General features: G+C 39.7%; 1 long non-coding RNA gene across 2 annotated transcripts; it reads left to right on the top strand.

Moving 5' to 3' along the window:
* Nucleotides 1–46391: 46391 nt before the first annotated feature.
* Nucleotides 46392–58476, top strand: LOC127469092 (uncharacterized). 2 transcript variants are annotated; one of them, XR_007903827.1, is made up of 5 exons: nt 46392–46485; nt 48106–48147; nt 52388–52459; nt 57211–57366; nt 58261–58476. It is a non-coding gene; the product is annotated as an uncharacterized LOC127469092 (long non-coding RNA). The 2 variants fall into 2 exon arrangements; XR_007903826.1 differs by having other exon boundaries at nt 57211–57399; nt 58261–58473.
* Nucleotides 58477–72089: the final 13613 nt, after the last annotated feature.

The following is a 72089-nucleotide window of genomic DNA, read 5'->3' as shown; positions in this document are numbered from 1 at the left end:
TCTGGTTTGGCATACAGAGACACCACACATGTCACGCTCGGTCTTTACTATTCTCACAGCACATGCATAACTATCACTAATGTTAATGAAAGGCGGGCATTGAGGGGTTGTGTTCTTACATGTACATGAGCGTGTAAAGATCTCCATCAAAGATTTTTCTCTGCTGGAAGACAGGGATACAGTTACAAAGCTATTCTCTGTCTGGTACTGCCAGCAGCGCTGTAAATCCCCCACGCTCCATATCTAATGTACTCAGATGCAGGGGAGGCAAACAGTCATGCCAAGGAAAAGCAAGAAGAGCACAGGCAGCTGAAAGGCAGCTCTCAGAGACAAAAAGCAGACAGAATCCCTTTCAAACCCAGCACTGGGCTCCTGAGAACCACTCAGCCTTAACCCTTAGCCAACTAGAAACTGAAGGAGAATTATGGAACTACCAAAGTTTATTGTCAGTGAAATGCTGTCTGATGTGGAAGCAGGGGAGGTTTTGGAGTGTTATACATACATACATACCGCATTTCCTACCTCACAGAACTGTTAGGGAGAAGAACTTTGAACTGCAGAATCCCTGGGGGTGGACAGGAGATCTTCAGTTTCCAGCCCAACGTCCTGCTTGGACCAGATGCAGTGAGAGCAGGCTGCCCAGAGTCTTGCCGATCCAGTTTTGCGTATCTGCAAGGATGGAGATGCTACCACTGCTCTGGGGAGCCTGTTCCAGTGCTTGACTATGATTTCACCTTTTTCTGATATTCAGCCAGAATTTCTTGTGTGGTAACTTGAGTCCATTGTCTCACATCCTTAGTGAATGAAATTAGGATTCGACCGTAGCTTCACTAATCCTATTGAATTTACTTGAAGAGTTCTAAGTAGTTTTATTGTAAATGGTAGTGGAGATAGAACTGCAGGGTACAGATGACCAATAAATATATGTAAACCCTTCCACTTTGGATTTAGGTGGATCTGATACTTATTAAAAAGCACTGTCATATAAGTGGTTTAAATATAACAATTGGTGGCATGAGACCAATCCCTTTTGTATCATATATGTTTCTGACATTGCTTAGATCTCAGTCCAGTTCTCAGTGAACTGATCTTCACGTTAAAGCCCACCATCATAGTTGGTGGTCACATATTCCTTGACAACTTTCCAGATTCTTGAAAGTATTTATGCACATTCTGTTGTCTTGCAAGGCCTAAGTGATTTAGACAAGTAAGAGCCATTTTCAGAGTTGCCTGACTTAAGACTCCTTGAAAGCCAAGATTTAAGTGAAAAAGATTCTGGAATTTACCCCTCATCCTTAGAAGGAGACAAGAAGGAAAGAAAGGGGGGGAAGTTGCAGAAATTTACGTGACTTTTATAGGTGTCATGCATTTTAAGAGAACTTCACTTGCAGAAACTGTGACACTCAAATCTAATAACTACATTTCTTAAAATAAACTCATACAAGGAAATATTATTGGCTACAGATCAATTTACATCAAAATTTTTCATACTAAATAAATATAATTTTTCATATTAAAAAAAAAAAAAAGACAAAACACCCCACAGATTCTCCTTCCTGAACAAGACTGAAAAGAAGAAAAGAACTCACTAGATTTTTTTTTTTTTTAGTCCTCTTAAGAAAAATGTTCCTTGAATTGGGTCTTGATGAAAGGTACTCTACAGGAATAGAACTGAGGATGACCGCAGAGAAGTGGTTCACATAGTTATGCATATGAGATCAAACCGCTGTCTTGCATCTGGTGAGTTTATACTGACAGTTTATTTCCAACACACTCATCAATACAATGTCTGAGAGCTTAATCCTTCTCCCACTAAGTCAGTACCAAGACTCCCACTTGCTTCTACTGTGTAGCTTTGAAGCCTGCATATTCAGTGCCTCCAAAATGAACTACTACTTACCCAGGAGAAAAGCCAGGCAGAAAGTATTCAAATATAAACATTTACATTTTAAGGAATTGCCTCTATTGCAGTCCATCACAAAAATGATTGATTCTACGTCATTTGTGAGGGTATTCTCTTTTTCAAAATATCTTTTCTAAATGGACAAAACTATTGAAATAGGAATAGCCTATTTTATTTCAGGTTTTAAATAAACCAGCAAACTTAATATTAGAAATTATCTGAGTAAAATAAAAACTTATTTTATAAAAAAAATGTCTGAGATACAAAAACCTTGCTTTGGATAACAGAAGAATAAACATCATAATCTCATCGTTTTGGAGGAAAGATAGTAAAATATCACCTGAAGTTACACTTGATCAGTCAGATAAATCTGCTTTAAATCTTTAAAAATAAAAACATCATTGACATTTTCCTATGTTTTCAGTGTTGTTTTTTTGATCTGTTTTATCTACTTGGAAACTAACCACAAATTCCAGTTGGAGCATATCTAGAACTTCAGAGCAAAAAGAAAACACATACTAATATTGGTTTTATTCAAAGGCAAAAAGTATAAGAAACAATGTGTTTCTCTGTGCCCCTTTAAAACCTGAGTCTGCACAGTCCAGCAGAACTGAGTTTTTGGGGATAATTGTGATTGGTAAATTAGCTATTTGTAATTTATTTTCCTCCATACAGATCTTCTAGAATATAGAATTTCATTTTATGCAGGATGTGGTGTTGATTGAGATTGAAAGACTGAGAAAGTTACAGACTCTAGTTCATGAGGTCTTTCTTTAAAATAAGTTTCTAATTCAGAAATAAAATACTGTAATTAATCGATTACTATTAATCTCAAAAAGAAATAGCACTTCCCTTCATTGTCTTCCTGAATTTTCATGGAAAGGCACTACAGACAATAAAACCTTCCTCCCTGACTGACATCTGTGGTACAGGGACTGTGATTCTTGTCCTGCTGAGCAACATTATACCATCAAGTGCTGAGCCATATGAAGTTTTGGCTGTGCTCTTTTATTTTTTTTTCCAGTTCTCCAGATTCCTATGCCCTGTTCTCTGGTTCCCAGAGGTAGGCATTTCTGTAATTTCAATTCATTTCCAAATATCTTTAGAAAATGCAAAGCGCTCTTGGCTTGGATTTCATCCACAGTCCAGTGCCAAAAACCTATCTGCATTTTTTTCCTTGTATATCCTAATTCTAAACTTAGTTTCCCTTTTACATTCTGCAGTACTATATCCTGGGGGGAAATAGCTATTCAGGGTAGCATTAACCCTGTGTGAAATGCAAAGTTCGAACATTTTAGCTGCCCATCATTGCTCAGCTGAACAAAATGGTTCTGTGGCTGGCATTTCTTCCACCTTCCTTCTCCCTGAAACTGCTTAAACAAAATCCATCTTACCCATTCTTCCTCAAGCCATAGACTTGCATTGTCTAGCCTGTCTAACAGCCCCCTAATCCAGTCAGAAAGCCCAAACTGTTTGAAATAACCAAATATGCATGTGGAATTTGCATTAGGAACATAATAGACCTCCTAACCACGGTTATTACAGCCCTCTCAATTGTTCAAACATGCCTCCCACCTGTTGCTGCTTATAATGTGCTCAAGTTCCATCAAGTGCAAAAGTTATGGAGCTATTTATATGGAACTTTCTTAGACATGCACTAGGTGCAAGATATATTTACAAGACCCTTCTTTCATCTCTTCCGCTGGGCACAACAGGGGTCTCATCTCCTCCCTGAGCGCACATGTGACTACAGATGTCATTCCTGGAAATAAAACATCCCCACCACGCAGAGACCAAACCCCAGGGAGACCAGTGCAGGAATTCTCTTGTGCCTTTCATTTGGAGAAGGAGAAAGTGGAAAAAAGAGACAACCCAACAAAAGTGCCCCACGGCTTTGATGGTTTAATTGTTGTGTTGTGGGTGCATGTGGGATGAAAACAAGGAAGGAACTGCAAGCATTTGGGTGGCAGTTGTTCCAAAATCCTGCAGGAAATTTGTGTTGGCGTTGTGGGCCTGAGGTCTTCCGGAGTTCATGGAAAGATTCAGACCCACTTGAATGTGCTCTGGATCAAGCCCTTAATACAGAAATGTGTCCTAAGAGGTGAGTCACCTCTTGTGGACAGCTACAGGGTATAAACCAGTGAGCTGGTTCTAATTATGCCAGCTAACATTGTTATCATTAACTCACTAGAGCAAGGAGTTTACACAAAAGTTCAATGCTTTTCAATTTCAGTAGTCTTAATTCAGGCTCTTAAGATTAGGCCAGGCCAGGGTGGCCAGTTACGAAGCAAAGCACAGACCTATTGTTCTTCATGGCTTCACTCAACAACTAGGAAAAATATTAAAAATAAAACTAAACTCCACATTTGTTTCAAATGGCCCGGTAAAGTAGATGAGATCAGTGTCTTTACAGCTTTCTCATTCCTGATTCTGCAAAGCAGGAGTTATGGAGAAAATGTAGATGGAAATTCAAAGGATTAGCTGTTTTTGCAGCATACCAAAAACGTGCCCATGGAAAGATATCGAGATCTTTAGGTATGTGAAATGATGGTGGTGTTGTACAGAGAGACCTGTGTAATGGCCTTGCTTGGACACCAGCACACTGGCTACAGAAACGTGGAGCTCTACACAGGTAGCCCAATTAATATCAAAGTCTTCTCTAGCTGAGAGATTTTCAGTGGTTGAGTTATGCTTGGGGCATGCCATGACCTCTCCCTCATCTACTGTACTAGGAACCACACCTTCTTCTTCATGCTTATAAAGGTGGTAACATTATCATATTTGGAAATGATGTTGTCCCATGAGCTTGCAGCTTGCAGAACCTCAAAGTCCATCAGCTGATTTGGTGCCCTTGTGTGTATCTCTGTGGACCTCTGTGAGCAGTATTCCAGACACAACTGGCTGAAACAGTGCTGTATAATCTGCTTTGGAAGGAAAATTAGCTTTTCAGCTAAACTTCTTTTTTTTTTTTTCTTTCATGGATTGTCTGCTTTCCATAGTGAATTCCAGCTTCTGGCTGCAAAGCCAAAGCATTTGCAATAAAATGCCTTGTGTGTTTCTATGAGATGGTGCATGGCACGGGAAGGTAGGGGAATATTTTCCGACGAGTGCTGCTGATATAAACTCATATTAATGTTGATGCCTTTTCATGCAGCAAGTTGTTAGTGGAGTCACTGGAAATTACAGACAGATGGAAGATACAGGTTGTTGCATGAAGCTTGTTCAGCATGCTGAACAACACCACAAATATGTTTTTATATGCACTCTTCTTTGAAGTGTGATGGATGTAGCATGTGTGAGTTGCTGTTTCATTTTTCTATTGAATTATAAAGAATCCTACCCACAGATCTAGCTGGGTGGTAGCTCCATTTTTCCCAGTAGCTTCTGACAGTAGTTACATTTCATTTAAAACATACGCTCACTTTTCCTGCATTCCCCAATGTAAACATGTAAGAGATGCAGGAATTTACTGAAGAAAAAGAACTTTGCAGACCTGTGCTACAGAGTGTGACACAGGAGGGCCAGAGAAAACACATCTGTGGGCGAAAGGCTCACACTCAGCCTTTCACAGCCAGAAAGCTATAGGTTTTGCCTCAGCTGCCCATGGAATCACTCAGCTCAGCGTTTGCTTTCTCCAAAGGGGATCGGGCTGTGCCCAGTCCTAGTGTATGACTTACAAGGGTGCATGGGGAATGCAGCTGTGCCCTGCTTGCAGGGCACAGGGGTGAAGGCAGTTCCACTGGCCCTGCCTTGCTCCTCTTCCTTAGTCTGATGTCCAGGACCAGCCCTAACTGTGCCTCCACCTTCCCGTCTGAGCGTACACAGCACTTGGACATACTTCGTGATTTTCTTACTGAAAGGTATGTTAGACTACCAACATCTGAATGTTTTCAGCATCTTCTGCTACTGGAGAAAATTACAATTTTTCTTTTTTTTTTTTAATTTATTTTAATTGTGAGCTCCATGTCTCTGGGTTAATTTGTTCTGGCTGCAGTTGGAAAGAATGCCATTTGCAGAAACCACAAGAGGCTTAAAGAGTGGAGCAATTACTGCATCCACATTCTTGGGAAAGTCTGATAACAGCAGAGACCATTCCTCCAGCTCAGTGGCAGGCCTGAGTATGCTGTGAGAGAGTACAGCATGAAAATGACTCATGGGCCAGCACAAGGTCCTCAGTGCTTGCACACTGACATCAAAGCCTAGGAACTCAAGGCCTCCCTTGAATGAGCTCAACTGCATTTAAGGAGATTCTGGTGATCAGTCTAAAAAAAGCACATTAGACATGTTTAAGGAAGTAGAGTACAATTCCTTTGTTATCTCTGGCATCAGTGGAAGTATAAGAGAAGAAGTGAATTTTCCCAGAGTGTCCATCAGACAAGAGTGCTGCAGGGTTTTTCAGATGCCCATCAATGCAATTAACAAAAAGTACACACTGACATCCTATTTGAAAGAAGAATGACTTGTATGATTGTTGAATGGCAAATTAGATTCTTCCAAAGTGTTGATTTTGCCAGATCCTGAAAGTTTGTCAAACAGATGATCTGCTTTGTGATACCGACGTCTTCATACACATAGAAATGACCATTAACATTTTTTTTGTTGATAAATATTTGCTGACTATCATCACCCTTTTCATCTACCTGTAATAAAACCAAAATCAATTTTCTACACCAACAATAGATATGACTTTGTTCTGGACAGCTCTGACTGCAGTGTGTTGACCCCCTTCATTTTCAAAGCCTTGCACAGCATTATCCTCTCACTTCTAGCCCGGTAATTTTAAACCTAAACAAACCTAATTTTATTTCCCAATGGTAGAGAACTGCCTAATTTTCTTATTACATATGCATTTAATTTCTCAGTAATTAACCTTAGATACTAACAGTCCCAATTCAATTTCTCCCTGGGTAATTGTATGACAAAATCTCATTAACTGGCACTGGTGCATAGAAGATCCTTTGTAAGTGTCTTAAACGCCTTGGAGGTCAGGCAAACTGGATTCAGTTCTGTCTTTGCCTCAGATTGCCTTCACAATGATGGGTAAATTTCTCTTCTCAGTGCCTAGAATATGTCAGCTTTCTCTTAGGTGTCCTAGCTCTCTCGCTGTTACATTTTTTCCATAATTATAGGGGGAACAATACTGTTTCCAGGTTTCTGTATAGCAGTGATTAGAAGTTGGTCTTAATTTTTAATGGTTATTATACACAGTAGTGCTCTAATCCTGGCTGAGATCTCTTTATAATGATCATTAGTGATTCTGCAAATAAAAAACAAAACCAAAAATACTGTAGGTTAATTCTCTAAAAAACATTACATCTTAGAAACAAAAGAATTTGTAACATCATCTACTAGGAAAGTTCTACTGAGAACATTGTTCATGTTATTCTTTCTTTAAACTGCCAAATTCTACAGGTTTAAACGGACTCTGCTTTTTTAAAAATGTGGGGTGAGCAAAAGGAGAGGCATAATAGCATAATGACAATACAATGGAGTCACTATATAAAGTATGGAAGAACATGTAGGAGGAATAATGATTTAAGAATAAGCAGGAGAAAAGACAGATTTGAGAAGAAAAGAATTTCTTGCAAACATTTCACAAAACGCTAGAATGATAATTTTTTGAGTGATGAAATCAATTGTTCTAGTGCTAAATTTGTGATGAACATCTGTTGTGGTATATGGCAAGTACTGTCATGATATTGTGGATAGCAGCAGCATAATTCTCCATCTATAAGCCTATGGTCCTGCTTTATTCTCTCCTTGCAGTACTGGGGACATTCCCACACTGAAGGTTCAGATAAGCCCACATAAGTACTCATTTTATAAAAGAACAGTAGAACTGATTCAGACTAAGCAGGGGAAGCCTCATTTCTCTAGAATGGGACAATTACCGAAACAACAGATGTGAGTAGCATTGGTGCATCTTTCAATGGCAGCTCTTTGGCACAAATACACATTTGTTTGAAAAATACCAAATGGCCATTTGTGACTGGACTGCGAAAGTCCCATCTGTGTTTTACTCTTTCCTAGCTGGTGACTTCTGAATTTCTACCTCTAAGGCAATGCCTCTTAGCCCAGGCCATATATATTTTGAAATGGTCAAAGTTCTCATTAAATCATATTTTATATTCCTCTTCCTGCTGCAGCAGCTATTCATTTAGCTCAGTTTTCTGGGGCATGAGTGTATGACTTTTCCCAAGAGTAAGTAAGAAAGGGTGGCATTAATAATTTAGGACTCTTCCTCAGAAGAATTTCAGGCTATGAGTTTGTTTATTGGTTTAAAAGATTTCTGAAATCTTTAGCATCATGAAAACAGGAATCTAGGAAAAGCTGTGGAAATGCCTCCTCTCATTCCACCAGTCACTCATCCATCATCTGTGTTAAAGTATAAATCCTTTCTGATTCCACACAAGTGAGGGAAGGAATGAGGAGGAAATAATTTCCCCCCTCTTTAGCTATCATTTGCTTAACTGATAGCAACCAGTTCTGACAGACAAGTCAGAAACTGAAAAATCAGTTATTCCTTTGGTAATTCATTTAGGACCAGGCACTAGTTCAACCCTAGCAAGACCTTTTGGCCCTCCCAGGAAGAAAAAGAGACAGAGGGAAAACAAACATGTGGTGATAAACAGCAGACTGTGGAGCACGACAAAAGACAAGGGCTGTGGGGAGTTACAAGATCAGAAATGGAGGAGTACAGAAGCAGAGGAGGGACACAGAAGAGAGCATCCATGTCAGTGCCTCATGTTCCCGAGAGAGGTGCAAGGAGCTGGTGGCAGCTACCCAGGAGTGCTCTGTGCTGGGGGCTGGAGCAGCAGGGGAGTGGCAACAGGACTACTGGCAACAGAGCTCCCCCATCCCATTTTGATGCTTCTTCTTCTTCCTGGTGATGTGAACAGCCACTTCAGCTAGAGACAGAAGAAAACTGATGGAGAGGCTCTGATTTGCAGGGCTTTATTCTGAAAGGTTAACATGTCTACATTCCTCTGATTATTAAAAGTGGTGCTCCAAGCTGGAGTGGGAAAGTATCTTAGAAATAGCTTTGGCTGTAGTGTCAGACTAGCCCCCAGCAGAATAGTGAGAGACTTTCACTTTGAGAAAACAAACAAACAAACAAGCAGTCAGAGAAAAGAAGCTGTTTTCCATATTTTGCTTGGAGGCAACAGACGTTTATCATACCTCTTTTGGCAGGACTAACTCTTGGCTCAGAGCAAAACAAAACTTTCCATGGAGAGTGAATGGTGCTACTGACCCAGACACAGAGGTGTGGGAATATATGGACTAATCCAAGCTGTCTCCAGCAAGGATGTTTTACTGAGGAGGCAGCTGCTACTTTGTAAGGTCTTTGTGGCAAGCAGATTTTTTGTATTTTTTTATTGCCGTACAGAGGGGTTTTCCTCCATGCCTGGTCTCAAAGGCATAGCTGCCACACGATTTATAAATGACAACACTGATCACTCTTGAAAGCTCAGCCCCAGCCTGGCTGTAGAGCCTCTGCCAGCACTCTGAGCCATGGAAGGCCAGAGGATAATGTTGGCTGAGTCAAATGGCTCTTGAGGGATTTACCGAGTGGATTATACTTGAAAAGGGAATCCTCTTTTATGTCTGTTCTGGGCAAATAAATGCTAGACACTGTTCAAGGTTGCTCTGAGTTGGACAAATTCTCTGAAACCGAAAGCAGAACCAAATTCTTGTCGTTCTCTCAAGGTACTCCAGCAAAGTCTCAAACACCCAATAGTAGAAATGAAAGAAATCTAAGCTGGTTATCCGGTGTAATGGCACAGGATGGAACTAAGCCCGAGTTAAATGGAGAATGTTCTGTTTTGTCCGCATTCCTTCTACTTCATTAGTTGCCACTGAAGTATCTATGTGGCTTTCAGCAGCACATCTATAATGTGATAAATATTTGTCCTCTCATTGTTTTCTACTCTAATTGCCTCTTTGAGGGAAAAGATATTTAGAGTAACGTAGTTTTGGCAGAAGTTGAGTTTGAGAACTGTAAGGAGGAGGCAGATAGAAAAAAGTATTTCTTTTTGTCTTTTTAATTTACCTGTTTCCCTGTGTTAGTTTCAGGGAAGAAAAGGGCAAACCAACCAGATTTTTTATCTAGTACAGAGCACACACACAAATTAATTTTATCTGGAGAGTACAGCAACAAAAATAACTGACAATAGCCCATGTGTTTAAGAGAACTTTTAGATACCTGGAACTAGGCATATGAACATCAGCAATAAAATTATATATTTGGGAGTTACATCAGTGAAAAACACCTAAAATCAAACAAATGAAGTGAGCTGTTGATTCTGAAATACTTAAAGTTTTCATTAGTATTCATTAAAAATAATTTTCAGTCTTAAGCCCATCACTTTCTCTTTTGCTCTTGTTTGAGTTTACACCATTGTTAAAAAAATACTCAAAATTAATTGTAGATTTTAAAAACTGCTTCTAGAAAAGTCATACTCAACTGCCTGATCTTTAAATTGCTTGTTTTCATTTGGTTTGGGTTTTTTTGTTTTGCCTCTGTTGCTACTTTGCACATTTTTGACAACTCTGAGTAAAGTTTTCAAATTCTCTGTTTATAAGAGGTTCTGCAAGTTTCTTTCAAGTCAATGAAATCCAGTGATAGAAAGCTTAACCAGCCCTGATGTAACTGATTTACCTCTCTACCGATTGTCACTTGAATATGTCAGCTCGAGGATCATGTACCTCATCCAATTTTGATGAAATTTTTTGGCAATTTTGTTCTAATATGACATCTAACTGTAAGACTTTAACTATATGAAGCCAAGATCACATCTGTGTATCTTCCCAATTCATTTCTCAAGTGACTTCTCAGTTGCATGAAGAAAGTTTGGGGATCTGGGAACGAAGCTTTTAACTTGCAGTCATGTTTTGTTCCCACATTGCTATCCTACCTGCCCTACAGAGGCTATTTTATGTTAAATATTTATGTTGTAGCGTCATACATGCAGGATGTAACTCTGATACCTAATATACAAGCACTCCCTGAATAACTCTATATCCTGTAGAATATTAAACGTCTGTATTTTGTTTGGTTCAGGTTCTCACACAAGTGTGAAAAGGAATTTGAAGCTATAAATCACTGTCGGTCAGTCTTTACCTTAAGTGCTAACCACATCCCTGAATCAACAATATGTTTTCCTTCCTTTCCACAGATAGGTTGACCCAGCGGGTTCACCATGCGTTATTACACCTAGAAATTCCAGCCACACTCACTGATTGCATCACTAACCACTATTTATTGCTGAGCTGAGGAACGTCTTCTCAGATGATTCTCAGTCGTGCAGCTGAGAGCTTTTACTCTCCTAGCAGAGCTTGCTTTCAATCAGAAAACCCCAACCCTGTTAATATAATCCTAATAGTTAAGGTAAAATATTAAAACACTTTCTAATTACTTCCTTCCCATTTCCTATGGCTTTGCTTTTAATAACATGGATTTTTATTATTATTGCTTGGTTTCAGACTCATTTATTTTTTGTAATAGGTCTGCTCCATTTCCTTGAACTGTGAACATGAGGGACCTGCATATTCGGCTCAGGTGATGGTTCAAAACAATATGAAAATGAGATGATATAGAAAAGCTTGAAAGTGTCACTTGTTCAGACAGTGTGGTTACATGGGTTTCCAGGACAGCCTTACAGGGCAACTAGGCTCAATGTAATTTTCAACTGCAGTTAAAAGCATGGCAGTGAGTTTGTGCTTTAGAGGGAACAGTGTCAAATATTGACTCAGCTGATGGTTTCATGCGACAGACAGGAGATGCTTCCCTCAGAAACATCCCAAATTAGTACTGGCGCTCTGCAGCGCAGTCTCCTCAAGGAAAGCACATTGTAGAGGGAGAAGTTGAACAGGATGATGGTAAGACACATGGAAACAAGAATATCTCAGGGAAATTAATTTCCATGGGAGTAATGCTGGTTTGCAAGCAACTCAAAAATCTCAGAAGGATTCCCCTTCCTAAGCCAAGCAGGAACAGCCACCAGAGGCATTATCTGAGGGCAAACAGACAGGCAGGCAGACAGCCAGCAGCTTTCCACCCACCACACTAATGGAGGTGAGTCAGTTGTTTTCTTCCTCAGAGCTTTTGTGAGTGATTAATATGAAACATAAGCTCCTTTCATCATTGATTTATGCTTTTCCTCTGCAACTGATTGGGTAAACCCTATCTTTAGCTGGTGTAATTCTGTCTCATATCATTGATTTCAGCTGAGCTGAAGACTTGATCTTTGAAATAGAATGTTTCTTTTCTGTTATGCCTGATTTAGTAATTTAACTCTTGTATTGTAATTTTAAGTTTATATGTGTAGTTTGGGAGCTCTTTACAGGAAGGTATTTTATTTTTCTGACTTAACAGTCACCCCCTTTCTTACACACATCGCTTTCATTAAACCACTTGGTAGCTCCTTTGTCTAAGACCTAACTCTTGCATTCTCCTAAGCTGCTCTTGCTATTCCCCCCTGCTCCTTGGCTGTAGTATCTTTCCCACAGTACAATCACTGGCACTCTGTACAGGCTCTTGCAAATGGCTAACACAGAAAACACATTGCCTGTCTTTGCCCTTCTGTCCTTTGGCTACTACAAACTGGCATTTTGCTTGCATTTTTCACCTTTTTTTCCCTTTTTTATCATCTTCTTTTTAGCACAGCTGTGCAGCTGGCTGCTGGCTTCAATTATTTTTCTATTTTTCCACAATAACTCCCAGATCTTTTTCCAGAGAATGGTGCTAGATGGCTATTTAATTCGGCACATGCAATAGTTCTTGCATCAGTTTCTTGCTTGCAGACAAATTACTTGATGTGTGCTAATATTGAACTACATTTACCACCTGCTGGCTCAGATCATCTCAAATGATCCAAAGACTCTTGACTTCAGTTCCACTGTTCCCTGTATTCTGTCCACTCCTAATGCTAGTATTATATTCCACTCCAAAGGTTTATTTTTAGGACATCTCTGCCGAATTGTTTACACATGTTAGTTCCCTTAACATTTCCTCATTTCCAACAGCTTTTGACCCAGGGACAAACTGAAGGCCTCTGTACATTAGTTCTGAATGGTTTGTAACAATGTAATGTATGACAAAGTAGAAGTGTGAGTATAGTGCAAGCCATACACAGGTTCTCCCTTTTGAAAAATTAAAAATGGAGAGGCACAATTTTCAAAAGGGCTTAAACCCATGTAAGATGGGTGAAAGCAACTGTGAATAACTGCTGAGAGCATACTTCTTAGTGGTCTCACTGGGAATCCACTTTGTCCGAGCCATTAGGAATAAATGATTCTGGAAATGTTGGTACATAAAGGCAATCGATGCACACTTCACTTCTAATGTGCAAAAGTATTTTGAAATTATATCAGTCCCTTTAAGTACTCTGAAAACTACGACATTACTTAAATGTTTTTGCATGCCAGAGGAATGTTTTTGACAGTTCCTACCCCTTCTTGTAACAGTTTACAGTGAAATCAGATCTTGTCAGGATGCCTCTGTAAAGAGAATGACAATGGGTCAAAGCAGAAGTCCTCTCAGCTAAAAGAGTGGTGATCCCTATTCCCTAGGGCAGCTGATTTCAGGACTGCATATAAACCCCTTATGAGTTCAATTTGGCCCTTCTTCAAAAGCTAAAAGTTCCTCCTTTGTTTTCACTTCAAAACAGAACAACTCAGCTTAAGACCGGCAAAAAGTCTGAGGGAAGAAGCACCGAGACTGGAGTTACAAAACATTCAGTTAGAATGGGAAAAGCTTTTCCTAGAATTACTTGTCTATCTGAAAATAAAGTTACCATTTCAGTTCAAGGGACAATGTTTTGAAGGGTTATGAAGAAACAGAAATCTGTGACTTTAATATCCCAGTCCGTTAGACCTTTTCTGGCAGTGCTGTGAAAACATTTCCTACATACTTTCAGCCTTATCATGGAAAGGCAGACAGCTCAGAATCACATGGGTTGATAAGTTTGCAACCAAATAAGAGACAGAAATGTAAAAGAAAAACACCCTGGGAAAGTTTCCTTCGGCTCACATGTATGAGAGAATATAGTACATTCCCCTGTCCAGCCTATAATTAAGATGAAAGGCATATTTCCATATAATTTGAGATTCAGTGGCATGGTTTGCATTCCACGTGGACTGCATCATCTTGATTCTTCTAATGCAATGAAACAAAACAAAAAAAATGAAATTGGGCTTAGTAGTCAAATACGATGCATTTTTTCAGCTCAGACTATTTTTAAGTCTGAAGAAACAAAGCCATTTTAAATGCTAGCTTTTCTTAAGAATTGAAATGTACAGCCTCTGCAAAAGTGTGACTTCTTTGTATAAAACCAAATATTAGCTAATATCACTTTCTTTTCCCTACTACCAGATGGCCAAAGAAAGACAAAAGAAAATCAATAAAGATATCCTTACCCTTCAAGTGTCCAACTACATTTTAGCTCTCTGTAGGTGTCTGTAGGTGATAACATGGATCTGTGGGATTGTCTACAGCACCTTTACCTGTATACACACAAACACACATGCATTCAGTCTTTAGCTCTGTGAAGGTCTGATTTACCATGCCTAATGTCACCAAAGGGAATTAGAGCTTTTTTTTGAGGTCAGATATACACTATAAGTGACAAACACTTTGAAGTCCTTACCAACTGAAAAAGGTTTAAAAAATTATTCTGCTTCTGCTGCAGTTCCTCTGACTTTAGTAGAGTTCAGGAAAAACTGAACACTTAAGTAAATCATAAGTAATTTAGAAGCTCTTGAGAAGTTCTTCCCCTGTGAGGTCTCTAGTAGTTCCTAATTCCATCTGTGCTAGAAATGGTATAAGAACAGGCTTTCTCATGGTAAATCAGTATATCCATATTTTTCCTAAGCTGCAATGAAGAACAGCAGAGGACATATACATGTAAACAACTGAAAAGAGAAAATAAGTTGGGAACTTTTTTTGACCCCAAACATAATTCCATTCAAGTTTTGTGCTGGGGCCTGTGCTGATACTTCTTTTTATATAAACTTGCTTGTCCATCATTATCAGAGTATGAATCCCAAGGAGATATGTGCTTATAGTCAGATGTCTGGTCATAGATCTGTGGGAAATACAAATGTCAGGACACATCCAGAGAAACCACAGAGCCCTTCAAACATGGATTCTTTCATGCAGACACACAGTTTCTACTGGGGGCTCAGTGGAGACGCTGGAAATTTGCCAGTGCTTTGAGGGCCAGGCCCCTGACAATGAGGTTTTACCCCAGTGTCCTTAACTTGGCTTAAAGCAGCACTGAGAGTGGAGAGAATGGAGAGGGCCACTCTTCAGGCTTCCTCTTGCACAGATAGAGTGAGCACTCAGCGTGCCTTCTCCTGCCTGCACAGCAGCTGTTCTGGAGTTTTAACACCGCATTTTGGCTTGACAACATCCCCAGCTGAAGGTATTATCACAGTTTAGTTCTTTCCTTGCTCTTAATACAAGAATTTTCTTCCTGCGCTCCCTCAGTATTCTTTCAACTGCAGCTTCCACATCAGTGGTGGTCTATCACCACCACGAGAAAATGCCCACTCAGCATACAGGAAAGCAAAAGTGTTCATGAAGAGCTAATGCATCACTTTCTGTTGGGTGTGTTCTGAGTGGACATTTTCTTCTGGTGCTGATAGCCCACCACTGACACTGAAGGACTCGGAAAAGTGGTGGGGGTGAGCATGGAAATCATGTATAACTAACACATCACCACCTGCTGGGTCCCAGATAGGGTCAATGTGTGGCTGCACAGCTGCAAGACCAGGCCAAAGAATGAAAATTTTTAGCACCTTCTGCTCCTATGTCTTCTCGCTGAGATAGATCAAGTTATTGCATTTCTCCCCTCTTGCTAACTATTGTGGTCAGCGAGGGCACTCTTGTTCCTCATTTCTTTCCTTTCCCACCCTTCTCATGTTTTTCAGGACCGGAGGAATTCAGGAAAATGGTTCCTACATGCTCCCCTGTGAACAGCAATTTGGTGGGTTCAGGAGAGGGCAGGCAGGGATATGGAAATGGAGGAGCTTCCTGAGGAAAACTGGTTTCCCATATGAGACCACTCAGGGCACTGATGGTGCAACCCTGGGAGCCTGAGTCTCACTAGATGCCCTCTGTATATCAGAATAACATTTGTGCTCTCCTTGGACTTATTTCTGATAAAGGATGCTATAAAGGGGAAATAAATGCATGAGTAGAGGGCAGGAGGAGAAATGCTTCCATGTCAGTCAGTGCATTGGTTTGTTTTGTTTAGATTTTACACCTTGTCAGTGTTTGCAACAGATAAACCTGTGATTTTCAGAGCTGAGATTCAGCTTGTGTAAGTATTCAAAAGTTTAGATGTTTATCTGAACCACATCTAAACTATGCAAAGTAACTTCTTGAGATTGCTGAGTTGGCCTGGAAATCTTGTAAGAACAGGCTTTCTCGTGACATTTCCAACACTCCTGCTTCCTGTCATGGCAGTGAAAACAGCCGTTCTTGTGGTATTTCAACAATTCTTCTTCTGAATAGAAACCAGAAGTGGAAGGGGGGTGGAAATATAGGAGACATCTCCAAAGTTTGGAAATCTGCTACTTGAGTTTCATTCTTGAAAAATTTAGGGTTCAGAAGCTTTCAGATTTTCCCTCAAACCTGCTCTATGGAATAGAGATCAGAGAAGAGGAACTGAAAGTGCTACTGAAATAAAGGAGAGAATCAAACCATCTCCCTTTTTGTATTTTAGAAACTCCAGAGATGTTTGATGGAGTGGAAAGATAGCATAATTGAAACAAATAAACGTAAACATTTTTTCACAAAGCTTATACTTAACTTCTGTTGCACATGGCCACAGAATATTATTGAGGCCAAAAGCTTAACAGGATTTAAGAAGCGATGGGTAATTTATATGGATAATAAAAAAATTCAATGTCACTTTGGATACAGTTATATTAAAATATTTGCAAGGGATATAAACTCATCTGCCTCATTGTATAAACCAGATTCTAAGTGAAGGGCATTAGGGGAAAAATTGTGCTATAAAATGCCTCTTAATTATCGCTCTTCTACTGCATGTTAATGTGACATATCTGGTATTAGACAAGAGAGGATACTGGACTAAAATAAACAATTGTATGATTTTCTATTGCTTTCCATATCATTCCTCTAAATGTGTTGCATTAGAGGACCAAGATATGGAAACTCCTTGTGCCAACAGAGGAGTGGTTTCCTCTAGCAAATGTGAGGTAAGACATTAGCACTTGTTTACAGTCAGGATAATACTTATCACAACAATTTATTCAGAGATGGGAATTCTTACGTATTCAACACGGATTTTTAAACCTCCATATATTTTAGCTCAACTTAGCTCAGTGCTTTACACAAGATCAAATTAAATTCTTATAGCAATCTTTTCCAGCCTGTAATATTTTGCTCCTTGAAAGGGCACTGCAAAAAACTAGCTTTTTAAACTTCACAATAGCCAGTGAATAAAAATATTGTCCCATCTATATTTGGGGGAAATGAAACAGAGCAATTAATAAGTTTATAGAGAGCTATGTAGTAAATCAAAAGGAAAGCAGAATTACAGCTGTGGTATTCAGAATTTCTATACCTATTGTATATTGAATCATAGTATCTCTTTCCTGTATCCATAGATGTATATAGGTGTGAACATCTGTAACAACAATTCTCAAAGGGCAAATTTATTTGACAACAAGAACTGGTCAGAGAAACAGAATTCCTCTCTCCAGTGGAAACTGCAGTATTTCAAAATTGGTTTTCATTTGATTCAGAAATAAAACTAAAATATTTGTGTTTCCCTGTGAACAAAAGTTTGCTTCAAAATCACTGAAGTGTTTCATTTTGATAGCATCAGCTTCATGTGACATTAATTCCCCTGTTAATACTTTTTAAATTAACCATGTTGAAACACTGTAGTATATTACATTTTAATAACTCAGATATTGTAACTAGTAGTATATTCTCACTAAACACACTGTGTAGCTTTAATATTAAAATTACAATCCTGATACAATTTTAAAGTCATGACAAAATCAAAATATTGTTCCTTATCTAAATGAAACCTTTCCATATGATGTTCCCTGAAAATGTTCAAGGTCAGGTTGGATGGATGTCTGAGCAACCTGGTCTAGTGAAAGGTGTCCCTGTCTACAGCAGGTGGGGTGGAACTAGATAATCTTTAAGGTCATTTCCAACTCAGGCCATTCTATGATTCCATGATGTTCAAAATTATGCATTCTCACATTTATCATCAACACACATTGCTGATATTGTATTTTTCCTTACAAAACAAACAAACAAAAAAAAGAGAACAACTTCCATTTTCCACCAGAAATCATTTCTACAGAAAAATTTTTACCCAGCTTTTCTGAAAGTTCTCAGCCACTTGCCTTATGCAATCACAACTGATATTATTCAATGGTGAGGAAAGCTGCTGCTCTTGTTGTAGTGGAAGCAGTAATGGAGAAGCATTCATTAAAGCAAGAGAGAAATGGAAATGATGATTACAGATAGACTCCCTATCTGTAATCTGGATTACTGTCTGGTACAATTACAGTTCCTCTTTGCACAGTAATGAGCAAACCAGATGCATCCTGTAACAAGAAGAGTAGGAATATAGTTAGCTCAGCAAGGTAAAAAGCTGAATTTCAGTTATCTAGAAAGTTTCTGAACAAATATCTTTTCTCTTGATCTAGCTGATTAAAGAAATCTCTTTAAATTATATATTAACATTTGCAGCAATAATAACACTATAATAACATTTTGGGGCTGAATCATGTTCTTATCCCTCCCTTATTAGGTGCTATCTGATTCACAGATAGTTCTCTCTGGGGGCTGAAAAAGCTGTAGCTGATGCAAATCTTTGCCTTAATTTTTCTCCTCCTCTTTCTATATTTATCTAATCTATCTATCAATCTATCTATCTATTCATCTATCTATCTACATCTAATCTACACCTATTTACCTACTTATCTATCTATTTATCTGTACGTATACTTATGTCTATACCTCTATCTGTGGTAAATCTATGTGGAAAATAAGTATTTGCATCTGTCTCCTTTTTCCAGTGAAAGGATGCTTGACACAGAGTGGTAAAACAGAAAGCCATTTTGAAGACTCCTCCCTCAAACCCAGTTCCTGAGGGATCCTCAGGAGGTCAGGCACACTGATTTCAGTCCTGAGCTAATGGTCCTGGTGCTATCCTCATGACTAACTGTGAAGTAGCTGCTGATGTTCCATGACACTTCAGTCCTTTTGGAGTAACATGAAAGATGTCTCTGCATGGCATCCTGCAGAGGCCACTCACCTCTGCAGATCCTGAAGGTAGCATGGGTTGTCTAAGTAGTACCAATCTGGCTTGAGAGGAAGGAAGTGAGGGCTGTCAGCAGTGAAGGGGTGGGGAGAGGCAAATCCTGGTGTTTTTTATCATTGCAGGCCAGAGCCACCTGCTGAAGTTACATTTCCTTGTGGTCGCTCTTCTTTTTGAAAAAAAGAACTGAGGTTTGTATTTATATAAATGGACAAATCACAGTAATATAGACTATACTGTGTATAGTATTGCACTGCATCTGTAACAATTTGTACCACAGTAAGCCAGTGCATACCTTTAATTAATTGTTTGTTGTGACTCATAAGCTTTTAATTTCATTCTTATTTTGCCATATATCCCTGACATCTGTTAACTCCTGCTGTCCTTCACATTCACTTTTCCACTTGATTTCCACTGGTGACTCATCTTTCTTTTCCAATCTAGTTGATTCTGTGATTCTGTGAAGAAGTCATGCACTTTCCTGCATCTACATATAAGCATGAAGCCTTCTGTTAAACAACTGTGTTCTCACCATGGCATTTAAAGAGACAGATGATGAGCAAAAGTAAATGCCACTGTATATTTCTGCATTTTGTGTTGCATAGTAAGACTAATGTGCATCTGAAAACAGTAAAATCCAAATTGGATGAGGAAAGTGATATATTAAGGCCTATACATATAGAGGTTTCTCTGGAGCTAAATTAAGTTTTGAAGGTAGTTTGATGAAATTAAGTGGGATAATGTAAATACCTGCAAGGAAAAAATCTATACTCTTTAAAAATCTTCTGTTGTTTAGCAATAGTAAGGAGAAAAGAGTCTATAGAAATCAGCATAATAACAGCAGGAATGGTGGTGGTTTTGAGGCAATGCTGTTCATTGTTTAAACATTTCAGTGTGATCACTCCATAAATTAAAAGACAAAGTAATTGCACCAGTTCTCAAGTCTTCAAGGAGTGAGAGCAGTTCAAGGCTGATCTTTATTATGGCAGTGAATAGACTTCACAGTTAAGGTTGAACTGAGACTTGCAGTCACAGCAGGAACTAAGTCTTCTCAAGGAGCATAAAAGTGCAGTATATAGCATATGCCCCTCAAAATTATATCATTTGCTTTGACTACTGAATGTGTTCCCTGATAATTTTCTGTCATATCTGTTAATTTTTCATGAGTTATAAATATTTTTTAAGATTTTCCATGAACAGTGTGTTAGTCTTCTAATAGCCTCTCAAAAACTTCACAGATATGGATCTTTAAAAATAAAATAGATCCTAAACTGGAACAAAATCTAGAGGACAGCTTATCTTTCCATTTACTCAGGTAGACAAGACAACCCAAGTTCTCCAGGAGAACTGGATTTTATTCTTGGCTCATTGGAGACCAACATCCCAGTTTGTAAAGTGGAAGAAATGATCCATCTTTCTCTCTTGAAGTACTAAGAAGACATAGAGTTCTCAAATGTAGTTACCTGAACAGGGTTTTCCCAGTCATCTAACCTATTTTTCCACAGCTGTCTAAATCTGTAGCCACATCTAATGAGATATGTAAGGAAGCAAGGGCATTACTTGCCTATCTACCGATTAACCTTCCAGTGTAGTTCATCCCTAGAGGGCTGGGGCTGTTTAGCTTGAAGGAGAGTCAGTTTTGAGGGACTTGATAGCAGTTCCCATTACTAATGGGAAGGGTGTCAAGAAGAGAGGGTGGAGCTTTTGTCAGTGATCCATCTTCCATGATGGGAAGGTGAGTCAACAGTGTATGTTAAAACAGGAGTGTTCAGCCTGGTTGTAAAGAACATTTTTCATTATGAAGACAGATAAGCAGAGAAACAAGATGCCTAGAAAGGCTGTGCAGTGTCCATCTCTGTAGGTTTTGAAGATCCTATTGAATAAAACCATAAATAACCCAACTGGACCTGATCAATGATCCCACTGCTTACAGGTGGCAGAACTAAATGATATTCTGATGTCCCTCCAACCTTAGTTATCCTGTGGTAGTATGACAAAGCCTTTTCTATCTCAGAACCATTTCTTCTATTCTTTAAGAAAATCCTCCTTTAAACCCAATCTCATATAAATATCTTTGAATGATGAATGACACAGGAAGAAATTGATTTTGCCAAAATAATATTGCCTGAGAGTGGACTACACTTAGGCACAACGGGAGGAAGTAGTTTTGGGGTTTTTGCAAGGGCTGTTACCTTACCAGTCCAAAGCCTGCAGTGTTCTTCTACAAGTTCATGTCACCCAGTGACTATGAACAGGATGACATGACATATAATGTATATATAACAACATGCAGCTAATAAGCATTGTACAATTATGCCATATTGGGCTTCAGTGCATTGTTGTCAAATGGCCAAATGACTTTACAAGAAAAAAAAAAAGTCAATCTCCTTTAAGTGTTTCTCTTTTTCTTCCTCTTCTATCTGCTCCGTATTATTTTCATCTAGCATATTTCCCTGCCCCTTCTGCTCAGTAAATTATATTGGCTCTAAGGAACAGTAGGTTTACTTTCATATGTGCTATTTGGCATCTAGTCTCAAGGATGTCACATCAGGCAAAACCAAAACACACTACTCTTGTCTACTCGGAACACAAATCCTGGACAGCATCTGAAAACTCCTCTTGGAAATTAAACTACTATATTTTGACTCTGCTCATAATTTTTTTGTAAGCATTCATTTATCTTAAAGCCAAAAGAATGTTGAAACTCATGGAAGAAAAGAATACTTTTTGCTTTTGGTGTGTTGTACTCATATTTCATTTAAAAAAAATATTTTTCTTCCAAACCAGGTAGGTCCCATGCATTCATATTCCTCTCATAGATTCACACAGAAGTTGTGCCCACATTTTACATAGACTTATGCATAAAAACAAATTGTGTAAAAAAGATGAAGTCATGTGCTAGTTTTGTATTCATTTTCTGGCAGGATCAGCTAATCTTTATCTGAAACATCAACCTGAGAAGTCCTAAAGCAGAGCTTTACAGGAAAATGTAGTACCCTGATGGACAGAAAATGGTCCTAGAAGAAGGAATGTGCAAACAAAACTGTGAGGTTTTTGAGCTTGCAGAGAACAGAGGAGCATTCAGAAATCATGATCTGTTTTCAGTCATGAATATCTTGTAAAATTGGAGTGAGGCGTGTTATCTTCAAGCACATAAAGCTAATGATTTTCTAGTGGTTCTTTCTTCTCAGCTGTGGAGACCAAACTTGAAAAAGCTAAAATAATAAATAATGAAACAATTTACAAGCAGAAGAGGAGAGTACTTGAAATTTACTCACTCCGGGTGATAGCTTTTCTCTCTGATTATGGTTGAGAAAAATGTCTTTCTTAGGACTTTCCCTGGAGTGTTTCTGTAGGTATCCTTTTAGCTAAAATAGCCCAACCACCAAACAGTGAGTTAAATTATAATTTGTACAGACTGATTTGTAATGCTGCAGTTTATTTATTTAAGTCTAGCTGAACGTGAACTTATTGAAAAAAAGATGCTTTATTGTCACTTTTCTAATGGAAACAGAAGAGGACCAATTTTTCCTTGATTTTTTTGGAGTCATCTTGTGAAACTACACAAATGTCTTAAAGGTGACCTACTGAATACTGAGGTAAGTGGGAATGTTTCCATTAGGAATGACAGACATTTGATTTGATGCCTTCTCCATATGCACAACACCAGGAAGAAGAGAAGCCCTCCAGATTCCTAAAAAACTGGTGGAACGTTCCTTTTCTATGCTTTATAGCTCAGAGAGAGAGAGAGAGTATATTCCACAGAAACACCATCCATCATCCCTAAGTTCCTGGGGATCTGCACTACTCTACCATCTACTCAGAGCTGCGGTTATAAGAAACAGTGGAGGCTAAGAAATTTAAAACCTGACTTTCACCTGGTGTAAACTGACAGATTCTATTGAAATCAGTGCCAATTTCTCGCCTGTGACTTATTTTTTTGATGCAGAATGTTAAAATTTAAATGGGGCATCTTAAATTCAGGGTTAACTTTCAGGAGCACCTACCCATATGAAAATGTTGGTGTAAATTAGAAAAAACAACTCCACAAACTCGCATATGTTCTCCTCTCTTTACCTTTCCATCTGTACATTTTCAAATAAACTCTTTGGGATTTGAGGATTCATTACCAGCTGAGAAAAACTGACACCCTGAAGGCTGGTCTATTTAATCCAAAATCCATTATCCCAAGAAAACTTTTTCTTTGCTTACGTCTCTGCTGAAAAATTGAGTCTACATGTCAGAATGGGTGCAATGATTTTGTTGCTGCTGGTTAAATGGTTTCAGTTTACAGAGGGTGTTTCTAGGGAGATGGCTAGTGCCCTGTCTGCTCGCCAGCAGGCTCATTTGGCTTGTCTAGCAGCAATTAATTTAGTTTATAAGTACAAGATTACAGCAGGGGGTAGTAGCAGAATTTAGAGAAGCACAGGAAAGGAGAAGCTGCAGCCGAAATGACTTGGTACCCTAAGCAACACAAACAACAACAACCAAAGAAGCAGAGCCAGGCAGGAACTGGATTGTCCAGGATACTGTCCTGATGTGGTGCATAGCAATCTTGAGCACTCAGACAGCAGAAAGGTCCTCGTGAAACCAGGGGAAAAAAAATAACAACCACTTCTGGAAACTGCAGGGACACAGAGAACTCTCTTTCCCAGGGTGAGGGCTTCTGCCTACCACACCCAGCATCAAGTGTTTTGAAACCAAAAACAAACCCCTGCACAACAAAAGAAGAACAGTAATAACACTAGTAATACTAAAATAAGAGGAGTTTGGCACCTTCCACTGAGAATCTATACAACATACAGCAAGGCCAAGCAACAGGTTATCTTGGCCAAAATAACTGATGGCAAGAGCTGAGTGAATCATTTCATCTTTTCACAGTAGAACACCTTTTGCTTGTATTGGCCTGTTTTGTGCATTTGCCAATGGGATACCAAACAGCCAGTCACAGTTTTCTCAAATGCTTTTTCTGTCTTAATGTATATTTGTTACACTATCTATACTAATCAAATTTACTTAAAATTAGAGCTCTACTGCTGTTAGGCTACTGGGAGACATTGCATTTTTCAATTCACAAAGTATGCTGTATAAACATAGAGTTAACACATTAAAGAGCCAGCTGATGCCAATATCCACCTGTATACATATGGAAGCCTTTCTTGGTCAACTCACATGGCTAGAGATTCATTTGTGTGCATGTGCATTGCAAGCAAACACAGATAGATGTGATTGAGTCTGAAGTGGATTAATTAAAAATACAAATTAATGTGTTCAGCACAGCAAAACAGATACATTCTTACTGAACTTTAACCAAGTGTTTCAATTCTTTGTAGATCCAGGGTGGAATTAGACTTAAAGCTAAGCTTATGATTCAGTATTTTATTGAATCACAGCCCATTTGCAGGAGCATTTTAGGGGGGATATTTTGCTTTTTAGCCAAGTCTACTTATTAAATTACAGTTTCTGCATGGTCACATTTTTATTTTCTTTATTTTGAGTTCATTTTAAAATGACAGGCCATAAAAAATTTCATTTGTCTTTAGAAAAGTCCAAACCCAGCAGCTCTCAGAAGCTGTTGATTTATGGTGTCCTGCCTTCACGATCTTGCAATGAGCATTTGTTCTGATGATGTGATGTTTGTGATTTCATATCCTGCTGTGGAGATTCAGTGTGAGAAGGCGTATTTTGGAACTAAGATGAACTGGAATGTTGCCTCACCTACTCATGCAGTTTCAGGTCCAATGAATTCATTTAATCTCTTGCTCTTAATAAAAAACAGTTGTTATTTTTCTTACTCTCTACTGGATCCATAGACCACATCTACAATGGTGTCGAGAAAACAAATATGAATATCAGTGTGTAAGTGTAACTTTAAGTTCTTTGTGGTCAAACTAACTTTCAACAATGTCTAACTATCAGAACATGAAATAATTTTAATATCTAGTCATATCTATTTATCCATTAATTGCACAGCTGTCAGTATGCTCCTCTGAGGAAAGTTGATGTCTACCCTGTCTGTACTCTCCCATTTCATAGATGAAGAGCACAAAATATTCAATCAGACTTTTCCTGATAAGATAGAATGAATGCAGTTCCCAGACTCTTCTCATATATCATGTGTTCCAGACCCCTTGTCATCTTGATGACCTCCCCTTGCCTTACTACTGTACATCCCTGTCTTTCTTGCAGGGATGGCAACAGAGAACGTATTTCACACTGTCACTGAAAAGTGGAGACTACAAATGAAAGCAATTGAGCAACTTACAACATTTGGTAGGTTTGATTGAAGAGCTCTGGAAGACTCTTGTGTCAAATGTCCACCCCTCTTCCCATACCAATTAATTTGCTTAAAATAAATCGGCTTCCTCTTTACTTTGCCATAACAAACCAGGCAAGAAAAAATAAAACTAATAGATAGCAGTGCCATGTGGAGACCTTCTTGAATGGGTGATTCAAAAACAGTCTCTAAACTCAGATTAACTCACAAAGTGAGAATAAACATTACTACTATCACAGTATTTGCCTTCTTCAATATTGATACATACTACTATAATTCACTGCCTGATCCCTGATATTTTGTGGTTTCAGGAATCTGTTGCAAAAGAAGTAATGGTGCCAGAGGTACAAGTCAGCTAACAAGGAGGTGAGTCCAGTGACACAGCAGGGACCAGGCAGGCTGAAACCCTTCCACAGAGGTGCATATGGGTGAGTCTGACTCTGAGCAAACAAGAGGAGAGGAATGGGCATCCTGTTGCAGAAAGTGTCTCTGAGGAGCAACAAAGACTGGGAACAAACCTTCTGGAGGCAGGTTTTTGAAATCAGTACCGAGTTTTTGTGAGTCACATCTCTTGCTGATCCATCTGTGTACTGCACTACAGTTTCTTAAGCTTTCAGTGGAATACAATTAATTCACTTACTGCAGGTCCTGGTCCTCCTGCATCAGATATTGTCTTTGCTGAGTCTGTCTCACCCTATTTGGTGTGTTTAGAAGGGAAATAATAGAAATTCTTCAGGTCCAGAAGCTGGAGCCCACAGGGGATGAAGATACTGTTCTCAACACCCTCATGCCTACAGACATTCTGATGGAAACAGCAAAAAAATAAGGTGCTATGGAGTGAGAATAAGAAAAGTCAAGCAACAAAAATAATTTCTACACCTTGACATATTCTGAGGCTATTTAAACCAGAACAGAATTCAGAATAGGAATTCAGATTCAGTATTCAGATACTGAATACTGAATTCAGTATCAACCATCCAGTATGTGATACTTCCCCACTCTGGGATCTGCTAGTCCTTCGCCTCTCACTCTGTTTCACACCCCACATGCTACAATTTGTCCTCTCTTTATTCATACTTCTTCCAAGAATTCAGCCCTTGGCTGCATTTGGCCATTAAAACTTTGGCCTTCATGACATAATAAATAACATTCAGAGTAGAGGAGAAAGCAAAAATTGATCAAAAATGGCACATGGTGGAATAACTTCACCGCAAATCCATGCATTCCTTGAAGTATGGTTCCTTTCCTCACAGGCAGTAAGGAAAGTGCTACCGTGCAGATTGCAGACACTGCTGCCTGGAGCAGGAGTTGGCAAAGGGCAGGAGGTATGTCTGCTAGAAACACACCCATAGCACAAACTTGTAGCAGTTTTTGTTCTCTCAGGCCTCTGTTCTGAGTATAGGAACCTCTGACAGAAAGCAAAGGTGTCAGTGTCTCTAGACACCAAAGAGTAGCTGGGGTTCAAACACTGCACTGTTCCCATACAACTCTTTCTTCTCTGCACTTTGCTGTGGGGACATTGGGCAGAGGGTAGGCAACCATGCAGAAAAAACTTGCGTCATCTTGAATGGCACAGAATCATGACAGACCATGTCAAGGACACACACTGCACTTAGTCATGGCTCAGTCACGATTTACTTGCAAAGCACTTTCATATTCTTAGCATTCTAGAGATAACAAAGTTGTTATCACTACATTGTTACTACAATGCTGTTATTCCTGTAATGGAGAATCTGGAACAGATGTAGCAGTGATATGAGAAAATTTTCACTTAACAACATCTACGGTTTTTCTATCATTCTGAAATCTTTTCACTGTTTGCACTTGAATTACCTGTATAAAAAGTCACCAAAAATCTCTCTTGCTTTTCACGAATTTTATCCCTCAGATTTTCTAATCATATTCTCTACTGTTGAAATGACTAGTTTGTGTAGGATTGTATCTGTACAGAATAGTGAGCAGAAACTGCATTTGCATAACAAAAAGCCATATTGCTTTAATGTGTCCTTCAATAGGAGCATGAAATGTGCTTCATTAGTTGAAGGACTGTACATTCATATTCAGCTTGATGTTAATCTTAAAAATAGTTGTTGGTGTACCTTGTTATTTAAACTCTAAGTAAGCAAAGTGAGCTAAATCTGGTGATGGAGACTTTACCAGCAAATAAAACATTAATCATACACTATAAATATCAAATTGTTTCCATAGCATTGCATGAAGATTTTCAGAAGAATCACAGCACACAACCTACCAGCCTATAGGAAGGAAACTGCAAACAAGAAGTAACATTCACTGTGTTTATTTAACAGACAGTGAGATTATATCAGGCTTCTCTATTACCATCTCCAGAACATTTTTTGTCAATATTTTTAGTCCAATTTTAAAAGATATATGTTCAACATGCATGAATTTTGTGATTAAAAAAAAGAGGTTTTTTAAAGTTTTAAAATTTCAAGACAGTTATGGGTCTAAGGCACTCAGTTATCCTTTTGTATGAATTAAACATTGTTTTATTTTATTCTTGTGTACAGTATAATGAAATTAAAGAAAATTAAACAGTTATATCTTCCTCTTTCAACTATGCCACCATTGTTCTTTTCTTCTTATATCCTTCTGTCACCTTGAGAGACTTCTTAAGACCTTGTTTGCTCCAGCACACAACTGATAAGAAAAGCAAATGTTTGCACTGTAACTGGATTCTGGGAAAGCAGAACTGCAAAAAGCACCCAGAAGATAATGGCATCCTTTTTCTAAGCAAGTCCTGTCTTATCATTAGAGAAATACCTTTGGTTTCAACGAAAGAAGAAACTGCTTATTTAGTTTATATTAGCTGGGATATACCACTTCTAAATATAGCTACCAATAGAGAAGATGTTCATTATAATTTCAGTTTATAGTTTGAAACTCTGCCCATTTCTTAATTTGACAGGAAATACAATGAAATTACAATCAACGCTCCCTTTCTATGAGCTACAAGGTCATTTTGACAGTGTAAATAGTTAAATCATCCTTGGCAAGTCTTATTCTGGCATAAATTCTGTAATGAGAAATTCAGATTACTACCATCATCTGAAATGTGAGTGCCCAGCACTTAATCTAGTACCATTTGGGTTTGCACTGAATAGTAATGCCTTTATCACAGTCATTAAGGATGCTTATAAGCTTAATTGGTTTGATATTAGATATTTTCCTTTTAATTGTACCTATTAATATCTGTTCTTTTCAATAAACAGGCAAATGTGAAGTCTTCCCAGCTCTGCTTCTTCAGCTTTTTCAGCTCTGCTGCACAGGCAGGAGAGACTCAGTTCAGCTGGCTTCACACACCAATCAGTAAAAATGCATGAACTGTCCCTTAAGACCTTAAACCACATTTCATGGAAGAAAACAGAAACACAAGATCTGGCCCTCTCCCCCTTAACAGTCCTTAGATTTTCAGTGGTTGCCTAATTTAAGTCTTCAACACTAAGATCATCCTCTGATACTCTGACTTAATAAAACCTTCCTCTGAGAACCAAATTAGAAGTGCCACAAGGGACAGTTTATGAAGCAGAATGCTACTGACTATGAGTAAGGGTATTAGTATCTGGCTCTGTGCTGTTTGGGCCACATTCTCATCTATGACTTGTGCTGCTCTCTTTCTATACCTGCAGCATTTGACTCAGTCATGGCTCTTGCACTGCTGGGGAAAGTGAGTTTCTCTACTGCCTCTAGAGCATCCTTAAAGACAGAAGCATCATGGAGGCAGTTGTGATCCACCTGGTGTTCTAGATTTGCTGGGCCAAGAATAGCCCTGTCTTGGCATATGCTTGTGCCAGGTGACTGCTGCTGCCACAGTATAACCTCTTGTTCCACCTTCCCTGTCATTTTTGCCCAGAGGTGATGTAGCTCTGTGGGAACTGTGTCTCCCCTGCACAGAGGAGATGGCACAGGGAAAGGAAGGGACAGATAGTTCCCCTTATAACTCCACTGTTTTGTGTGGTCTGGCTGCATTGCCATATGTGCATTAATCATTAAGAATATATGCTGGCATGCTTAGAGCATTTAGTCTCAATAAAAAATGGAGTCCTCCAAAGTCTTCATAGCTGTATAGTCTCTTTATGAAATGTCAAAGTGCTTTAAAGTTTTGTCAGAGACATGGAAAGGACCAGGAGGGTTTATATCCTCAAAGCAACTTTAACTTAGCTGTTATCCATATCACACCCATGTACTATCTTGAAATAGTTTGTGCTATTTCCTTTGTTCTGTATTTTAAGACACTGCTGTACATATTGTTTGGCTTAAGGAATAAAATAATTAAATGTATTTTTATACTAATAAAAGGCCAGAAAAGAATGATTCTCATTTTTAATTTGACTCTCACAAAACAGATGCATTCTCATGAATTATTGCCAATTAAAGTATATGTCTATAAGTGTTTGCAAAATGACAGTAACTGCTAAGTCAGTCCTTCAGTGTTAATTTGATAATGTTTCCCAAAAACATTCTCTGTTCAGATTATACCATTATTTTGGGTTTGTGTGGCAAGGTTCTGGTTGCAGGGGAGCTACAGGAGTGGCTTCTCTGAGAAGATGCCGGAAGCTTTCCCCGTGTCTAACAGAGCCAATGACATCCAGCTCCAGAGTGTACCTGCTGCTGGCCAAGCCCTAGCCAATGAGCTATGGTGGTAGCACCTCTGGGATAAACATTTAAGAAGAGATGGGAGGAGGGAACTGTGCAATGACAACTGCAGCAGGAGAGAGGAGTATGTGTGAGAAAGAGCTCTGCAGACACCAAAGTCAGTGAAGAAAGCAGGGGGAGGGAGTGATTCAGGCACCAGAGCTGAAATTCTCTGATAATGTGTGATGAAGACCGAGGTGAGGCAGGATGTGCCCATGCAGTCCATGGATGTCCATGACAGAACAGATATTCACCTGCAGTCCCTGGAGGACCCCATGCTGGAGCAGGTGGACGCCTGAAAGAAGACTGTGACCCTGTGGGAAGCCCATGCTGGAGTAGGCTCCTGATAGGACCTGCAAACCCTTGGAGAGAGGAGCCCACACTGGAGCAGGTTTACTGTTTGGACTTGTGACCCCATGAGGGACTCATGATGGAGCAGTTCATGAAGAACTACAGCCCGTGGCAAGGACTCACGCTGAAGAAGTTTATGGAGGACTGTCTCGCATGGGAGGGACCCCCACACTGGTGTAGGGGAAGGACTGCTCTCCCTGAGGAGGAAGTAGCAGCACGAACAACATGTGACGAACTGACCATAACACGCATTCCCTGTCTCCCTGTGCTGCTGGAGGAAAGGAGGTAGAGAACTGGGTAGAGGGATGGGGGGTGTGACATGGGTCTGGCTCTTATCCTTACCAACCCTTCAATTCAATGCAGTAAATGCCCTCTACTAGGATTAGTGGTTGAGAGAAAGGGAAAAAACTGCAGCAGGACCCAAAAACCAGCAAAAGATTATTTTACTCGAGAACATTGTGGTTTTAAAGGGAACTATTTTTTGTTGCTCATCAGGTCCTTAACAAGTTGCAATATAAACCTATGGGAAAGGCAGTATGTTTTCCAAAGTGACTATGCCGCACATCAAATTTTCTTGATGAAAGAGAGGGTCTTGGGATAGATGGTCCAAAAGTGCTGGAAGTATGTAAAAGGTCTGTACATGTGTTTTATGGACCCTGATCACACAGGGCTGAACTATGACACTTCTCAAATGTTCTGATTTGGTTTGTAGGCGTTTTTTTAGTGCTCCTGCAGCAATATCTTATGGACATTTTTCTGCTTAACGTCTAAAGAAATGTATTCTCTTTGACTTCCGACTTCTTGTTGTTGATAAAAATTTTGATCTGAAAAGTTTTCAGTTTTCCAAAGCTATTATGTTCCTGAGTGTATGTGCAGCAAAGCTGAAAGACTGTGGTAGCATAGCGAATATTATGAAAGTTCCCTGCAAAAGAAGTCTCCTAATTCTGTTGATTGTAACATGTACTAAAATGTTGTTATTAATCTGCAACTAAAGAAGTTCTTCTGCTCAAAACATCTGACTCTGATTTAAGAAATAAATTTAAAATGGCAGGATGTTTAAATTATAAGTGAATGGTGTCTGAGGTCTTAGCGTCTTGGTCCTGTGAATGTTAGTGATCCTTAGTAACAAAGATTAAAAGACAAGATTTTCTCAAAAAAGAGCTTTAAAAATTTTGCTCAGGATAAGAAATCTCTGTATATCCTTCAGTGAAGATTAAGATTTTCTCACAATACCCTTCATGGTCACATCAAAGTAGAAAAAATCAGTGGAAGAGGTCATCTATAGGTAACACAGCCACCCTTTGGCCAGCACACAGAGAAGTGCAGAGAAAGTCTCTATGACTAAAGTATCCACTGCAGTGGGTGCTAGAGAGCTCTGTTTTTTAGGGACCAGCAGGGCACTCACATCCCTCTGTGGGCATGTGCACAGCCAGGGAGGTTTTTAAATATGATCAACTGTATAATGAAAGAATAATGTCTTAACACATTTCCCAGTAGATACTGGTAAATGATGCTTACCATTCCAGCCCTGGCCTGGCCTGTTCCCCAGCTAGAAGTGGTGGGACAGCCCTGGCCAGAAGTCTTTTTACCTTGGCTCCAGCATGCCACTGGCCCACACAGTGCCCTAACAGCTTTAATCATACCTATTGGTTTTTTAGTCCAAGGTCATCTAAATCAGAGTGTTTCCACACTTTCAGAAGCCACACATGCAGAATGATTTGCCCTTGCCCTCTCTTTTCCCCTCCTGAGAGAGTTCTCATACCTCCATTTCAGCTTCTCACTCCAAAACGTCCATGTGGAAAATGTATGGAAAAGGTAATACCAAAAGTGCTTGTGTTAATTTAACCTGTCATGTATTGTAATTCCACAGGTGGAAATCAGCATTGCATGGTCAAGTAGCTTCAGGCACTTTTCAAGCTGTAGGTGCTTTTCAATTATTTCAGGTACAATTGCTGTCAAACAGCAGGAGGCAAGTTCGGGTTTACTAAGCGGTGCAATATGTGTTCGTCGCTGGAGGATCTCACAGCATGACAGCGAAAATATGAATATGTTTTAAGTATCATCATCTAATTGATGCTACACATATATTATGTATGACAGCAGTGATGTATAAAGCTACTTAAGATCCATACTAAGGTGGATTTTGAAGCCATCTCAAAGTATTTGAAGGTCATAAACACCAACGCAGAGAGACAAATTACTAGGGTAGTGTAATACACTTATAACAAGGAGAACTAGAATGCAATGGAACAAAGTAAAATTCAGGCTGCATATCAGGAAAATTTTCCTAACAGCAAAGTCTATTAGCCTGTGGAACAGCCTCCCAAGGGAAGTGGTGGAAGCCCCACAGCCTGAGTCATTTAAAGTTAGACTAGAAAACATTCGAGAATAATCCTGAATTGGCAGAGAATAATCCTACATTGGCAGGGAGGTGGAAAAGATGACCTAATAGGTCTTTTCCATCTCTAGCTTCTATGATTCAACCAAGGTATGTTGCTATGTGCTATGTATCAGGGCATGCCCAGCCCATTAACTCCAAGTTCCACTTCAAAGTGGAAATCTTGAAATTTTACTTTGGCTACAACTGACTTTGCCATTTCAGCAGACAGTGAGAGCTTTGTGTTCCTAAAGCATTTGTTCATTTTTAAAGCCTGCACAGAGAACAAGAATATGAACAATAAACTTAGAACAAGTTGTGGTTTCTCTTTTAAGCAAGGATATTTTCTGTCTCTTTTATTTTATTTTTTTTCTTTTTTTCAAGCATGGCAGTATGAGAGGCACTCTGCTGACCAGGTTCCAATTCTACCTATATATTTCCACATCTGTTCCCATTATTATCACGTTTGAGTATCTGATGTATACAGTGTTGCAGGGAGCAGCACTTAGTTCACAAGCAGGTCTGAATATTGCAAATACACGAGTATATGTCAGCATACAAATCCATATATAAGATTGCTGTCACCACAGCTATGCCAGTTAAATACACTGACTCAATGGACCATACTCTCAGTTTGGTGTAAATCACTGTAGCTGTACCCACTAAGGAGTCGACCAGTGTGTTTTTACTGTAATAGAGTGACTTCTAGTGTGCTGCTCTTAAAACACACTGGAACAGATCCTTTAGCTGGCCAGGTTTATCTTGCATCACTCACACAGCACAATGCAAATGTGATCTGCCTGGAAACAGCTTGTAGGGCATGTCCCCTGCCAGGAAAGCTCTATGTTTCCAGAAAACTGGCAGATGCATCACTGCTGTTTCACTAGCCCTGTGCGGAGTCAGGGAAGGGCCAGGGCCAGGGCCAGGGCCAGGGCTGGCATCAGTAAGCAGAGCTCCTCTCTGGTAACACTCATGCAATGGCAGAGCTCTTTGCTTGGAGCCAGGGGGACAAGAAGTGGCAGAGTTAGGCCATGAAGTCCTGTTGTCAAATGTGCTCTGATATTGTAATAACCCCTTTAACATATGTTCCTAACGAGAAGGATCCAGTGCCCAATGCTGAATTTAGTTACCAGTCATGATTGGAAAGTGATCTGGTGCCCCACAGACTTGACTGTATTAAGGTTTTAAGTTTGGAAAAGTAAGAAAAATCAATTCTGATATCGATGCTCTATGTTGGCCTTATTTGACTCAATATAGGGCATTTATTTTTCTTGGTGAGGCAAACTCACGATGGGAAACACTTATCCAAATGCTGTGGGTATTACTAAAAATTCCTGACATCAAAACTGGATAGCTTCCTAGTTTAAATTAGAGTTACCTCAAAAGTGTGTCTGCAAGGCTGTCTTATGCTCTCACCCTTGTGGAATCCATGAGCTGTGTGAGTGTAAGGACTCTTAGCAATTATTTACAAGACAGAGTGTGTCATGCTGGAGGAGTGAATACTCTGATGCTTCTCTAAGCATTCAGATCTGCCTTTCACTCTTCTCAACCCATATGCTTAACAAGTGACATCTGGCTCTCCTTGTCTTTATAGCACACATTTCTCTTCGTCCCTTTCCAAGGAGGTCCTTATTAAATGCTGAAATCACAGCATTTAAAGATCAAAAAAATATTGCTTCTGATATTACATGAGAGAAAAATGTATGAAAGGCACGTTAGACTAAATTAAAATAACCTTCCTTTTCAGGAAAAATATGTATGGGTTCAGAAGTGTGCTTAGGCAAATTACTCCAAGATCCTTCTCTTCACTTTTTTCCTGCTTCCTTCTTCTGTCACAATCCTATCTTACTTTCCTGTCAACTTATATCAGACTCTATTTCTTTTTGTAGTTGCAACCTTCCCTATTTTAGACTGGAGAGATGGGCTGACTCCAATGGAATGATGTTCAACAAGGCCAAGTGCCGGGTCCTGCACTTTGGCCACAACAACCCCCTGCAGCACTACAGGCTGGGGACAGAGTGGTTGGAGAGCAGCCAGGCAGAAAGGGACCTGGGGGTGCTGATCGACAGGAGGCTGAACATGAGCCAGCAGTGTGCCCAGGTGGCCAAGAAGGCCAGTGGTATCCTGGCCTGCATCAGGAACAGTGTGGCCAGCAGGAGCAGGGAAGTGATTCTTCCCCTGGACTCTGCATTGGTGAGGCCACACCTTGAGTATTGTGTCCAGTTCTGGGCCCCTCAGTTCAGGAAGGATATTGAGGTGCTGGAGCAGGTCCAGAGAAGAGCAACGAGGCTGGTGAAGGGACTTGAGCACAAGTCCTATGAGGAGAGGCTGAGGGAGCTGGGGTTGTTTAGTCTGGAGAAGAGAAGGCTTAGAGGCAACCTCATCACTCTCTTCAACTACCTGAAGGGAAGTTTTAGTCAGGCGGGGTTGGTCTCTTCTCCCAGGCAACCGACAATAGGACAAGGGGACATGGGCTCAAGCTCTGCCAGGGGAGGTTTAGGTTAGATGTTAGGAAGAAATTCTTTACAGAGAGGGTTATCAGGCATTGGAACGGCCTACCCAGAGAGGTGGTGGATTCACCATCCCTGGAGGTTTTTAAAAAGAGATTGGACGTGGCACTGAGTGCCATGATATAGTAATTGGAGTTGGATCAGGGGTTGGACTTGATGATCTTGGAGGTGTTTTCCAACCCAATCTATTCTATGATTCTATGATTCTATGATTTATGGGATGCCTGACACCATTCCAGGTACTCTGTATCTAGAGGAGGAAGAAGGTAAGAACAACTATCCCAGGAGTCTTTAGTTGAAAATGTGTATTTTGCACTTCCTATTGTGTGCTGATTTCAATGGGGAGCTGAGTGGGAAGTCCAAGCTCATAAAGAAAATTTTAAAAGTCAATACACTTTCCGGAGAACCAGCATAAAAATTATATCTGTCTTCCTGTTTCTTCACCAGATATTTCAATGGCTACTAAGGATGGGATTTTTTTTCAACCTCTTCTAGTTTTGGCAGTGACTTCAATGGTAAAGGGGTTATTCCACCACTGAGACCATTTGGAAAATCTCACCTTAAATAATCAAATATAAATTAGATATCCAGGATATTATCTGTCACATCCAGTATCAGCTGCAAGTGGATCAGATTTAAGTCCAAAATAGGAAATAGTAATCTGGAGCACTGCTTGCTTTCAAAGCAAGCTTCAGTGCCAGCCCTTGCCTCAACTCCAATTGCCAGCTCAGGAGTGGTAACACAATACCATTCAGGTCTCTCGGCTACAGAATAAAAGCTTCTCCATGTGTTAAACTTACACTGTTCAACTTACTGATGCTGGAAATGAGCACTTGCTAATGTTAGAGAGATAACTTGTAGCTTTTGCATGCAAGGAAGCTTAACAACACTAGCATTTAGACTTTACACCATTTCTATGAACCAATTATGCCTTTGGGTGTGAAGGAACTGCTTAAGTTAGTGCAGTAACATATACTTTTAAAGTCTGGAAGTGAAAAATCTACATAGGACAGGAATCTTTCCTAAACTGAGATTGGTTGCAAATATACTGTTAACAGCACTAGACTGGACTCTGGTCATGCAACAGGATAATGTAGATTACTCATAAATAATTTTGGAAAAAAAAACAAAATCAGAACGAGTGTCATACATTCCTGTTGCAATCCATCTCTGCAAAATTTTCATTGTACAGAGCATTGTGATCTGACAAGACAACTTGAGGAAGGAAGAACATAGAGTGTCCTCATTTTTAATTGCAGTGCCTATTGTTAATTAAAAATTGTGAATGGTGTTTCAATATTACTAATTTATTATAATATGCCTTTATTAACATAAATATTTCATTGTTCAATGAGGACATAGAAAATAAACTGACATTTTGGCAGTCATTCAATGTTTTTGGGATCTATTTTATAAGATATTTTACTGATGAAAATGTGACTTAAAGCCTCAGCAATATGTTTGGCTTTGGCCTTTGGCAGCAAAAAAGCAGGAATCTGAAAGCCAGAAATGTCCCCAGAGCATGCATCTATATTCCTGCTGTAGGTCTTCAGAGTTCTCCTATTACAGACAATTGGAAAAATGTTTCAGTGGCTGTTTTCTGATACATTTTAATTTGTATTTGAGCAAATCTCACATTTCTACTGTCAGACATTCCCATGTTTTATCACATTTTTCTTACATGATCTTCAAGAAATTGCATTAACTCTTCAAGTTGACAGGAGTAAATATTGTCATGATAAAAGTTAAACACTGATTTCACAGATATCACCCTCTGTTAACTTCCCAGGGAATTTTGTGCTGTCTAATGAAAAAAACAGAATGGGGAAAATCACTTACATTCAAAGAAAATTTTACCCTTAAGTGAAGTTTATGGAAGACATCAATTACAGTTGTAGAGAATATTTGGAGATATGTATGTACCTTAAATGTTCTTGAAACTTTGTATATCTGATTATGTCTAAAAACAAGGAAACATCAAAATCATTCTAATCAAGCACATTATGAGTAGAGATTAGGACTTTTTTAGAAGTTAAATATAATACAGTGCTAACAATGAATGACAAAATATTAATTCTGTACATTGGATGTATATAAGAAATTTTATTACCTGAGAGAGTTCTCAAGTACTTACTTAGGACAATAGCTTTCTGTACAGTTGGTAAAAACTTGTCTGAAAGTTGAGGTGTATTTGCTGTATTTGTGTATTTAGAAAGAGAGCCAGCACTCAGGAGTAGTCAAAGTAAATGCAGGAAGGGCAATGGGTCAAAAGGCAAGAGAGTTCATCCTGATTTCAATTGTGCATTGATGGAGTGATTTGGATTCTCTATCACCCATATTAAAATTTGGTAGGCAAGTCCACAAACAGCAGGTGTGTCAGTTCCCAGGTCTGGTAAGATCTGCTATATTTTCCTGGGCAAGACCTTCACCTGTGATGTAACTATTCTTTTTGTTTGTTTAGCAATTTAATTGTTCAATTTTGTGGCAGAAACTGCCTTCCACCATGACATTAAAGTTTCTAACATCTAATTGCCTAACATAGTTTGGCACTGTTACTCAAAATTCTGCATTTAACATACTTTCACAATTTTGGGATTTTTTTCCTGAATAAAAATCTAACTAGCCAATGGCTTAAATGAAATTTTCTAGGTCTTGTTTTGCTCTCTGATTTCTTCTCTCTGACCTCTGTTCTTTTGGGGACAGTAGTGCTAAGCAAACTATTGCAAGACCACCTTTTCAATCTCTTTTTCATAACACAGCCAACCAGAACCTCAAACTTTGTCCCATACTAGGAAAGGAGCTCAGTGATACCTCTTTAATTAACTGCAAATAATATTCTAACTAATAAGGTGTGTGCTTACTGTTACCATTCTGTTGCCATGTTACACTCTTTCTTTTCACAGTTCTGTTTATTTCTTGGACAACATATTCTTTGCAGCACTGTCTTTTCCTGTGTTTTGGAAGCACCTGCAGCATTTCTTTTTTTATGCCTGTAATGTAAAGAATTAATACTTCATTTTTTCCAGCAGTAAGTAAAAAGGAGAGTTGGGAAGATGGGGGGTGAAAGGCTATTTCTGTATGCTGGAGTGGTTTGCAGCCTGTAACAGATGTTCTTGCAGCAGCTGAGAAGAAACTAATAGCTAAACAAAGAGGTATTTAACTCCATATTACATATGCTTGGACAATAGGGCCTTAGGCTTCAAGTCTCCAGATACTTGTGTGTGTTTAAGCAAAACATTCCAAAGGATGCATTACACACAATTTGAATGCCAGGCAGAATGATATACAACCCCAGGTTCCCCTTTTCTAAAAGTTGAAGTAAGTATTGATACTCAGGTGTTCATGCCAATGGTGCAGAGGTGAGAAATGGCAGGTGACTGGATAGGCTACTTAGCACAATAAAGCCCATTCTGAGCAGGAAAACACTAACTGTGCTAAAATCTGCTCAGCAAAGTTTACATGAGGGCACACAAAGGGTTATGAGCACAGATTCCTAGTAATGTGAGTGAATAACTTGACACATTTGACTTTTAAAATGTGAGCTGACTTAATACCTAATAGTTTTATTGACTAAAGCCAATCAAATTATTGACTTTCAAAGTGTGCAGGGCAGGCTGGCAATTGACATCTAAGGGGAATCCCAGAGTCCCATTATGCCTGAAGAATGTCTTCTAGCTAGAGTAGTGGCATCCATGATGCTTTCTACCTGAAAGAGAAGAAAGAACTAAGAAAGGAAAAATAGAAAGGTCTTCTCTGTCAAAGCCATGAAAGAAGGGCAGTGTTTCGATGGAAAATAATATCAAAATGGCTAAAAAAGCACTAAATTTTTCCCATCAGACAGATTTCAGTAATCATGAATCATACTATTGTGCAAACACACATCTGGCATTATTTCTTTTAGTACTGAGTGCCCACATATGTTTGCTTATGACACACTGTGCTTGTCAAAGATCTTCAAACTTTTTCTAACACATCAGTTCAGTGACAGCACAATTGTCTAAAGAACAAGCATAAATAACACTGGCATGTTTAATATTGTTTTGTGATTGCCTTCTATTAAAGTAAGATCTTAAGAAATCATGACAAAACTAACAATCATAATTACCAACTTAGCTGGACATACTACAATTGTTGGACCAGAAAGAGAGATCACTTCCAGGTGGGACAGGGGATTGCATTTCTTGCTGACTCTGGGTGAAGAAAATTGAGGTTGCATGTGTTTCAGAAATGTTACACACAAAACTATAGTGAATTTTCTGAAACAATGCTGAAATCAAATGTCTTTACAACTCTATGTTTTTAACAAGTACAGGAAGGCATCCCTCGTAATATCTGTAAGCATATTGTGTTACTTATTTTCTACACAATGACATGATAAAAACAGCTCTATCCTCAGCAGAGGCAACATGCAATACTTCACTAAACTGGTTCCCTGGAATTGTTCTGGAAACTTCTTAATTATAGACAAGGACAAGGGTAACTAAAGGACTTACAGACCACTTAAAGGATAATACCCAGTTCCTATATGCTTGTACAGTTAGTACAAGACTTCTGGGAAAGAGGGACTATGAGGAAAATATAAACCTCATGGTCGCATGTCATAGCAAATAAAATTGGCTTAGAGGTGAAGGAGCAGGATGGAAATGATAAAATCCTACTCACAATATTTCTATATGTGAATGTCTATGAAAAAAAATTATGAAATCAATAGGGATGACTGGAGGCTTCTCAGCTGCATGAAGACACTCAGGTTTCTGTTGGTGGCCTAGGGAGGAGATGGCTGGGAGCAAGGACACTGAGGAGAGAGCTGTGGTTCACACAGGCATGTGGGGATGTGGGTTGTGGGAAAGCTGTCTTTTTCTCAGATTTCCTCTTTTTTCCTCCTTGAATCCGGAGCACAGTCCTTTCAGCCTCAGCCTTGCTCTGTGCACGGCCTCTTCCTTATCTTGTGGCCTACCACCATTCCTGCCATACTGTCCCTTCCTGTGGGTTTTCTTCTACCTGGGCTTGCTAAGCAGCCCACAGAGCAAAGAAGGAAGGGAGAGAGGAAAGGGAGGAGAAAAGGTGTTACACAGCCATGATTCCTGAACACCATTCGGATGGAGGATAGATGGAAGGAGTGTGGGTTCAGAGAAAAAGATAAGGGGAAAGGGGAGGCAGCAGAGCCCTAGTAATCCAACCACTGGGGGTAGAAGTGCCAAGTCACCCTCCCTGTCCTATAGCAGCAGCCCCTGATGTCCCTCATGCCTGTCCATGTCCCCCCTCAGGTACAGAAGCAGCAGTTTGAGGGAAACACACACACTGACACTCGTTCAGCGTAACCCTGTCTTCTTAGGCAGGCTATGTCATGGTGCCACTCTTGGCAGGCACCTCCTTCCATGATACACAACAACATTGCCTGGTGAGTTTCTTGCTGTCTGGGAGCCTTTTGGAAGTGTTGCACCATCCGGCATCCAAAGAACAGCAATCTAAAGATCATGTCCCTTTACCTGTCAAGGAGTCTGGATATGAGCTGTGGCTTGTCTGCTGGGCAAGTCCCTTCACACTTCGGTTTCCTGTCCTAGTTTTCTTCTGCCAAGTCTATTCAGACTGCTGTGCTTCTGAGTCAGGGACGGCATGCTAGCACAGTCATCTCAGTTCAGGCTAGGATAACACTGGAAAAAAAAAGGCATTATAGAGCCTGAATAAAACACAGACAATAGCATGTAGATGTGGTGGCCCCCACCTTGCCACCAGTCAGAACTGTGGTCCATTAGCTGGAGTCCTTCCAAATTTAGCAGAGGTAGGCAGGAATTAGTCAGTGACTGAGATAACAGGGATTTAGCCCTTGTAAGAAGAGAACAAAGCCTCTTGAAGTGGATCCTGATTGGGCAGGGCAATCATGGAATGGGGAGCACATTTGAGTGTGATGAGTTCCCATCACAGGCTCTGCTTTGACCCTCATGGCCACACTTGCAAGGCAGGATTGATTAGGGTGCGCGTACTTTACGCATTAATACAATGCAGAAACAGCCTGTGTTGTGTTCCAATACCTCAGGAAATAAATGATTACTGCTGCCAGATAATCAGATAAAGCAGGATGCCTTAAGTAACAGAAGATAATAGTATGAGGCAGTAAATCATACATACACAGATCAGTTAAAATTAGATACCTGTTAACAAGTGCATTTGGCGTCAATTAGCCAATTTCATTGTTAAGACACAGTGTCAACTTTAATTTACAGTGCTAAAGTGTTATTTTCTTAACTATTTATGTGCTGTCTGAGGTTTACTGACTGTTGACCAAGGAGATGAACACACAAACTTGTGCATGGTAAGCTACAGGATTTGTCATGTTCATTGACCCGAGAATGTTTTAACCCCTCTTCAGTTTCTTTCTCTTAAAAAACAAACAAACAAAAAAAACCAACCAACCAACCAAAAAAAAACTCAGCCAAAATTCTGTGTATTACTGGAAATTCCTCACTTGGAAAACTTTCAGAAGTATACCTATTCCCACTGAAAATCCTTCTGGGCTGAGCAGAATGGATTTCCCTGGAGGTAACCAATACTGAGTCAAAGTCTAATTCTACCAAAGAGAGGTCACATTAACACAGCTCTTTCAGACATTTTTAAATTAAGAAATGTGCATGATGTGTTTGTGTTGAGAAATTTGTGTTAAAAAAAATTAAATTTGAAAACTTTTATAAATCTATAAAAATAAATTTCCAAAGAGCAAATTATGGTGTTGCAGGAAGGGGTATATTGTGCACCAGCTCCACTCTGCAAGACATAGCCAGCAAAGCTCCATGGCGTGCTGTGAGCCCATATTGTCAGTAGTTCCTGAAGGTTCCTAATTAGTCAAGGGCCTTCATTTTTGGAGCAGAAGAATTCAAATTTTGTTGCTTATGTTACTGTGAAATGTCTCTTGTGTACAGTGCAGTAATAACTGTTCCTGCAGAGCCACAGCTTTATTAATTGGTTGCAGACTTTTAGATTTTATTTGTACAGTTTTGTAAATGTTTTTAATAAACCTTAAGGTCTGATTCTCATTGCTATACCAGCTCCAGTATTAAGCAGACACAAGGCATGTCTGCATACCTGCTACAGAAACAGGGGCAATGACTCCAGTAACCCAGCTCTGAATTTTGGCTATGCTAGTGTATCAGTGCATGCATCTACTTCTATCTCTACCTCTCTCTCTATCAACTTTATATCTCTCTGTATCTGTGCATCTATCTATCTATATAATATATATCTAATCTACGTACACCTATGAGTACATTACCACTACACTGTTTGCAAAACCAAGTGTGGCTGTGCAACTGTGGTGCTGAGGTCAGGTCCATTAGGTCTTTAGGAACAATCTAGATGTAGAGATCAAGCAAAAATTTGTAATTACACTGACTCCTTAGGCACCTCTACTCCTGAATCTTGAATGCTGTTCCACAGACCAAAGAAGTGATTTTGGACAGGCTAATTTTAGACAGACAAATGCAAATACATTAAATGTAGCACAATCAGGACACTTATTTTCTTGAAAAAAAGCAAGAGGTACATATGGATGGTTACTAGTCGGGGTCCAGTTATCCATGTCGTGAGCATGTTGCCTCAAGTCCTGTACTGTGTGTCCTAATACCACTCTGGCACTCCATTCATCAGCGTCTCTGGGAGGTGAATGCTGTGAGGTGAGTCACCAGCAGACAGAGTTTCCTCCAGAACCTTCCTTGCAGCCTCCCACCCATGCCCTGACCCAGCCGCTCCAACCCCTCTCCCCAGCTGCTCTGGCGGTCGGTCACCCCCTTCCCTACAAAATGAAGGTTTGTTTTACAGAGGTAGATGGCTGTCAGTCACTTCATGACTTTAAATATCCTCTTTAATACCTTAAACAGTCTGATAATGTACAAAATAATTTGAGGACACTAAACTTTATGACAAAAAATACATTGCGTTGTAGAGGAAACTATGTGAACCATTAGCTTAAGTAGTTTAAACAACCAACATATAAAGGGTTAATATAACCAGCCAATAATTTATTAAATGTTATTTGCAAATTCTTTTCTCTTCAACTTTATCAACAATTCCAATTCTTCAGTTGCCTGGCAGAGATCAGACAGTTCCTTGTATATATTGTTTTGTGCTCTGAATGTATTACAAATTAACTGTTAGGTGTTTAGAACTTCCAAAACGATCTATTTGAATGAGAGTCTGGCAAAATGAAAAGCGATTTGAGGCAGGGGGGTAGTGGGGGAAGTTATGAATACTATGTTTCTAAACTGGAATCTTGTTGGCTTATCTTTAAAGTCAGATAGTCATAAATGATTTGACTGAAAGGATAAATAATATTTGTACTGCACATTTGGATACATAATGCCACCCACAGATCAAAGATACACTCATGCACATTTTCAAGCCTAAGTATGAAGCTATATTGTGATCTGAGAAGCCATTCTACTCACATATGTGCTATCCATATTTTTTAGGTATCTAATATCAATTACAGAAGACATGTTTTTGGATGAAACCTTAAAAATAAAAAGCTAAAAGACTTTGACTGCAATGAGTATTGATGCTGAGTTCTGGACATTGTCCAGAGATGGGACATTACAAGATCTTGAACATACAGGACAAAAGAGTCCCTGTGCTGGGAGACATTTTGCCTCTGGCAAGCTTTTTGTGTATGAGCAGATCGTGCATTCAACCACTGGGATGCAACTGAGCTGGAAATAAAGACAGGATGACAGCTTGCTATGTAGCCCTGTAATAATCAGAGAAGGCTAAAACTTAGCCTTCTGTAGTATTCACAAATTAATTGAAATCCCTTTGTACTAAATGTTGAATTCTCACCATAAATTCTCCCTATGTGGAAACATAAAAGTACCAATGATTGATGAAACCTGAAGATATACAAACACAAAAAAGTAAAAGGGGATGATGTCCCGAAGACTAGAGCGTGATGACTGAGGAAAAAAAAAAAAAAGAAAACAACCCGAGGATATGGGATTCCCTTTCACATACAGTATAGATTCTTGAAGTACTCCCAAGCTGTCCAACTGGCTGAAGATTAAAGAAGACTCGATGGAAGTTCAGTCTCTGCAGACTTTGCCTTGGGTATTGTTTACTTCTATCTGTGGGAGCTAAAGCCACAGCAGACACAGACACAACAGTGTCCAGTTCACTGGCACCCATTAAATGGAATGTAATATGAAGGTGCGTACTACTGCTTGTCACTTTCGGATTTGGATAAACCACATGATATGTGATGGCCACAGGGAGTCTGTGTATATTTAACATATATATATATATTTAGAGCATTACTACCAGAACCAAGACTCCTTCTGAAACTCCTGGAATTGGCAGGAGGATAGTATGAGATGATTCACCTAAAACTCAAAACTCAAAATTCACTTGGCAACACTTCCCAAAACTAGGGGAAAAATTTTTCCAGTAAGTTGAATCTTTTCTTTTTTAAGTAAAAACCTTCAGTAATTCTTAACATAGATAAAACTCCAGCATTTCTTGGACTTATAAAATTAGGGTGGAAGCTTTTAAAAAATGGTAAAAAATATTTCCATGCTACCTTTCTTATGAAATTTTGGTAACTCTGTTCAATAGGACTTTTAACCCTATCTAGAAAAAGGGATTAGAGTTAGATGCTTCAGAATAGAATGACAAATGGTTTCAGGGAAAAATATTCAATCATGTTTTAAACTTCTTGGAGGTGGACATATTAATACAGGATAAGAATTACCTATATGGCCTTCCATGATATCTATGCATTAAAAATCTATGGAAGAGTCTACTGAGGGGCTACACTGTGGCACTGCATAGCCAATATCATATCTGTGCATATCTATTTAACATCAAAGTCAAACTTGCTTTCATGTAAAAAGTAATGAATGGGGATACTTAGTGCATAGTGGATAAATTGTCATCCACTTCTAACCATTTTATTTACTACTCTTTTGAGTTTTTAACATTCTTTTGTTTATCAAGCATGATAAAATCATCCTCAAACTCTTTTTTGTGAACTGCTCCATATTTACCTATTACTTTTGCAGAGGTTGGCACCACAACCAAGTCACTGTACCTGCCAGCTGTTGTTCTGATGTTTTTTTTCATCTTATCTTTTGGCTCTTGGGTAAAAATCATAATCCAGCAATAAGCCATTTAAATAGCGACTTTAGTTTACTTTCAACAGAGCTAGTTGCTTCTCCAGGTAGCTCTTAGGTTTCTTCGCTGGAACTAGGAACCCAAAGAAGTCTCATTGTTTCATGGGGATGAGAGCTGGAACATAAAGAATTGGGGAAGAGTTCCTGGAAAGCTGCTCATCAGAAAAGGACCTGAGGATGTTGGTTGACAGCTGAACATGAGCCAGCAGTGTGCCCAGGTGACCAAGAAAACCAAGAGCATCCTGACCTATATCAGCAATAATGTGGCCAGCAGGACTAGGGAAGAGATATTCCCCCCGTACTCAGCATTGGTGAGGCCACACCTTGAAACCTGTGTCCAGTTCTGGGTCCCTCATTTCAAAAAGGCCACTGAGGTGCCAGAGCTTGTCCAGAGAAGGACAGTGGAGCTGGTGAAGGGGCTTGGGGCACAAGTCTTATGAAGAGCAGCTGAGGGAGCTGGTTATGCTTAGCCTGGACAAAAAGAGGCTCAGATCTCATTGCTCTCTACAGCTGCCTGAAAGGAGGTTTCAGCTAGGTGGGAATCAGTGTCTTCTCCCTAGTAACAAGCTGTAGGATGAGAGGAAATGTTCTCAACTTGAACCAGGAAAGGTTTTGATAAGATATTAGGAGAAATTTCTTTACGAAAAGAGTCATTGGATGTTGGAACAGGCTGCCCAAGGAAGTGGTGGAGTCACCATCCCTGGAAGTGTTCAAAAACTCATGTGGAACTGGCACTAGGTGATGTGGTTTAGTGGTGAACAAGGCAGTGCTAGGCTGATGGTTGAACTTGATGATCTTAGACCTTAATGATTCTATGATTCTATATAAGGAGTGATGATGAAATAAAACCAGCATTCCAGCTTTCCTTTTGGAGACACTATAAGGTCTAAACAAGAGGAAGATTCTGAGAGGAGACCTCATTGTGGTCTTCAGCATCCTCACAAGGTGAAGTAAAGGGACAAGTACCAACATCTTCAGTCTCATGACCAGTGACAGGACTCAGGGAAAGGGCATGAAGTTGTGTCAGGGGAGGTTTAGGTTGGATATTAGGAAAAGGTTTTTCACCCAAAGGGTAGCTGGGCGCTGGAACAGGCTCCCCAGGGAAGTAGTCACAGCTCCAAACCTGTCTGAGTTCAAGAAGCATTTGGACAATGCTCTCAGGTACATGGTGTGACTCTTTGGGTGTCCTCCACAGGGCCAGGAGTTGGAATTGATGATCCTTGTGGGTCCCTTCCCTCTCAGTAGATTCTATGATTATTTAAGTTCCATGAACCTAATAAAAAACTAATTTATTTTGGTGTGTAGACTTTCCAAATACTACCCCAGAACAAGGACAACTCAGCATGGAGCTATTTCCAAATTACTTAACTAAGTCATTGCACAGTGCTTTTCTTCTTGAGTACTTAATTACTGGATCCAGAGTAGCCTGGGACAAAAGCCACCAATACATGGAGTGACATGGAATTGTAGCTACTTCTCTTGGGTGTGAGTTTAACTCTCTCCTTTAGATGTTCAATGGATGGGAAATAACTAGTAGCAATATGTTTTACTTAGGTGAACACAAGGTGAGCTTGTGCTTAGGTGAGCACAAAGGCCTTGGTCTTTAGATACACACTTCAGTGAGCTGCAAATATGTAGTCTAGCATATCCATTACCTTGGATGAGTCAGGAAGGAGATGTTTGCCAGTGTTGGAAAGGAAACAGTGTCCTGTTCATGGCCATTTCAAGCACTGAGATACTCATACACAAACACATGTGCATACAGTGATGATAGGGAGTTCAAAACTTCACTTATACGTTACCAAAAGATAACACATTAACGAATAGTAAAATACACTGTCCCATCAATATGGAGATGTTTAAAACTAGAAGAGAATGAGAAAGATGATGTCTTACAAGTACATTCCAGAGTTTTAAATACATACTTTATGAGCTCTAGAAAAGCTGAGACCTAAACATTTTCCTTGTTGTTACTAAGAGATGGGAATTAGGCTGTGCACAGCCAAATAAATAAGTAATAAACAACTATCTTTTCGTTGCAGTTCCTGACAAAATGAATTGCTACTCCTACATGTTCTGATAATCTGGTGCAGTGCCTCTAATGAGTCATTGGTATTAGCTCCACATTCAGAGAGTATCCACACTGTCTACGCCAGGGGACCGATCCTGCAATAGCACTGCACATCTGTGAAGTGTAACGTGCCTTCCATTAGCACGGTTTTAATTGGCAGTTGAAAGCACACAATTCCTCACAGAACCAGACCCAAACAAGTGTTCATAATATAAAACATGGGAAAGCAATTTGACTCCAAAACATTTGTATGAATTGCTAAGTAATCTATTGCAGCAAAAAACATAGAACATTAGCACATGTTGGGAGGAACAAGCCAAGTGCACTGTACCTTTTAAATCAAAGCGATAGGTTCCTGAGGAATGGTGTGCACATGCAACAAAACTCATCACTTAAACTGTCATCTCCCCAGACATATGGCTATCCATGGATTACATGGTTCAGGCCGTAACTTGGTAAACAGTGTTATTTTTTTTTTTGTGATTATATTTTAGAATACTGGACATATTAAGCTACCGGAGTGAAGCTGTAATATGGTAAGGGGTAAAAAGGTTGAGAGAAAGTATGGTGTTCATAAACTGCTGACTGGCAGTATGGATAGACCAGTCCATTTTTCTGTGGTTGCTGTTATTGCCACTTCTAAGCATCGCCTAGGAATCAAAGTAGTGTTGGTCTAACAGTAGACATATGTCCAGGACTTTCTTAATGGGATAGTGTCGTTTCCCCATCCCTGGTCCAGTCATGAGCCTGAGGAAGAAATGTTCCAACATAAGGCTGGTGAGGAGAGACGGTCACGTCGTTGATGAGGAGTTCATACTTTCATTAGCTGCTCTTTCTCTCCTTCTTTTCTACTCCCTATTTAAAAGCTTGATACTGTATTCAGTGTATTGGAATTGTTCTTGTACAAGCACTCAGGGGAGAAAATGTCAGGGTACATAACGAAAGAATATATACTGTCAGCTCTAAAAACACTGAAAATTATGAGTTGAGCCCAAAAAATTAGTGAGATCAGTGTGGAAACTGCAAGGACTTTTGTCAGTATACTAATAATATATTTGAGTTCATTGCATTTGATACCTTATTTTTGACATTTTAAAATTACTTTTTTAGACAACTCCTCTCCCCATGCCTCCCACAAATGCTCAGCTCAACATATTTTTCTGTGTTGTAACATGCATGAGCTCAGAACAAGAAGTGTGCTAGTGAGGGACAAGGGTTATTGTTACAGTAAATCTTAACCCAAGCAGGCTGCTCAAGCGTGCACATCATCACAACAGCCTCTGCTTTCTATCCGTGGTTCCTACAGTGTCGTTCCTGGTGACCAGACACCTGTTCCCCACAATTCTCCCTGGTAGCTACTGAGTTTGCTGGGATGCTGGGAAGTGGGATTTCAAAGCACAGATAAAAAGACAGATTCCTGTCTGCTTCAGCAGTTGGGCACATGTTTAGAAGAGCTCCCAAAGAAGATAAGAGAAGCAGGGTTATTGCAGATGTGCTTATGTTGCAAGAGATCATTCTAACTGTCTGCCCTTAAGATACTTCATGTTTGTGCTCCATACGCTTGTTTAATGGCACAGCACCTGGTGCAGCCTATGGATTATGCAAATGGATATAGTACTACGCTTGAAATGAAAGCAAATGTTCTCATGTAATACCATGATTCCAGTATCTGGAATGATAGTCAGTATCATAAGCCTCCAAATAAAACTGACAGTAGGAAACAAAGCAATACAGGTGGGGATTGATCTTCATCAGTATTCAGTCAGGGACAGCACAAAACTGTTAGGACTATGCTGTGACGGCTAGGACTGCAGCAATGGTGTGCTGCAGCCCCCAGGGATACATGCAAAGGGGATATTTCTCTGAGGTGCCACTGGCATGTGCTGTTCTTTTCCTTTTCTGTAAGGGTGGTCCTTTAAAATAAACATATACTGGTAGTTCTTGACCTTTCAAGGGTCAACCATGATGGTCAGAGGTTGGGAGAGGGCCGAGCCTACATCCATTCACTGACCTTCTTGAACATCTGCTGTAAGAAGTCCTCTCCCAGCAATCAAGGTCCAAGACCTGTTTTAAAACACACAGTGTAATAAGGAGATCTCCTAATTTTTCTTACTTCTGCAGTCTTTCAATACAAGTCACAACCAAGTCCAAAGAGTTATCTTATTAGAAAGTCGGACTTACTACTGACATTCCTTCTACTTTAAAAGTTTAATTCAAATAGCCCTCTGCAAACAGCAAGTTTTCTCCCCTCAGTGTAAGAGTGATACAATGTGCTGCAGAACAAATTTCCCAAAATTAAACATATGCTAAGACTCAAGTATATGACTTCTGCATAATCCTGTACATCAGCATGTCCTGATAAGCCAAACTGTGATCTCAGGTTTTAAACCCATTCATTTTAAAGACTAAGTATTTGATTCCTTCTCGCTGAGCTCTGTGAAGAGATAACTGACATCAGTTTTCTTTGCATCTTTGCAGTTGTTGCAACCTCATTATTCTTTGGATTATCTTGGTAGTTATTCATTTTCTAGGTTTAGTTGGTGCCATCTTGTCTGTAGAGTTCTACGGTTGAAAGTACAACACAAAGAAAGGTCACAGAATAAAAGCAAGTCAGCCTCCATCTTCTAGCATTTGTAGGACTCCTTTTATTTCACAGTTGTTCATTTTCTACTTGCTTTTGTTTCTTGGCAATTGCATGATTTCATCCTGCCCATGCAGCTCATGTGAATGTCCTGTGAATACTAGAAAAGTTCCCCTTTCTTCCTTCATGCTGCCTGTTTTTACTATTTCTACTGGAGTTCTGTAATTGGGGTGAGGTAACACACCCTCATGACTCAAAACAGCTAATCTTCAAAAGCACAATAACCAAGAAGCCTAGCATACATTGGCTTGTCGCTATAAGCTGATATGCAGCAATGAACTATGAGAGGACTTAAGTAAAAGATTTTGTCCTCCTTCCCCCCACCCTGTCTCCCTTTAGAAAATAAATGTCTGATTCATGCAAAAATAATGTATGAACCATTTGCACTGCATTAAAAAAAATCTGCTTGTTATTCTGAGACAATTCTGCCTTCTTCTGCCTGGAATCACACTGCTCTGCTTCAGATAACTTAGGGGTGAGCCAAAAATATATGGCTGTATTTGCCAAACTGTAGAAGCTAAAATTACACAAATGTCAGGATAAAAATGGGAAAATGCAGTTTCTAATAGGCTTTAGAGCAACTGCAAGAGCAGGAGCAACATTCCTACAACAACTGCTTCCCAGTGGCCAGTATCATTTCTATACATGCAGTAATTGTCATTAAATGTTATGCTATCACTTGCCAGCAGCGTCTGCAGAGCGGTATCAGCGTGACCGCAGCATTCCACTGCACTTAAAATAGAAATTAGCAGCGGTAGGATCGTCCTTATGGTCTAAGGGTGGGTAACAATTACTGGGCATTGCAAGGTCATGCAATGTGAGATGGTTTCTTTGTTCCACGTCCACTCTAAAAGGGAAGAGGTAGCTGCACTTGGGCTGTCTCAGGGATTTGCACCCCTGCTTCTCCTTTCCTAACTCTGTGGCCTGTCAGATGGAAACTGTACTGATTAGTCAGCAGTATTTGTGAAGCACCTTTTTCTGAGGAGATTCAAGGATCTCCAGAAATACAAAGTATTAGTAATGCAAACTACTGAGTAGACTTACTCTACCTTCTCTTGTTTTTTGCATTTAATTTCCAGCTGAGTTCAGTGGGTTTTCCACATATGATTAAGGTTAAACAAGCTTAAAGGCCATTTCTGAATTGAGATGCTTTCTAAATTAGGAGCCCCATTAATTGTTCATTTTGCAGAATGGAATTTATCTGGCGTATTTTAAATCACTTTCCAGGAATAAGTTAAATTCTGATTACATGCATTCCCAACTTCCATAAAACTCTTTCAGCACAGACTGCTTTCTTCTTTCTAAATCCATATTGGATTCATGAGCTCTTATTTCATTTCACTCCTCTTCATATATTTTTAAGCCTCTGAGGTCGAAGTTCACTTCTGAAGTCAAATGGGTGAAATGCTGTTGATTTTCTGGCAGTTCTGAAAGTGACAATTTTCTCTATCACATAAATTACCATATTTCCTGTTATTTATTTTATGATACTGGTATTTCACTCACACAGTTTTTTCTGTACCCATAAAATTTTCCAGCTGGGATATAATTCTCTAATCCTTCTATAAGCCCATGTATTTTGTTTCACCTCTTAAAGAAATTTAATATTGTCAATCTGCAGTATTCTCTCTTGGAGACAGATGATCTAAAGTTTACTTCTCAGTAAAGAAATCATTGGCATACAACCCACTTGTGCACACATAACACCTGAGAATGAAGAAGGTGCTACAGTTTAAGTTATTTTCATATGAAATCATCATCATACATGTGAACTTCTCGTGGTTGAATATAGAGCCTTTTTTTCCATACAAAAGAGGAGAGTGTGGGTATCCCCAGAGTTCTTCTGCAGGGCTAGGAACAGAAACCAGTCATGGTTCCACTGAGCCAAAAAAAAAAACACCAACAAAAAACACAAAAGCAAAAAGTCAAGAATTTTATTTTCTGACAGCTGAGAAAGTACAAAGTTTGTGGGTTTTTCTGTTTTTTCCCAATGAAGCAGTGAAGTATATACAGTCAGAAGCCATGCAAGAACAAAACCAGAGGTATCATGTGGATGAAGTTAAATGTTGATAATAACTCATGTGATGCTATTTTACTGTGGACAGATCAAAATGAGAATCATTTCTCTTTGTTAGGTCTCACAGCTTTATAATACAGGCCTTATTCTTCCATGAAACAACTTTGCAGTTCAATTTGTTCTGCGTATGGTAAGAGTTTATCTGAAATTTGAATATTTTTTTTCCACTAACAACAGATTTCTGGATGAATTTATCTTTCTTTCTGATTCCTTAGAAAATACTAGCTATTTCATCACTCATCCTCAAGACTTTTTTGTTCCTAAGAAATGTTTGTTTTGAAAAGTCCCTTAGTGGTGGTAAATTTATTAGCCTGATGTTATAAAACTGTTTGAGAGTACCCAGCTAACAATTATCCAAACATGTTCTTTGTCAAGACTACAGCTCAACTCAAACCGCTGAGGCAATGAAGAGGGAAAGCAGGAAGAGTCAGGATTAGGGATGAAATGTGTTCTTGAAAGGGTTGCCTACCTCCAGTGCTTCCTGGCATATTATAATAGGGAGCTGTGATCTAAGTGCTGAATGCCACTGCAGTGATATGTTTGCATTTCACCAAATAATAATATGGTACCCTTCACTTTGAGACTTCACCCAAAGATTCCAGAAACCTTGGGCCAGGTTTTTTCCTCAGAGGAGATACTTCACACTATATTTACTGTACTAATTTCAGTGGAAGAATTTCCAATTTTTCCAGGAGTAAGAGAAGAGGATTACATCTCAGCTTGCTCCTCAAATATTTTTGCTTGATGGACTGTGGAGATACTCAAGACTACTTTAATTGAATTATCTCAGATATAGAGGCAATGTAGCCAGAATTATATGCAGTATGGTACAGGCTAAGTTGTGTTTGCAAGAAGCAAGAGTTTATATTTTTTTTTTTAGTATTTGGTATGTAACACTGTGGAACATTTTGCAATGCCAGTTAAATGGAGCAGTTTAAGATTGTACTACTAAATGTTTTGCTCACTTAGAATCATGAAAATGTGTTCCAGCTTTTAGCAGCTTTTCTAAAGACAACAGTGTTCAAAACATAAAGGTAGTAAAATATTGAGTTTCAGGAGATTGAAAATCCCCTTCAAATTCAAGTCTCTGTTGATAAACAATTTTAACAAAATTAACAGGGAGTGGAATTTTGAACAATCCAAAATATTTAATTCTGGATTTTTTAAACTAATTTTATCTATTTATTCATTTATTTACATTTTAAGAATCTGATAATTCATTGGAACACTTGATTTCAAACTACATAAAGTATTTCCAAAGGACCAAAAATACATTTCTTTTTCTTATTTTTGTGTGGGCCTCACACATCATCAAAATCCACCATCAATAACAACAAATTGCTCTCATGGAGATGCCCAGCTCAACCCAAAGCCTTTCTCACCTCAAGCAGCTCTTTGAAGCCAAACAAAGATGCAGAGGGATTTTACTGGAGAATAGAGTGTAGAGATTCTGTAAGAGGAAGGTCACTAAAAGCAGGACAATGAGGGTATTTCCCCAGGTGAATATCACAGAATCAAAAATATTCTCAGCTGAAAGGGACCCACAAGGATCACCAACTCCAATTCTTAAGTGAATGGACCATACACAGGATTGAACCCATGACCTTGGCATTATTACCACCAGGTTTTAACCAAATATGAGGAGCATCACACTGCTCTCACTAATTCCACGTGGTACTGGAGATAAAAAATAAATAACAATAGACACTGCTCTCTTAAACTGCTCAGAAGAGTCACGGAGCCAATTCAGCTGTGAAATGAGAAAAGCCTTCTGAACCTGCAGCAAAGAAGCTAAATTCAGGAAATCTTCCCAAATACTATTCTTTATGGCAGGACTGTAGAATATACATTTTTTCCTCTGAAGCATTAAATTGTTTTCTGAAGAATATCGTTAACAGAAGGAAATCATCTGTTGAATGACTTATAACAAAGCAGTATTTGGCATGTGCAGTATTCTCAAAGACATGTAGACTTTTCATTGTAGTCAGAATATTAATATATGAAATTGTAATAATGATTTATTAATTAACTGAGACTGTCATCACAATTTTCTATAGCTAATTTAAATGGCAACCACACTGGAGTCTGTTTTGTCTCATGTTCTCCCTTTCAGTAAAATCAAGCAGAGACACTTTGTTGGCCATCTGAGATACTTTTATCTTTGCCTTCAAGGACCCTGGGGGAATGGAAACAGGGAAAGAATATGCAAAGAGGATTTTTACCTCATCACTTTGATTCTTTCCTCCAAACCCTGCATTTTTCCCCCCTCCCTTTTCCTGTTCAATAAGATATCAAGAAAGAAAGTAAGCAAGGGGGGTTGAAGGGGAGAAAGAGAGTGGAAGGAGCACTGATTTAAATATTTTCCAGTGTCTACACTAAAAAAAAAATTAATTATCTTTTAAACTTTTCTGAGCCATGGTTAGAGAAGTATTTTTCAAACTATAAAATGAAGAAAGTGACTCAGGTTTTCATGTATTTACAGCAATCATCTCCAATCAGTAATTAAAACAGGGGAAGAAAGGACTTTCAGTACACAGGGAAGCAGTGCCCCTAAAGACACACAACTGTATAGCAAAAAATATTTGCAGAAACAGATGCTAAGTCAATTAATTCAATTTCCTCCAAAATACTTACCATGCTTACCAAAGCAGAAGACCTAAAATATATTCTTAAAATTTTCACTGTTCCTTGGAAACCCCATAGTGACTCTTCCTCTTAGGTAGTTACTGAAGATATACGGAGGCACTGAATGCTGAATTATCAAATGGGATCTACTAAAAGCTGGTCTGTCTTAAAACAACTGGATAGTCTTCATTTAAGTCCAAGTTCTCCTTTAATTTAACTCTGACAGGTTTAGCAGAGAACTGGAGACTGAAGCAGATAGATGAGTAGATGAGTGGGATGAATAGGGAAAACACACATATGCTCATGAGTGCATCCATAGGCTCCTGCCTTCAAAGAAGACAGCAGCTGGGGTCTTGGAGCTTGTTTTCAGTACTTCATCTAACCAAGGAGCAGAAAAGGCAAATACTCATTTTGGAAGAAGGTACCCAGTGTATTTTTCCCCACAACATTCAAAACTATGCTTACTTATAATTAAAGTGAGGAATTCCAGGAAGCAAACAAGATAACTGAAGGCATTTTTAAATACATATATAGTTACTTTGCATTAATGAAATATCCTGATGAATCAGGGAAGGAATGGCACTGCACCATTCCGTCTTTCCCCTGATAGGAGCTATGGCTCTTAGGATCGGCTCCTTTTCTGTTACATGGTCTAATAAGCACAACCGTAGATGGTTAAAGCATCCCACAGATTTGTACTTTGTCCATAACCTCTTCCCACATTGTAACAATTTGTTACTTGAGTGTAAATCTGATACTTTTGGCTTGAAAACAAAGTGTTAGGCAATCTGCAAACATGAGCTCATTACTTCAGGCAAGGTGAAAAGGGTCTCTGATGTGGTATACTCATTGTTGGCCTCCAGATATTAGTCAAAACTCTGAAAGGAAACCAGTTTTTAACATGGTTTCTATTTTCCTTTTTGTTAGCCTTTTTTCTATATCTGACTCTTTCACACTTTGGTATGTAGCCACTCTTTTCTCTCTCTTTGTGTGTGTGTGTCTGTGCCTGTATGTTATGACCCAGACTTCTAGCACGTATTATCAAGCAGCTGTGTCTTGTAGGGAGTCTTTGGCAAATCTGAGTGAGGATAGGTTTTATTTCACCATTTCCCATATTCTACCCTTGTCTTTCCCTAGCTTGAGTAGTCTTCTCTAGAGCAAACATTTACAGAGACTGTGGAAAAAACCCGAATAGATGGAAGTGGGAAGGAGACAGGCAGTACTGAACATCCTATATGTGTATGTAGGCAGGTTGAGAGTGCAGGGCACTTTTGGTCCTTGTGGTTGTTGAGTGCAGTTCTTGATGTAATGGGAAGACAACCCACAGTCCTTTTGTTTTTCAGACTTTCCCTTTGGCAGGCACAAAATCTTAGCTCTTCATTATATTTCAGTCTGTGCAGCTCCTGCTCTCTGTATGGCTCTGACCAGTTAGCACAAAGCTCATGGTGTGTGTGTGTGTGTTTGCCACTGGCAGGAAAGAGCTGCTGTTTCAGTGCCTCATTTTTGCACTGCACATTTTAGCTTAGAAATGGTGTTGTTATTCACCACCAACCTTTTTCATGAAAAGGATGACAAATTCACCAAAGCTAAAATTCATACCAGCTGCAAGAAAAAAATACTTCCTGAACACAAAAATTTTGGTGAAACGAGGTTAAATTCTCCTCGGATGATCTACTAGCACTCAAGTGGGTTTTTACATATCAGACAGTGCAAAGTGCAATATATTTTGAGGCACTGGAACACTTTGCCCAGACAAGTTGTAGATGCTCCACCCCTGGCAGTGTTCAAGGCCAGGCTGGATGGGACATTGAGAAATCTGGTCTGGTGGAAGATGTCCCTGCCCATGGCAGTGGAGTTGGAACCAGATGGTGTCTTCTAACACAAATCATTCTGTGATTTATTCTATGATTTTATGTTCCATCTCCAACAACAACCAGTACAAGCTTTCTTAAATCCTCCTAAGGATACACACAGAGGCACAATATTCAGGTATCCAAATATAACTTCTGAATTTCATCAAAATCCTACAGCAAAGAAATTTCTTCTTTATTCATAGTTTCGTCTGTCTCTCAGTTCTGGTTTGGTTTTGTTGTTATTGTTATTGTGTTTTTTTAAAAAAAAAAACCAAACAAACAAGCAAGTAAAAAAAAGAAACTTTGACATGAACTGTGAGTGCACAATCATTTCTTTTTTTTTTTTTTTTTAAATTTAACTCATCAATTTCTTTTTCCCTCTCTTGTACTTTTTCCCCATCAGGTCTGCAAACTGAAGACACCGGAGGATTTTTTTTTCTCAGTATAACTGGGAAAAAAAAGTCTAAAGTCATTAATGGAATTCTGTGAAACAGGACTACACCCTCTCTGCAGACATGTTACACTCAGGTTCTTTGTCACTGGATCCCAGGCTTATCAGGTAGCGAGGACAGGCAGAACCAGCCAGCCTTAGGTAAACCAGTTAGACATCTTTTTGACTGACCTTCAAGTTCTTCAAGCTCAGAATGAAGTCATCATTCTGGCAAACTGGGAGAGAGAGGACCCTAGTGTCAAAAATGCTCAACTCTTACTATGATTGGAAACGTCTGAGACAAGACATGCATGAGACATGACTTCTAACTGGTTAACTGAAAGTCAGTGAACTTGGATCAGAAGCTGGCAGTAGACACCCTTATACATTAATCATTTTCCAGCACCTTGAAGCGCAATAGCATGTCACTAACAGCACACATGCCCTGTATTTAGAATACTAAAAATAGGAAACACCTGTGGTAACTCTGTGGGACTTGGCTCCTGTATGTGGACTGCTGCAATAAAGAGCATTGCAACAGTGTAGTGGTTCCCTTTAAAGCCTGTGGGTTCCAAAGGTCTGCTATCTCTCTCTGAGTATCTCCTGCTTAAAAGTATGTGGTCCTTGGAAGGTTAGGAAGGGTAGGATAAAAGAGGGAGGACAGGAGCTGTACACTACCATTAAAGGACTATTTAAAAAGTGGCCTCAGTGAAGGATATGATGAACTGGAGTTTTTTCAACTCCAAGTACAGCTTCAAGAAGAAGAGTGTGGAGACTGTACCCATGCAAGTAGGAAATGGCCCAAGATATCAGGCTGGAAACAGAGGTCCTTTCTGTCAGGCTCAGGTTCCAGACTGGGAATGGCGTGGACTCTTGTTAAGAACTGGGGAAACAAAAAGAGAAACAGCGTTTAAATGAAGCCCTAAACCCAGCAAAAAGACTGCAAATTATAGAAAGGAATCACCAAAGGAATGGTCTTTTTTTCCTTCGGTGAGACGTTTATGAAAGCTCATTGTTTTACAGCTGCTGTATCTGCAGAGGAGCTGAAGGATGGTCGCAGTGCAGCACCACACCACAAGATGGCAAGAACCAGAAGCTGACCTCAAACCAGAATTCAGATAGAACAATGAAATTACATTAAAACTTGAGATTCCAAACTATCAAACATGTAATTTTAATGAAACTGGGGGTTTCTTCAGAAGATTTTTAAGTTTTTTCTTTGCTCTTTGGCCTGTTGTTCTTCAGATCAAATCTCACCCAAACGCCACCTCACCTCACAGAAGTGACAAATACCCTCTGCAGTACAATCCCCTCTGTGTCCTCCTAATGATCTGTTTGTTTGTTTCGACAAACACAGGGAAAATCTTTTCCCTGTCACTATTTGTCATCTTAGTTTCTTTCACCTCTACTTTTCCTCTTTTTTTTTTTAATTTTATGCCATACTATTTCTAGCTCTCACCTGAACTATAACTTTAATAAATTCTCATCTTTTTAAACAGCTTTCTCAAGTCCCTGAGCATATTTACTCGCTGTGTCCCAACATTTTCTTTTTTCTCTCCAATACCAAGTGAAAGACTGCTGCTTTAGAAGATGCTGAGTCCAAGTTAAGAGCAATCAGTTGTTGCCAGATTATTATCTTAGCTATGAAAGCTCCAGGAACACTATAAAAAGTCACAGATCCAGTCATGGTTTCAGTTTAGACCTTTGGGTACAAATGTCTACATTGCAAATACAGCAAGCCCACATCGTATTAAGGTTCTTGATTCTTGCCTCAGTACAGCGGTTGCATTAGATCATCTCTTGCAGTCTTCTTCCAGTGGTACAGTTCTCTGGTAATTAGTGACTGTGTTGATAGATTCAACACAGAGGCCAACCACCACAGAGGAGCTGCTCTCCTCCCCAGGGGTTGGATTGTGGCTGAAATGAATTGACAGGCCAGTGTTAGACAGTTTGCACAGTTTATGTGCTCTACAAATAAACAAAGACAGGAGATACTCTGCAGCCAGCAGGTTTTGCCAGCTCCACATTTACATGCAAAATACTGCTCTTAATGAGGTTGGATTCTATGACCTCCCGAGGTGTTTTCCAGCCTCATTTATCCTACAAGTCTATGAAAATTACATTAAAATTACATTAATAAAAACAGGGATTCCGTGGAAAGTTTTCATTTCATTCAAACTACTTGATTTCCTCTTAATAGCCTCACCGGGGAATTTCTGAAAACGTTGAGAGCGAAACTTTCCCCACCTCTGCTTCGGCAGGTGACGGATGCCGGCGAAATAATCCTCGAGCAGGAACGGTCCTACAGCTCTCGCCGTGCCTGACTTTGCAACCCTGGGCTCATGCTGAGCGGTGCTTGCTCCTCAGAGCCTTCTGTCGGACCCAGAGCCATTCCCGGGTACGCTGCCCACGCTGTGGGTCGGGCCCGTGAGCACGGTGTGTAAGGGCCCCTGGAGGAATCTGTCACTCGCCACACGCGGGTCACGCTACGGCCCGTCCCGAGCCCAAAACAAACACAACTGGTGCTCTTTAAACATCTCGCCCCCTTTGTGAGCATCTAGCGACTGCAGCCTTTATTTGCGTGCCAGCCTTTTCACACCGGCCTGAAAATTTCAAACGGCTTCATAGCCATGGGAGTGCTAATTAAAACATTCAGCAGTTTTACTGTCTGAGCAGTGTAAATATGATGTAAAAAGAAAATTAAAGACCATTTACACAGATGCATACTTGTTCATTGTAGCTGTAAAATCTAGCTGCAGGGACCTGGCAAGAGCAAGAGTCTCTTATTCTTCAAAATAAGTTATTCAGCAAAAAATTAGACACCAAGCTTTAGCTTGGAAGGCTTATTTTTTGTTAGCTTCATTTTTTATTCATTCCTCCAAAGCCACACTTTCCTACCTTTTTTCTTGGTTTATAATACCGGTCACTCAATTTACTGCTGAAATGGGTTAAGGGATGATTCGAAACAAAATATTTGTTTCACACTCTTGAGGTCACAGTCCACACACAAAACTTTTTCCCCTTCTACTCATGCAACAGCCTCTTTTAGACAGTGAATCCCAGTCACAGGGAATAAAATCCCCTGAAACATCAGCCCACAGGTTATGCCTAGGATAGGGAAGGCGTTCTGGAGAATCTTATTTTCCAGCATTGGTTGATGTTTCAGTCTGGGATTTCAAGAACACGACTACAGTTGTTTACACTGCAAAGAAAGGAGCTTTTTGATCAGGGGAAGCTGAGTCACTACTCCCTGTTAGTTTTATCATTTTGCAGAGAGCAAGAGCTGATGCCTGATCTTTCTCTGACCTCCTATTCAAACTTCTTTTCTACATTCTCAGGCTCTTATATTCTGTTTAATCATGTCTCTTTGATATTCAGAAGAATCAGATACTTTCTCGTTTGGTGTTACATGATGTCATAGACAAAAGCAGCATAAATCCCATGAGGTTACCCCCTGGTCAAAATGGTTCACTGAGAGGATGAGACTCAGTCCTGGAGCTTTTTTCTGGGTCCTGAGCTATTTTCAGGACTGGGGACTGGGAAGGGGGGGGACTGGTTTTTGTTTTGTTTTGTTTTGTTTTCCCACAGACATCATAAGACAAACAGACCATGGGTCAGGTAATGTAAGCAACAGACTGCAAAACCATTGCCAAAAATTGTAACCATCCAATCAACTCTTAAGGAAAAAATTCATTTAAGTGACACATGTTAATAGTATTGAATTCAAAACACTTGCTTTGACATCCAGATGTTGGAAAGTGCCATATCCTGATTAACAAAAATATTTTCTGGTCTTTCAGATCTTCCTTCCTTATTTTGATTGCAATTCAATTTTGGAGAAATTTTTTCCCACTACTGTCCACTGATCACATCACTGAAGTATTTCAAAATTTTAACTTGTTTCCTATAAGGAAAAAATGGGAAGCATAACCACAAATATTTATGTTAGTGTCAGTGCTTATTATTGAAAGCTTATTCAGTCTGCTGCAGTGGCATGGCAATAGCATACCATTAGAAATGGCATCCAGCTCCTCCAAGCATTTAAAACAACATCAACACACACAATCTTTATAACCCGGAAAAGACAGAGTATTCCAAATGGGGAGGTGTGAGCAACATGCAGCAATGTCCCCAGGCAATTGCTACTAATTTGAAAGCTTTGGAAAGGTATGGCAGTATTATCAACAGGAATGAACTCTAGACATGAGTCGGCTTTGGAGAGCCTTGCTCATGGGAAAACTGAGAGCCCAAGATTTTGATGTTAACTCCTTCAGAGCAGGCCCTGCCACTAGTGGTGTTCTGCAGCTAGGTGGTTGCTTAGCTGTCTGCTGTCTGATACTGTATCAGGACCCAGAATTTTCCTATAGGATGGTGGCAATAGAAGGAGGAATTTCAGGGAGAGAGAATTTAGGCCACCATACTGTAAAGCCTGTTTGGCTTTCATTACTTTCTAAGGATAGAGTAGGTGTGTGATGAAATTCCCAAGTTTATAAAATTTTATTAATGTATAAGATGGGGGCTGCCTTTTTAAGAGGAAAGAGTCCACAGTGACCATGATACCAGTGCAGAGTTCCCTTTCCATAGTAGGCAGCCTGTGTTTCCTTAGATGATTTCTGTGTGCTCTTCTTGTGGTTGTCCTTCCTCGTGGGGCTCACATTACTTAGAGTAGTAAGAAATTAAAGGCTATTATTATATTACTTAATTCTATGGTGATAATGGGAAATGTAATTATCTAAGAGAAATAAGCTTTAGATAGAAGGCTCAGTACCTATTTTTCTCTTTTCCCTTAAACATGTAGCCTAGATCCCAGTGTTATTTCTGTGACAAAAGATCCTTGTAGTTTTACTGCTGTTGTTGTAGACTTAATGCTAATTGTATTTGATAAAGGAAGCTTTACAACAATAGTGAGGGTTTGTTCACTGTCTCAGACTGCTTTACAACAAAGGCACAGAGTACACAGCAAATTTTTCACTTCTCCTTCCAAGGTGGATAATCTCATTTCAGCTGGAAAAATAAAGGCCCTTCTTTTTGTCATAGGGTTTTTGAATCTACCAAAAAAGGGAGCTAAGTGGCATGTAATTATTGAAATATGAGGGCAATAACAGCAAAAAACCCAGCATCTCAGAAGCCTAAACAAAAATCAAAAGAATTTTGAGGCATGGTCAAGAAGAATATTCAAGTTCTCCCCATCCCCAGATCAGAGTCATAACCACAACTATATTCAAATTCCCTATTTATTATAATTTGGTACCTTTTCACCTATCAACCAAGCAGCGTCATTTTCTGTAATTTTAAGGTTTATGACACATTTTAGTTTCTTCCTTTATGGGAAAGACACATTGCAAATATTGGGCAATGTCTTGCAAAGTCTTGTCCTAACCTAACAAGACCGAGCAGTGTGGGAGGAGGAAGTAATGACTTCCCCCTGACCTGAGTAACTGACATGAAGTCTGCCAAGAATCACAACCTCTTTGCTCCAGGGAACACAGGAGCAACTCTTCAGAGAGGAGGCGGGGAAGGTGGGGGCAGAAGGGGGGTCAGAAGTATGTCTCTACCCCCCTCTGTGCTCCATGTGGCAGAGAAGAGTGGTTGCAACACTTAAAAAGAAGTAGTAAATTCCTCTCCACCTTTCCCCCCCCATCCCTAGTTCGCCTGTGAAGGGTTGGGCAGTGCAGTCTTGCACTGCTGTTTCCCGGATTGGTACTGTTTTGCAGTGCCCACGATGTGGGGTAGCACATAAAACACAGGGTCTATCCCATTTGGGAAAGAAAATGGTTTTCCTGCGTGGCCAGAGCTGTAAGGATGGAATTTCACAACAGAACAAAAATAAAGCACAGCACTGTTCCAGAATTTCTCGATTCTTATTCTAAACAGTAATAAACCCACCTCCCAAACCCCAGTCCGGACAAAATATTAGCATTCCCTCCACTCTGGTTACAGCTCACATCCCTCTTAATACCTCTTGCTCTGCCATGAACTATTTGTATAAGAAAGGCTTATGTTTGAACTGGAATTGGCACAAATAGTTACCCACTGGATATTCCTTTTCTGCAGAAATCTGATCTCTTTCAGTGCTTCACAAATCACAGAATCCACTGAGGACAGAAGCCTGTGTTTTCTTCTTCTCCAAAGAGAATAAAAAATCGTCAGTAACCCTGACAGCTTCCTGTAGTGTGGCTCTCACAGCTTATTCCAGATGAGTCGAACATTAAACTTGCCATAAAAATGTTATGCTGGGAGGATGTATCTCCCACAGTACTCAGAAATTATGTAGTGAGTTTTACCATCATCACCCCCAGGTTGTAACCATTTCCCAGCTCTTCTGAGAAGTGAAAGCAGTAAGAATAAACTTAAAAAAACAGACCATAATAATGACAAATAACATCAACAATTATAATAGGCAGCAAAAAAGATCTAAACAGAACCCAGAAACGGGCATTGCTTCTGCGTGCTTGTTGAACAACTTGACCTCACCTACTTGGGCACAGAGAGCACCGAGAGCAGTTTGCAAGGATTCACCCGAGCCTGTGTGCCAGCAGGACTGAGTGGCGGCAGGGAGGCTGGCTCTGTGCTTTCAGCAGGAGGGAGGGTATGTTTTATCCCTGCCTCCACCGCACGCTCGCTGTGAGATCTCAGTGACTCAGCTGGCCCCAGGTTCCTCACTTCGTAAAGGGAGGTGCACTGTCTTTACCGACTCTCAGCTCACTTTACGGTGGTGTATACAAAGTGCCCTGCAGAAAAAGGAGTGTTCATAGCCTTTATTGATCGCTGTGAACGTTCAGCTGCTGACATCTGTCAGGCTGCCTCTAATTTCACCAGCGATTGCCAGCAGAGGATCTGCCCCCTATGGTTTTCTTCTCACTGAGCAGCTGCTGCTCCTTTATAGTCTATTTGGTTATGTCATCATTAGCTTTTTAAATACGGGTACAGAACCTTAAAAATGCTTTATGCTCTCAAGAGATCTGGAATTTCTCAAAAAAAAAAAAAAAGTTCTGATGTTTCTCAAGCCTCCCTCCCTCTCCCCTTCTGAAAAGGCTTAAAAATGTGGAATGTTGTGGGAAATTGCTCAGAATGCAATAAAAAATGTACATGTTAAAAAAAAAAAAAATCTAACTCACAGCTTCCTTGGCTGGAATGATGTCTCAGGGCTGGATCCAGCTCAGCAATGCTCTTTGGCCTTTCTCTAGTTTTCTCTTTCCAGGACCACATCCCTCATTTAGTTTCTGCTTCCAGGACCCTCTCTCTCACCCACACGCACCGCATAAATATACAGACACATAGAGCTCTGACACACATTTCTTTCTATGGCACAGGATACCCCCAAAGCTTCTTTTCCCTCTTACAAAGTTCAAGCAGTCCCTGTGCAGAGCACCTCCCTCCTCCACTCTGTAGTTTCCAGCTAGATACAAAGTCCAAAACACAGTTTATTTACTGGATCTGCTTTTTTAGACATTTGGACACTGCAATATTCGTTTTTCTTCCAAGAATATCTTACAGAAAGTAACAAAAGCACTTCTGGAAAGTACCTGCTGTTCAGGTTGTTTTGTGTTTCACAATGTTATTTTATTACTACTTATTTTACACACACATGCTAATAGCTCATCGCAATTTTTCTGACAAATAACAATTGAAAATAATTTTAAAAATGTGGGTGTTAACTTTACAAAAGGTTCTTGCTAAGGATTTAAAAACATTGAAATGTATAAAAGAGAGTTACTTCAAAGGTTTTCAAAATAAAACCAGTTCTGAATTTTATTGATTTGGTAACAATTTTGACTTTCTTATCCAGAAGTCACTTCAAAAAGTACTATGTTCAGAGCTATATATACATGAGTCATTTTCTCCAACTGTTTCCTACCCCTAAATATTTCTGCCATTACCATTTACCAAATTACATGCTGTTTACACCTTTCCATAAAAAAGCAGAATATTTTTATAATTGAAAGATCTATTGAAGACAATAATTACCATTCAAATGAATATTACAGACTTAAGTTTGCTGACTTGAGGCTCAGGCTGAATTAAATGACTCACATGCTATTCAGCAGTGTAGAGACGGGCTTTTCAAAGCCAGTTAAAAGCATGACTTGAGGAAAGCATTTCATGATGAGACTCAATTCTGACCATGTAATAGGAAGTTGATTAGTGTGCTTGCATGCTTAAATATAGGCTTTAGTACCTTGCCTGTTCATGCCATAAATGAATATAGCTTAGATACATAAATAGTTTGGAAAACACTGTGTGCTTAAAATAACGTTTTACCCTTTAAAAGTTCTTGTCCATTTTCAAATTTTCCATCTCAGGCAGTATTGCCATTGAAGGACACAGATGAGAACACTTGGTCCCTGGGGGTGCCCATCTGGGTCACTTCAGCTCCTGCAGTAACTCACCTCAAGTTGGCCGCTGTGCCTCTTCCCAACACAGCACCTGGCCTGGACTTGTTTTTAATGAGTGAGATTTTCCCGCTGCTAAATTTCCACTCATCTGCATTCTGGGAGATTTAAGGGGTGGTAGCTCTGCAAAGGATGAGTTTTGCCCACCAAGTGCTTCTGTTTTGCCACGGCTGTTGCAAAGGCCATCTTGCCATCTCACATGGCCTGAAGCCCAGGGAAGGGGGCTCCACAGCTGAATGCAGCAGGAAAGGCAGAAGGTCTCCCAGTCTTATAAGTTTTATTGTTTGCATAATTTACTCAAATTTTGAGGGTACTTCTTTAGGTAACACACACACTTCTGGATGCTGTCATAAGGCCTCACAAGTCTCCCACGCTGATGGGAACTGAGAAGGGGGTCACACTTTTTCTGTACCGTGCTGGTTGTTCCAGGCTGATAGTCAACACTGACACTATCCTGTTTTCCAGGACAGGTGGTGTTCAGATGAACAGCTCTCTAGTAATGTTGCAAAAGCTGTGGCAAAGAGCAAAAGCTGCAGCATGTCTCTGCTATTCTATCACATTATGACACTGACATATTTACAAAAGTATGATGTTGAGCACAAACCCAAAGTGCTGCTAGGTGTGCTATCAATTTGAAAATAATTATCTGCATAAAAAAATGGACCCAGCAACTGCATGGTATGTTTTTGGAAGAAACCCTCTCCTTGGCACACAGGAGCTGTGTGTGGTCCAGAGCCAGGGACAAGCTGGGGTTAAGGTGGTCCATGGTCACATTTTCCTCTTCCTCTCATGCCCTTCACAGTGTGATGAGCTCTGCACACAGAGACATGGTGATGGGGAAAATCAGTTTGTCACTAATATGTAAACCACAAGTTGTACAGAGGCTGTGGTTCTGTCGTGAAATGCAACAAGGCTACAGTTACAGCAAATCAATACCGTTTCTCCTCACTTATAAAGAGTTCGTGTACCTAAATGCATTTAAAGTCTCAGTGTACACTGGAGAAAGGGTATTTTCCCACAGGATCTTTACTTCATGACTGCATTGCTGGTACAAGGGTTCATACCTGGTGCTTCCTAGCAGGGAAAGGTGACTTTTCACTGCAGTGTGGCAATATGTCATTTACAGATGCTAATGTGACTGCAGTGGACTCAGAGTAGCTACACACAGACCCTTGTCAGTTCTGGCCAAAGAAATATCTTGGTATTGGTAGCCAGAGCTCAGAAGAGAGAGTTATAAATGGTTCTTTCCAGTCCCCAGTTTTCAAAACACCCTTCATAAACCTTGATCTGAATAACTGCTGCAGCAGTGGAAGGTCACCAAGGTGATTGATTAGAAATCCTTTATTTTTGCATCTGCTTTCAAAAAATTCCTCCAGGAGAAGGGATCTTCCCAGAACCAGAGCCATATAGGCTGTAGTAGAGGTGAAAAATGGTAAGAAAAAAGTACAAGATCAGGTGTCCCGATACCAGAGGAGTAATTTCACATCTACTCATACATCTGAGAACAGCATTTCACCCACTGGCTTCCCGATTAAAAATACTTCCATCGTTTCCTGGAAAGCTGCAGTTCCCTTAGAAGTTCCAGCCACGGAAGTCCTTTGCTCCTTCTTGTTCCAGAGCACTTGTGTGACGGTTACAAAATCAGGGAAGAAAGTTATAGAGATGAATATTCATACGTCATATGAAGGGGGCCACTCCTCCCTTCAGGCATGGGGAGTTAGAGGAGAAGGGGGAAGAGGGGTTTGCAGCAGGCCAGAGCTGTTCTGGGGTCTCAGAAGCTGCTGGAAGCAGTTCCTCCTGATGCAAGGACAGCAGAAAAAACCCAGCAGAGCCCAAGTCCAGCCAAGCCAAGAGGGCAGCACCGGTGCCAAGAGGGATGGTTAGGCGGGAAGACCCTCAGCCATCTTTGTTTCCCCTTTGTTCCAGGGCGAGGGTGGAAGGAGGAGGGCACATGGTTGGTGGATCCCTCTTTTGTGGGTAAACCGTTTCCCCTGTATCTTACTGCTGGAGAAAACATGTGAAATCTTAAGTCTGATGAATATTTCTTCCTGTTTAAATACGGTATTGCTTCCTTATCTAATCCTGTCCTTAGCTGATTGTGTTATGAGCAGGTTGAGTGGAGATGCAGTTTGTGCTAGTCTTTGCTGGTTCTGACCTTTGGGTTCTGTCAATTTGTTGTTTTTTAAAGGGAAATTCAACTTATCCTACCTCTTTGGACAAATGCTGTGAGAGTATTTTCTTCTGAAGCTTATTCAGTCTAATAGCCCAGGTTTTTAACAGCCTCTCATTTCTGACTTCTGAAACTGTTATTTGGCAGTAGCAGACTGGTTGTTTTGTGTACAATTTTCTCACTTTTCTCTATTCTTGACATACAGTAGAGTGTCATGTCCTTCGATTCCTACCTTTTAGTAAATTGTTACTTTTTCACTTATACCTTCTCACAATTTTTATCTCTCTATATTGAAGGGGGAATAAAGGGGAGGGGGTTCATTCTGTGTGAATTCCCGTCCCAACATTTTCTTTAAACCAAGACGATTTGCAAAGCAGATTTTAGGCACCCAGCTTCTTCTGACTTCTAGGGACTCTTGGAAGCCAAACTCCTTGAGGTGTTTCTTCTCTGAGGCACCATGGGATAATTCAGTAGGGTTTCTATACCAAGTAAGAGTGGAACAAACTCTAACATCTCTGCTCCCTGTTGTAATAGTGCCTTCTTTGAGTGCTGGTGAATAATCTGACATCTAGAGTACTAAACTACTAGTGCTTTTCTAACAACTCTTTCTGAAGTTCTTTGCAGACTGAGAATGTGCACTAGGGCCTCATCTGCACAAGAAAAAGTTGGCTGGCTATGCATATTAAAAATATAGGCTATTTCTGCCCCAAAATGATTATGGTCTGAGTGAGAGTTGCTTTGTAAAATCTGTTTGCACTGATAAGCTTTTGTGTTTGCACAGTAAAATAATTCTCCAGGAAATTGTGTGAGGTTTGATTACAGCTGACAATTTTAATTTAATCTAAATAATATTTGCAGATGAGAAAACATGAAAGCATGTAAAGAGGTAACAACAGTCTTCTACAGAGAGTTTTCAGAGTGGTGGCCCAAAATTATCGTGGTTTGTTGGCAATGCGAAGCACAGTTTGGTAGTGCAAGACTAAATATGATATTGGTGGGCATTATTCATCTGCCACAGCTTGTCACTACCATGATATATGACACAGAAATCAAAACAACAACTCTGTACTAACATCCAAAAATCTCAGTGCTTTATACAAATACCAGCTACATCTCAGCTATATAAATTGCTCAGTCTCCCAGAGAAGAGCCAGAAGCGGTGGACAGCAGTGCTTGCCTTTTTTAAAATTCCAAGTTTGGGTTTAGAAGTTCATCTGAAGGAATCACAGTAAGCAATCAAAGAAAAAGATGGGTAATTCTATAGCTGATTGAACTGGAATGTCTTGGAAAAAGAAACTCATGGAATCACTGAAATGTCATTTTAGCGCCAGTGTGAAAATTACATCCAGATTACTTCACTTGAACGTTAATGACACTGTAGAGAGAGGCAACATTAATTGCAGTTTGTGCTGTAACCTAAGAAATTAGTGAATGCACCTGCCTTGCATAAATGGCAGCACTCTGCCTGCTATGAAATGGCCTCTAAAACAAACACAGACAAAATTTGCTGAGGCTGCTTGCATGTCATAGAGAGCTGCTCCACATGGCACAGGGAATTGAACAGCACAGGGTGGCTAGTACTGCAGCACTTGAACTTTATAGTGGATGGCAGACAATCTAATGGGTAATTAAGCAAAGGGCTGTTCTACTACTCAGTTTTAATGAGAACCGTATTTCCAAAAGATGGAAAAGTATTTAGATATGATTTGCTGAAAGAATTACAAGGAATCTCAGTGCACACATAAGGACTATGCCGAGATGGAAGAATAGCTGACCATTTTGTCTGAGTAAACTATTACATAACAACTAAGCTATAATAAAACCCCGATTCCAAATCAAATAAGTCTCCCAGACTGCTTAAAATGAGTCACCAACAGCTTTATAAACATACAAAATACTTGACAAGGAAGTCTCTGATAATTTTTTAGTAATTATGTCTGTGAATTGTTCTCTGTTGACATCACTATTAGAAATGGTTTCCCATAAGTTTGCACTGCCTGTTAACATCTGCTCATTAATCACTGAGGCTTGGAATATTTCTTTCATTACAAGTTTATTAGAGAGTTTACACCATTTGTTCAAAGAGATGTTTAATTAGCAAAGAAACAATAGCTGAAGTCAATACAGTTTTGTTTTGTATGGATTTTTATGGCTTCAAAAGACTCTTAACAAGAAGTGATTTCACAAGACAGTCACAGGTGATGAAATATCTGTGCATCTCAGAAATTTGCAAGGAATAGAAAATATTTTTTCACGGGCCAGAAGGACATCTTCAAACCTTGTCTGTGATCTGAACAAAACACTGAAGTATGATTTGGAAGAAAAAGCAGAGCCAAAGTTAGGAGATCAAGCAGTATTTTCTTAAGACAGTTCTGCAGGGTTGATACAGTGAACAGATAAAATTGGCCTAAAAACGAGCATGAAAAAGGAAGGATATAAGCAGGGCCTAAGGAAAGAAGATGATCCCCAGGAATATGATTTTTGATGAGAGAGGAGAGTCTGACAGTTACAACACAGTGTTTTGGAGGCAGGAAGGTCCTAAGTTCAATGGCAGCTAAAGTATCACCACAGGCAGTTCACTTGACCTCTGTGGTACCTCAGACAGCTAAGCTGTAAGACTGGCTTCCATGGAAATCCAGATGTTGCCTCTGAATTAAACTGTCCTGAGTAAATAAGTTACCAGAAGAACTGCATATCTGAAAAATGCCTTTAGCCAGAGGTTACTAAAGGGTATTACTAATGACAGACAAATGAGGAACATCAGAGACTGCCATATTTGCAGATACTTGAAGATGCTTCTTTATGTAATGCTTTGAGGAAAATAAATAATGAGGTTTTTTACACTTTTAAGAAAAAAAAAAAGCCATAGTGCAAATGTAAATGCTTCTGTTTATTGAAAGTTAAAACACTTTCAGAAACAGTAAACCTATAATGGTAACTCTCAGTCACTTTAATAGGTTATAAAAGTGCAAATGAAATTCCGTGCAGTTTATCTTTCAAGACACAAACCTAGGGCCACTCATGGGCAATGCTTATGGAAAAAAAAATATTTCAGATGCCCAGTAAACCTTTATTCTGTCCTAGGTAGATGCCAGACTGCTCTCACACAGACAAAAGGAATCAGTGCAAAAAGCCTGTGAGGAGGCAGACAGGACACAATGGTGACTGTCCCAAGGCCCTGACCCCAGCCTAGTCCAGCTTGTGCTGTGAGAGTGCATGCAAAGACTTCTAACAGGTGGGTCAGGCTGTGTACAGATAACTCTACTCAGTTTGCATTTCATAGTTCACCTAGTATTTCAGCCTAGAAATTATGAGATGCTAGCATAGTCTTGCAGGAAAACATAAGAAAGGTTTCAAGCAAGTGGGAAATTGAAACTGTTTTCCTTCCTTCTCTGTAACCTGCTGGGAGGAACCAAACACAGATTATGGCACAGGGGATACATTGCTCTCCTCATTAGCACAGCTAAATACCAAGCTGAAATAGATTCCTAAACAAATAAGAGAAACACAAGCTGCAGGACAGCAATGAAGGTTGTCAGCAGGAAATGTTCCTACTGGTAAGCTCTTTGTCCTGATGTAGACACACTGGTTTGTGGCTCTAGTCATGGAATGGGGACTGGCATTGCCTGCTGTTTGCTTTCTTTGAGAATAGTTTTGGAGGAAAGAGTGTAGTAGATGATAATAGCTGGATGCAAGGAATAACTCCTGTGACAGTCCATTTTGCACTGTCCACCACTGAACACTGTGTGTAATATCATAGCGTGGCCATATATAGGACCTGCATCATGGACTAAGCCACAGAAGAAAGAAATGAAGTTGATGGTGATCATAATGGTCAGATCACTGGGTCTTATGATTATATTTTTCAAGTCCTCACACTTGTTTAGTTATTTTCTTTTTTTTTTTCCCTGTATGTCTTTCCTTCAACAAGTAGAGTGGCAAGAGGTGCACTTAGGATGGGTTGCTAAACTGGAGTGGGATGGACTTTGGTGTTTACACCTTTCTGTGACACAAGAAGCTTTGATTTGAAAATAGTGTCTAGAAATGAACAGGGATTTTGCCATTTTTTTATTGCGTGCAAAATGCTAGGAATGTTTAAAAGTAACAGTAACCAAAGTAACAGGGAATAGGAAATAGGAGAGACATTTATCCCCTTAGAAACAGCTTTATTCCCCTTGCATTTCTACAGAAGCATAGACGTTTTCTGTCTGTTTTGGCACCAAAAGCAACTTTTTCAAACATCAGGAATTTTTCTGTCTTTTACAAGGGCTGCATATACTGGATGTGAG

The sequence above is a fragment of the Manacus candei genome, unplaced genomic scaffold (assembly GCF_025592945.1).
Source record: "Manacus candei isolate 608988 ecotype Guabito, Panama unplaced genomic scaffold, ASM2559294v1 h1tg000017l, whole genome shotgun sequence".
Classification (NCBI taxonomy): domain Eukaryota; kingdom Metazoa; phylum Chordata; class Aves; order Passeriformes; family Pipridae; genus Manacus; species Manacus candei.
This window is presented reverse-complemented; position numbering and strand designations above follow the sequence as displayed.